Genomic DNA, 72,089 nt, shown 5'->3' with positions numbered 1-72,089 from the left:
CAGATTCCTGGTTGAGGAATGTACGGATTCGTGAAATATTTTTGAGTTGAAGTCAGCAGGAAGTGGAAAGGGCTTGGATATGTGGTTTGAAGGAGAGATCAGCATCAAGGATTACCCCGAGGCAGCGAGCTTGTGGGACTGGGGAGAGTGGGCAGCCATGCACTGTAATGGATAGGTTCGTTGGGGGGGTTGCGTGAGATGGGGGAAAGATGATGAATTCTGTTTTATCCATGTTAAGTTTCAGAAATCTAGCGGAGAAGAAGGATGAAATAGTGGACAGACATTGAGGGATTCTGGTTAGTAGGGAGGTGATATCTGGTCCAGAGATGTAGATCTGTGTGTCATCAGCGTAGAGGTGATACTGGAAGCCATGAGATTCTATGAGCTGTCCCAGGCCAAAGGTGTAAATGGAGAAGAGCAGGGGCCCAAGGACTGAACCTTGTGGGACTCCGACAGATAGGGAGCGAGGTGAGGAGTAGGGTTGAGCGACTTTTATTTTTATAGGATCGGGTCGGGTTTCACGAAACCCGACTTTCTCAAAAGTCGGATCGAATGAAATCGGCCGATCCTATAAAAAAGTCGGGGTCCGGGTCGGCCGAAACACGAAACCCAATGCAGTGCAATGGGATACTATGGTTCCCAGGGTCTGAAGGAGAGGAAACTCTCCTTCAGGCCCTGGGATCCATATTTAAGTGTAAAATAAAGAATTAAAATAAAAAATATTGATATACTCACCCTCTGACGCGCCCTGGTAGTAATTGGCATCTTCTGTTCCTAAGAATGGCGCTTGAAAGACCTTTCGATGATGTCACGGCTTGTGATTGGTCGCGGTGGCCCACGTGACCGCTGAGCGACCAATCACAACAAGCCGTGACGTAATTCTCAGGTCCTAAATTCCTCATTCTAGGAATTTAGGCCATGAGAATTACGTCACGGCTTGTGATTGGTCGCTGAGCGGTCACGTGGGCCGCCGCGACCAATCACAAGCCGTGACGTCATCGAAAGGTCCTTCACGCGCTCATTCTTAAGAAGGAAGGCTGCCGGAAAGAAGCCGAGGGTGAGTATATTCCTATTAGGTATATACTCACCCTCGGACGCACCCTGCTTCTTTCCGGCAGCCTTCCTTCTTAAGAATCAGCGCGTGAAGGACCTTTCGATGACGTCACGGCTTGTGATTGGTCGCGGCGGCCCACGTGACCGCTCAGCGACCAATCACAAGCCGTGACGTAATTCTCATGGCCTAAATTCCTAGAGGGAATAAAGTTAGGGTTAGAGTTGGAGCTAAAGTTAGGGTTAGGGTTGGGGCTAAAGTTTGGGTTAGGGCTAGCGTTGGGGTTAAAGTTATGGTTAGAGTTGAGATTAGGGTTGGGATTAGGGTTTGAATTAGGGTTGGGTTGGCATTAAGGTTAGGTTTGGGATTAGGGTTAGGTTTGGGATTAGGGTTAAGGTTAGGGTTGGGATTAGGGTTAGGGGTGTATTGGGATTAGGGTTGGGATTAGGGTTAGGTTTGAGGTTAGAGTTGAGTTTAGGATTAGGGGTGTGTTGGGCTTAGGGTTTTGATTAGGGTTATGGTTAGGGTTGGGATTAGGGTTAGGGATGTTTTGGGGTTAGGCTTGTGATTAGGGTTATGGTTAGGGTTGTGATTAGGATTATGGATCTGTTTGGGATTAGGGTTAGGGGTGTGTTGTGATTAGGGTTGGAGTTAGAATTGGGGGGTTTCCACTGTTTTGGTACATCAGTGGGTCTCCAAACGTGACAGCCAATTTTGCGCTCAAGAAGTCAAATGGAGCTCCCTCCCTTCTGAGCTCTGCCGTGCACCCAAACAGTGGTTTACCTCCACATATGGGGCATCAGTGTACTCAGGACTAATTGGACAACAACTTTTTGGGGTCCAGTTTTTCCTGTTACCCTTGTGAAAATAAAAAAAATGGGTGCTAAAAAAATCATTTTTGTAAAAAAAAAGGATTTTTTATTTTCATGGCTCTGAATTTTAAGCTTCAGTGAAGCACATAGGGGTTCAAAATGCTCACCACATATCTAGATAAGTTCCTTTCGGGGTCTAGCTTCAAAAATATGGTCACTTGTGGGGGGTTTCTACTTTTTAGGTACATGGGGGGTTCTAAAAATGCAACATTACACCCGCAGTCCATTCCATCAAAGTCTGCATTTGAAAACTGCACTACTTCCCTTCTGAGCCCCTATGTGTGCCCAAACAGTGGTCACCCCACACTTGGGGTATCAGTGTACTCAAGACAAATTGGACAACAACTTCTGGGGTCCAATTTCTCCTGTTACTCTTGGGAAAATAAAAAATTGGGGGCTGAAAAAAATCATTTTTGTGGAAAAAATATATATTTTTTATTTTCACGACTCTGCATTATAAACTTCTGTAAAGCACTTGAGAGTTCAAAGTGCTCACCACACATCTAGATAAGTTCCTTAGGGGGTCTAGTTTCCAAATTGGGGTCACTTGTGGGGAGTTTCTACTGTTTAGGTACATCAGAGGCTCTGCAAACGCAACATAATGCCCGCAGACCATTCTAGCAATGTCTGCATTCCAAAACAGTGCTCCTTACCTTCCGAGCTCTGCCAAGCGCCCAAACAGTGCCCCCCCACATATGGGGTATCAGCACACTCAGGATAAATTGCACAATAAATTTTGGGGTCCAATTTCTTCTGTTACCCTTGTGAAAGTAAAAAATTTGGGGTGAAAAGATCATTCTTGTGGAAAAAATATGATTTTTTATTTTCATGGCTCTACATTATAAACTTCTGTGAAGCAGTTTGGGGTTCATAGTGCTCACCACAAATCTAGATAAGCTCTTTGGGTGGTCTAGTTTTCAAAATGGGTTCACTTGTGGTGGGTTTCTACTGTTTAGGTACATCAGGAGCTCTGCAAATGCAACATAACACCGGCAAACCATTCCATCAAAGTCTGCATTTTAAAACGTCACTACTTCCCTTCCGAGCCCCGTTGTGTGCCCAAACAGTGGTCCCCCCACATATGGATTATCAGCATATTGAGGACAAACTGGACAACAAATTCAAATTTTGGGGTCCAATTTCTACTGTTACCCTTGAGAAAATAAAAAATTGCGGGCTAAAAAATAATTTTTGAGGAAGAAAAATGATTTTTTATTTTCACGGCTCTACATTATAAATTTCTGTAAAGCACTTTGGGGTTCAAAGTGCTCACTACACATCTAGATAAGTTCCTTAAGGGGTTTAGTTTCCAAAATGGTGCCACTTGTGGGGGATTTCCACTGTTTAGGCACATCAGGGGCTCTCCAAACGCAACATGGCATCCGATCTCAATTCCAGCCAATTCTGCATTGAAAAAGTCAAACGGTGCTCCTTCTCTTCCAAGCTCTGCCATGCGCCCAAACTGTGGCTTACCCCCACATATGGGGTATATACATATTCAGGAGAAATAGTGCAACAAATTTTCGTGGTTTAATTTCTCTTTTTAAACTTGTGAAAATAAAAAAAATTGGTTCTGAAGAAAAATGTTTGCAAAAAAGTTAAATGTTCATTTTTTCCTTCCACATTGTTGCAGTTCCTGTGAAGCATGTAAAGGGTTAATAAACTTCTTGAATGTGGTTTTGAGCACCTTGAGGGGTGCAGGTTTTAGAATGGTGTCGAGTTTGGGTATTTTCTGTCATTTTCACCCCTCAAAGTGACTTTAAATGTGAGATGGTCCCTAAAAAAATGGTTTTGTAAATTTTGTTGTAAAAATGAGAAATCGCTGGTCAACTTTTAACCCTTATAACTTCCTAACAAAAAAAATTGTTTCCAAAATTGTGCTGCTGTAAAGTAAACATGTGGGAAATGTTATTTATTAGCTATTTTTTGTGACATATCTCTCTGATTTAAGGGCATAAGAATTAAAAGTTTGAAAATTGCTAAATTTTAAAAAAATTTTACCATATTTCCATTTTTTCACAAATAATCGCAAGTAGTATCGAAGAAATGTTACCACTGTCATGAAGTACAATACGTCATGAAAAAACAGTCTCAGAATCAGTGGGATCCGTTAAAGCGTTCCAGAGTTATAACCTCATAAATTGACAGTGGTCAGAATTGTAAAAATTGGGTCGGTCATTAAGTACCAAATTGACTCTGTCACTAAGGGGTTAAAATAACAAACACAGTTATACTCACCTAATGCCTAATTCCACTGAATCCCTCGTCTTCTGTAATGAAACTAAAATAAAAATAAAAAATATCCCTCACCTCTCCGTTGTTCTGTCCCACGCGTAATCCATGTCTGAGGGATAAACAGTTTTCAACCTGGACGGTGCCAAGATGTGAACTTCCAGACTGAGCACCACTGAGGAATGAGCTGCTAAATCTCTAAACAATAGCATACTACTGAGAATTTATTATTGTAGAATATATGGTCTGTACAAGCCAACTAGCTTATTGCTTAAATTCATTTAATACATCACTGTAAACATTTATTGAAAAGTCTTAATTTAAAAGATATTCTGAGAGTTCTGACAATTCTCTGCAAATTTGACACTCAAATTGAAGTAGGGTGCTAAGACCAACAAACCTTGTCAGTTCATGTCATTCGAGGTGTAACAGTGTGATGTTCCTAAATGACTTGTAATATGTCAAAGTTCTTTTTTATCTACAGTCATCAAGCTGTTTGCTCATATTAGTTAACACTTTAGATTTTTTTTTCCAGAGGTGTCACTGTTTGCCATTTAGTATTAACTAAGAAGTACTAGTGAATGGTTTAAAGCATAGGATTTAGGGAGCAATGAAAGCTGATTAACTATTCATGAAGAATAATCATAGTGAAAAACGGAAAGGCTGTATAAAGCATTCTTTTCCTTCCAGTGTAACAATCTTCTAATTATGTTGTCAAGCTCACTGTCGTATCTGCTCCCCTGTGCCATTAAAAACCTTTTCTGTGTAAAAAGAGACTTGCGCTTCTGATCCTGTTTGCAATTTCTATTGTATTAAAATTAAAAGTGTATTGAAGACAATAAAAAAAATCATATACTGTATCATTTAACAATCTGACATAAGGTTACAGATATATTTGATAGTTTAACATATTTTAATTAATGTATGAAAAATTAACAACAATTTGAATATTCTTCTTTAAATTTGGGCATATATTAGAATCTGTAATCAAAGTTTGATAGTCGACTTGGCATATCTAGTACTAAAAAGCCAATATGCAGAATGCACTGACTGGTACAGTAAGTGTGGTTAAAAAAGTTGTCCCCCCAAAAAAAGAGACAAGCCTTTTTAGGCTGTTCTAGTGTATTAGCTGTTACCAGATTTGTCTGTGTATGGAGCAGAGCACTACAGCACCAAACATTTTTAGTGCTAAGAAAAATAAACTAAATACTGCAGAGTGTGGCTCATGGCTTGATATTATATGACAAAAGAAAGAAAGAACCCACGATACAAAGATTCTCACCTTGTATGGTTGTGACAGTCACAACAACTGTAATAGCATGGAATTTATCCTGTTTGGCAATCCCCCTCATGTGTTGCGGCTGTCGTTATCTGATCACATTCACTCATCACTAAGGCAAACCAGTTAAGTATGCCACTACAAGTGCTTCCAGGGAGTGATAAGATTAAAATTTTGCATGCAAGTAGCATAGATGACTAATCCCCCAGACTGTGTTTGGTGCTGTTCTGTGAACAATATACAGTTGTGCTCAAAAATTTCCATACCCCGGCAGAATTTTTGTTATCTTGGCCTTTTTTCAGAGAATACCGTATATACTCAAGTATAAGCCGACCCGAGTATAAGCCGACCCCCCTAATTTTGCCACAAAAAACTGGGAAAACTTATTGACTCGAGTATAAGCCTAGGGTGGAAAATGCAGCAGCTACCGGTGAATTTCAAAAATAAAAATAGATGCTCCATACCGTTCATTATGGCCCCACAGCTGTGCCATATAGTGCTCTACACCATTCATTATTGCCCCATAGCTGTACCATAGAAAGCTGTGCCATATAGTGCTCTGCACCGTTCATTATTGCCCCATAGCTGTGCCATATAGTGCTCTGCACCATTCATAATTGCCCCATAGCTGTGCCATATAGTGCTCTGCACCGTTCATTGTTTCCCCATAGCTGTGCCATATAGTGCTCTGCGCCGTTCATTATTTCCCCATAGCTGTGCCATATAGTGCTCTGCACCGTTCATAATTGCCCCATAGCTGTGCCATATAGTGCTCTGCGCCGTTCATTATTTCCCCATAGCTGTGCCATATAGTGCTCTGCACCATTTATTATTGCCCGATAGCTGTACCATATAGTGCTCTGCACCGTTCATAATTGCCCCATAGCTGTGCCATATAGTGCTCTGCACCGTTCATTATTGCCCCATAGGATGTGCCATAGAAAGCTGTGCCATATAGTGCTCTGCACCGTTCATTATTGCCCCCATAGCTGTGCCATATACTGCTCTGCACCATTCATTATTGCCCCCATAGCTGTGCCATATAGTGCTTTGCACCGTTCATTATTGCCCCGTAGCTGTGCCATATAGTGCTCTGCACCGTTCATTATTGCCCCATAGCTGTGCCATATAGTGCTCTGCACCGTTCATTATTGCCCCATAGCTGTGCCATATAGTGCTCTGCACCGTTCATTATTGCCCCATAGCTGTGCCATATAGTGCTCTGCACCGTTTATTATTGCCCCATAGCTGTGCCATATAGTGCTCTGCACCGTTCATTATTGCCCCCATAGCTGTGCCATATAGTGCTCTGCACCGTTCATTATTGCCCCCATAGCTGTGCCATATAGTGCTCTGCACCGTTCATTATGGCCCCATAGGATGTGCCATAGAAAGCTGTGCCATATAGTGCTCTGCACCGTTCATAATTGCCCCATAGCTGTGCCATATAGTGCTCTGCATCGTTTATTATTGCCCGATAGCTGTGCCATATAGTGCTCTGCACCATTCATTATTGCCCCATAGATGTACCATAGAAAGCTGTGCCATTGCTGCTGCTGCTGCAATAAAAATAATAAATGACATACTCACCTCTCTTGCTTGCAGCTCCTCAGCGTCCCGTCCCGGCGTCTCTCCGCACTGACTGATCAGGCAGAGGGCGGCGCGCACACTATATGCGTCATCGCGCCCTCTGGCCTGCACAGTCAGTGCAGAGAGAGAGACACTGGGAAGACAGAGAGGCGCCCGGCGTGTGGAACGCGGACAGGTAAATATGACATACTTACCTGCTCCCAGCGTCCTGCTCCTTCCCCCGGACAGCTGGTCTTCGGTGCCGCAGCCTCTTCCTCTGTCAGCGGTCACTGGCACCGCTGATTAGAGAAATGAATAGGCGGCTCCGCCCCTATGGGAGTGGAGTCCATAGTCATTTCTCTAATGAGCGGTCCCACGTGACCGCTGAACAGGGGAAGAGCTGCGGCACCGGGAGACCGTGGGACGGGCAGGGGGAGCGCCAGGAGCACCGGAAGCAGGTAAGTATACCTCAGCGCCCTCTTCCCCTCACCCGCCGACCGTGAATCGAGTATAAGCCGAGAGGGGCACTTTCAGCCCAAAAATTTGGGCTGAAAATCTCGGCTTATACTCGAGTATATACGGTATACATGATAACAACAAAACTTTTTCTCTACACATGGCTGGTGGTTAGGTGAAGCCATTTATTGTCAAACTACTGTTTCCTCTTTTTAAATCAGAATGAAAACCCAACATATCCAAATGATCCTGATCAAAAGATATTCTGTCTCTCAATTTTAAACTTAACCTAAACTTTAAATTAAATTATAGACTGTTCGTGCCTTTGTCAGTGGGCAAACTTACTGTCACGGTTCCACCCCTCTGGGTGTTTGGGATGCAGTTACTGACAGCTCAGCTGAAGCTGTCAGTATATTGATTGACAGCATGACCATTCAGTCTGATTCAGGGGTGTGCTAAACTGTTGGTGTATTGATTGACAGCTCAACTAGCTAATCTGTGACTGGGAGGCATTGGCTGTCTCAGGTGTTCACTATCCCGGGTAATGGCCATGCCTACTTAACTGAGCTGCTTCTCCTAGATCACTGCCAGGCGTACATTCATCTTGTGAGGTTCTATATGCTTGATCTGTTGCCTGACCTTCGACTTTGTTCTGACCATCTGCCTGTTTAACCCCTTCAGCTCTGATTCGTTATTCTCCTGGTACTCTGACCTCAGAACATTACTTGACTATGCTTTTGTCTCTTCCTTCTGTTTATGACGTACCCTCCTGGCTTCTGACCTTGGATGTCCTGACCACTCTGTCTCACAGCTTAGCCATGAGAAGTGACTAGTGTCACATTACGTCTGGCTGCTACATTTTTCTTTTTCGCTATTATGAATCCTGTTCACATGCTTGGTGACCAGGTGGCGAATTTGATGCAGATGGCTCAAGATCTGGAGAAGGATTGCCAGAGTCTGGAGTTATCTCAATATCAGTTGCAGGGTCAGAAAAATAACTTTATGAAGACCTCCCATAGCCCCCCACTGCCAGCAGTGGCTGTGACGTCAGTATCCTTTGATGTACAGCTGGTTTCTCCCGAACCTGTCATATCCCTCCCTAAAAATTTTCATGAGAGAAAGACCACTTTAGGTGTATTCAGGGAGAGCTGTAAGTTATTTTTTACCCTGCTTCCCCGGATGTCAGGGGAAGAGTTTCAACGGGTGGGAATAATCATGTCCCTACTGCGTGGGAATCCTCAGACCTGGGAATTTTCTTTGTCCACAAAAGCCCCATTGATGCCTTTTTTGACAGTTTAGGTCTGATCTATGACGAACCCGATAGAATGCAGGTCACTGAGGCTTAGATCATGAACCTGGCACAGGTGGGGCCGCACAGCTGAGGACTGTTGTACTGAGTTTCAGCAGTGGTCCATCGAAGTTCTATGGAACGATGCTGCTCTCAGGTGCCAGTTCCAATGAGGCCTTTCTGAGAAACTCAAGGATGCGCTGGTTCTCCATGATGCCCCTTGTTCTCTGATGGAGGCCATGACTCAAGCCATACAAATGGACCACAGAATCCATGAGAGACAAGGTGAACAGCAGGCTGCATGTTATGCTTCCCCGGAGCAGGTTCATTTATCCAAGGATAGAGTTGCCAGTCTTCATGTTGCAGAGAGAAGACAGAGAGAAGATCTCGGACTCTGTCTATACTGTTGTCTCTCTGGACATTTTCTTAAGGATTGCCCAACTTGTTCTCAAGCTACCATCCCATCGGGAGAATGTTTGAGTCTGGGTGAACACCAAGGTGTTCACCTAGACTCCCAGGTACCTTTTTCTTCCTCTGATAAAGTACTGATACATATGATGATTCCTTCGAGAACCAAGTGTTATCAACATTGGCGTTCATTGACTGTGGGTCTGCTGCTAACTTTATTGATTCGGGACTGGTTCTGAAATTATGGTTAGGGACAGTCAGTTTAGAAAGACCCATTCAAATCATCGCCCTTGAAAAGACACTGTTAGCTCACAATTTGGTTAATAGAGCAACGGTTAATTTCACTCTCCAAGTGGGAGCACTCCACTCTGAATCCATCTCCTGTTTTGTGTTTGATAATTCACCTGCAGGATTGGTACTGGAGTTTCCATGGTCAGAGACTCACAATACAGTTAATGATTGGTGTCTGCAGGAGATTGTGAAATAGAGCCCCAACTGTTCTAAGAAATGTCTAAAATATGTACAAATATGCTCCGCTAGTCCAGAGGGTCTTCCGGGGTACCTGAAAGACTTTGGAGATGTGTTCTCGGAAAAAGAGGTGCATATACTACCTGCCTATCGTCCCTATGATTGTGCCATTGATCTTATTCCTAGTGCCAAATTGCCAAAAGCTTGCCTTTACAATTTGTTGGAGCCTGAATGGACTGCCATCAAAGAATATGTTAGCAAAAGTATACGGAAGGGTCATATAAATCCTTCCTCCTCCCTTGTAGCTACTGGATTTTTCTTTGTTAAAAAGAAAGATGGGGGTCTCCGTCCTTGCCTTGTTTTCTGAGAACTAAACAAGATCACAGTTAAAAATGCCTACCGACTTCCACTCATCCCCGACCTATATAATCAGCTTCTGGGGACCAGGATGTTTTCTAATCTTGATCTTATAGGGGCTTCCAATTTGATACACATACGGAAGGGTGATTAGTAGTGTTGAGCATTCCGATACGCTGTATCGGAATTCCGATACCGAGTTCTGATATTTTTGTGATACCGGAAATCGGAATCGGAAGTTCCCAGTGTGTGGTTCCCAGGGTCTGGAGGAGAGGAGATTCTCCTTTAGGCCCTGGGATCCATATTCATGTAAAAAATAAAGAATAAAAATAAAAAATATGGATATACTCACCCCTCCGGTGGACCCTGGACCTTAGCGGTGTAACCGGCAGCCTCCGTTCCTAAGAATGCAGTGAGTGTAGGACCTGCGATGACATCACAGCTTGTGATTGGTCGCGTGAGCGGTCACATGAGCGGTCATGCGACCAATCACAAGCCGCGACGTCATCGAAGGTCCTTCACTCTGCATTCTTAGGAACGGAGGCAGACGCTTGCAGCGGTGACAGCCAGGGGTGGGCTCCGAGGGTGAGTATATCCATATTTTTTATTTTTATTCTTTATTTTTTACATGAATATGGATCCCAGGGCCTAAAGGAGAGTTTCCTCTCCTTCAGACTCTGGGAACCATCCAGGATACCATCCGATATTTGTTTCCCATTGACTTGTATTGGTATCGGGTATCGGTATCGGCGATATCCGATATTTTTTGGATATCGGCCGATCCAATCCGATACCGATACTTTTGAATATCGGAAGGTATCGCTCAACACTAGTGATTAGTGGAAAATGGCATTATTAACGTCTGAGGGTCTGTTTGAAAACATTGTCATGCCTTTTGGATTATCTAATGCACCTGCTGTGTTTCAGAATTTTATGAATGATATTTTTTCAGATTGCATTGGAAGATTTTTTGTAATATACCTCGATGACATTCTAATTTTCTCATCAGACTTGGACACTCACCAGAAACAAGTCCGTGTGGTGTTACAAGATCAAAAAAAGAAGGCAGCACTCCACTATTAAAGTGAAAAAATGTGGTTTAATTCAGACTCACATGGCAGGCGACTTTTCGGCTTGTACAGAGCCTTTCTCAAGCAGTGAATCAATTACATTGGTAAGTTTAAATACATATATTGATTGCTCATAATTATTTCAGAAATTGCAAAAAAATAGCTAAAAAAGCTTACAGTGTTAAAACTTTTACATCGCTTCATTGTACAACATAATGGAACAATTCATATAAAGTGCCCTGTGCATAAAGCGCTCGTTAGGATCTCATTATGTCAGCAGGCGCTTCTGGCCAATACCATTCATTGTGTGTCATTTTCTCATCTAGCGCTTACGCACATCGTCACTTAGGACGTATCAATGCCATATTGGATGTGGCAAATAGTGTATTGATTTTATTCGCATTTACTATGTGCTCATTCTTACGGTATATCATTCTCCCTTCCGGCGCATGCGTATATCATCGCTTCAGACGTATAAGCGCCATTTTGGATGAGACTTTTCTTAATACCGTTCACTATTATTGCTTCTCACGGTAATAACCTTCCAAGGTATAATTAAGTCTCCATGGGTATAAGGGTTTCATGTATGAGCATAAGGACTAATTTTTGAAGAAACACCCTGGAATACCTGACAGTGCCTTATTCAGGTCACCTCCTTCAACCAATGGTATCCACGGGAGTCATCTAATCTGCAAGGATCAAAATGTCTCAACCAAAGTCCATAAAGGCATATATAGTATGTCTAGCTCCGTTTACCCTAACCCTCAATAAATATAAACAAGCTAAATGCCATCCCATAGCATCATAAACATAGACACTCAAAAAATAGAAAAAAAGTAAGAAAAATATGGAAATAAAAAAATAACAAGTGAAAAATCACTTATCCTCTATATGGTAGTGTATCTCCTTGGGTGAGTAAGTATCAAAATAACTTCTTGTGGAAAGTGAAAACTTATAATTTTTAGATTGCCCTTAATCATTAAGGGACAGTTTATGCATGTTAAGCATGGATAACATCCCTTTCTTTCACACTCTGTTAACGTGATTTGTTGTAATTTTCTCTTAGGAACGGCATCAGACTTAATTAGTAAATCCTTTACATTTCTGTTCTTTCTGTAAGAAAAGAAAGGTGGGTTCTTAAATTCCTCTACATTGGGCAGACATTTAGTCAACATACCCCAATGTTTGTTAATGATGTCTGCTATATCCCTGCTCTCTTTAGAAAAGGTAGTAACAAACGGAATATGACAAAAATATTGTTTCTTTTGTTTAGTTTGTAGTAGAGTAGGCCTATCCTGTTCTATCACTTCACTTTTTGTTTGTTCTATTAAATTCTTTGGATATCCTCTACTTTTGAACTTCTCAACCATAATGTCCATAGCCTCATAGGTTTCCTCATTATCCTTTACTATTTGTCTTTCCTTCATCATCTGACTTCGTGGAATTGATCTTATCATACTCCGCGGGTGTTTACTGTTATATGGCAATAGGTTGTTTCTGTCTGTTCCTTTGACAAATAAAGTAGTGGTCTGTTGTCCTTCCTTATTTTGTACCAAACCATCAAGGAATTGTAATGTTTCCCTTGATGTCACAAATGTGAATTTGATTGTGTCATCAAGTGTATTGAGAAATTCATGGAATTTAAGTTCTTCCTGGGTGCTTTTCCATAGGAGGAAGACATCATCTAAGTATCACCACCACACCTGTGTGGTGTTACAGAGATTGAGGGAGAACTCTCTGTATGCCAAATTAGAGAAATGTGTTTTTTTCTGTTCAGGAAATCTCTTTCTTGGGGTTTATCTTGTCAGCAGAAGGGTTAAAGATGGACCCCGGGAAAGTAGAGGCCATAATTGATTGGGTTCAACCTCGTGATCTTAAGGCTTTGCAGCCTTTTCTGGGATTCACCAACTATTATAGAAAATTTTTCAAGGGGTTTTCACAAATTGCTAAACCACTTACTGACCTTACATGTAAGTGGGCGAATCTCAAGGTTTGGTCGCCGGGGGCTATCATAGCTTTTGATAAAACATAACACCTTTCTGACCTCGGACGGGATAGTACGTCCGAGGTCAGAAGCCCCGCTTTGATGCGGGCTGCGGCGGTGAGCCCACATCAAAGCCGGGACATGTCAGCTGTTTTGAACAGCTGACATGTGCCTGTAATAGGTGCTAGCAGAATCGCGATCTGCCCGCGCCTATTAACTAGTTAAATGCCGCTGTCAAACGCAGACAGCGGCATTTTACTACCGCTTCCGGCCGGGCGGCCGGAAATGATCGCATCGCCGACCGCGTCACATGATCGGAGGTCGGCGATGCTTCAGAATAGTAACCATAGAGGTCCTTGAGACCTCTAAGGTCACTGACCCCCGGCAGCTGTGAGCGCCACCCTGTGGTCGGCGCTCACAGCACACCTGCAATTCTGCTACATAGCAGCAAACATCAGATCGCTGCTATGTAGCAGAGCCGATTGTGCTGTGCCTGCTTCTAGCCTCCCATGGAGGCTATTGAAGCATGGCAAAAGTAAAAAAAAAAAAAGTAAAAAAAAATGTGAAAAAAATAAAAAAATATAAAAGTTTAAATCACCCCCCTTTCGCCCCAATCAAAATAAATGAATTAAAAAAAAATCAAAACTACACATATTTGGTATTGCCGCGTTCAGAATCTCCCAATTTATCAATTTAAAAAAAGCATTAACCTAATCGCTAAACGGCGTATCGAGAAAAAAATTTGAAACGCCAGAATTACGTTTTTTTGGTCGCTGCGACATTGCATTAAAATGCAATAACGGGCGATCAAAAGAACATATCTGCACTGAAATGATATCGTTAAAAATGCCAGCTCGGCACGCAAAAAATAAGCCCTCAACCGACCCCAGATCATGAAAAATGGAGACGCTACGGGTATCGGAAAATGGCACAATTTTTTTTTTTTTAGTAAAGTTTGGAATTTTTTTCACCACTTAGATACAAAATAACCTAGTCATATTAGGTGTCTATGAACTCGTACTGACCTGGAGAATCATAATGGTAGGTCAGTTTTAGCATTTAGGGAACCTAGCAAAAAAGCCAAACAAAAAACAAGTGTGGGATTGCACTTTTTTTGCAATTTCACTGCACTTGGAATTTTTTCCCGTTTTCTAGTACACGACATGGTAAATCCAATGATGTCGTTCAAAAGTACAACTCGTCCCGCAAAAAATAAGCCCTCACATGGCCAAATTGACAGAAAAATAAAAAAATTATGGCTCTGGGAAGGAGGGGAGTGAAAAACGAACACGGAAAAACGGAAAATCCCAAGGTCATGAAGGGGTTAAAAGAATGTTTTATATCCGCACCCATTCTGATCCATTCTGAGAAATTATGATATTGGGAATCGGGAGTTACTTGCCATCAAATTGGCCTTTGAAGGGGGAAGTTCATCCAGTTACGGTGATCACGGATCACAAGAATTTAGCTTACATAGAATCGCCTAAGGCTAAGTGCACACGTTGCAGAATTGCCGCGGAAATTTCCGCGGCAATTCTGCGCCTCCTGCCGCGGGTATATCGCATGCGGAATTGGCATGCATATTCCCGCAGAAAACTAGTGTTTTGCAAGCATAATTAGCTTGCAGAATGCTAGCGTTTTCCAAGCGATCTGTAGCATCACTTGGAAAACTGATTAACAGGTTGGTCACACTTGTCAAACATAGTGTTTGACAAGTGTGACCAACTTTTTACTATTGATGCAGCCTATGCCGCATCAATATTAAAAGATAGAATGTTAAAAGTAATAAAAAAAAATAAAAAAAATGGTTATACTCACCCTCTGACGTCCCCATCTCCTCAGCGGCTTCCGTTACTATAGATGGTGTGTGTGTAGGACCTTCGATGATGTCGCGGTCATCGCAGGTCCTTCATACACACCATCTATAGGAACAGAAGTGGCCACGTCCACCGTTGAGAGGCGGGAAGACTCCGGGGCCATCAGAGGGTGGGTATATCACGATTTTTTATTTTAATTCTTTTTTTTACCAATTATATGGTGCCCAGTTCGTGGAGGAGAGTCTCCTCTCCTCCACCCGGAGTACCAACCGCACAGGATCTGCTTACTTCCCGCATGGTGGGCATAGCCCCATGCGGGAAGTAAGCAGATCAATGCATTCCTAGGTGTGCGGAATCCCCGCGATTCCACAAATTAATGAACATGCTGCATATTTTACGGCAAATCATTTCCGCTGTGGAATAATACTCAGCATGTGCACAACATTTGTGGATTGCATTCTAATTAATAGGATGCTTAATGTGAGTGTTTTTTTCACGGTTTTATAGCGATTTTATAGCGAAAAACCATGAAAAAAATGCGATGTGTGCACATAGCCTAAAAGGTTAACTCCTAGACAGGCCAGATGGTCCTTGTTTTTCTCTCAATTTAATTTTTCTATTACATTCAGGCCAGGGTCTAAGAATGTGAAAGCTGATGCTTTATCTCGCAGTCTAGATTCCATTTCTCCTCCAGAACCTCCATCCTTCATTATTCCTCAAGGTATTGTGGTGTCTATGGTAACCTCGGAGTTGGAAAAGGAGATTCGAAAACCCCAGCCGTTGGCTCCTTCTACTTCCCCAGTGTCCGAATTATTTGTGCCTGTGTACCTAAGGTTGCAGGTGTTACAGGAATTTCATGATTTCGCATTAAGTGGCCATCCTGGGGTTACTGCCTCAAGGAAAGCCATAGCTACACTTTTTTGGTGGCCATCCATGCATAAGGATATTGAGGATTTTGTATCTGCTTGTGAAGTCTGCGCATGCGCTAAAGTCTGTCATAGCCTGCCGGCTGGGGAATTGGCTCCATTAACTATTCCAGAAAGACCATGGACTCATTTGTCCATGGATTTCATTACTGATTTTCCTCTGTCTGATGGGAAGACTGCTATCTGGGTAATAGTTGATCAATTCAGCAAACAAGCTCATTTTGTTCCTTTGTCAGGATTACCTAATGCAGAGACACTTTCCAAGTTGTTTATTTCTCATATTGTAAGGTTACGTGGGATCCCTCTGAACATTGTATTTGATAGGGGAGTACAATTTGGCTCTAAATTTTGTAGAGATTTTTGCAATAAACTAGGGATTGACTTGCCATTTTCATCTGCTTATCACCTTGAGAGGACAAATCAATCTTTGCAACAAATTTAAGGTGCTTTGTGGCAGCGCAACAGGAGCACTGGTCTTCAGTTTTACCTCTCGCTGAGTTTGCTTTCCACCGTCGAGTAAATTAATCTATCGGAACCTCACCGTTCTTCTGTAATTATGGTTTTCATCCCCATTTTGGCTAATTTTCTAGGATTACTTCTGAATGCCCTGGGGTGGAAGTCGCTATGCAGAGACTTGGTGATGTCTGGTGGGAGGTTCAAAAGAGTATTAGGACTGCCCAGATTCCCCAAAAATGTAAGGTCGATAGAAGACATTCGGTGGGTCCTGTTTTTAAGATTTGGGGTAAGGTTTGGTTGTCGTCTAGGAACATTAAAATTAAAGTGCCATCGGCGAAGTTGGGTCCAAAGTTTATTGGTCCATATAAGATCCTAGAGGTGGTCAATCCTGTGGCATTTAGGTTAAAGCTTTCTCCATCCCTTCGCATACCTAATGTATTCCATAAATCCTTATTAAAGTAGTATGTCCCTTCTGCATTGTCTCCCTCATCCCCGCCTCCACCAATTTCAATTGAGGGTGGCTTGGAGTATCAGGTTCAAAGGGTTGTAGATTCTCAGAGGGTCTGTAATTCCCTCCAGTACCTCATCCACTGGTGGGGATACCGACCAGAGGATAGATCCTGGGTCCCTGCTCAAGATGTGAAGGCCAACCGGTTAGTCAGGACCTTCCATCTAAAATTTCCTTGGAAGCCTGGGGCCCCCTAGAAGGGGGGTACTTTCATGATTCCTCCCCTCAGGGTATTTGGGATGCAGTTACCTGCAGGGCGGTGGCTTACCAAGTTCCTGCTCAGAGCAGGCACTGGTAAGCCAGGAGCAGTGCATGTCAGATCGCTGATTTGACACAGTGCTCTGCAAAGTGTCAGATCAGCGATCTGACCTTATAACATGATGCCCCACTCTGGGGCAATGTTATAAAGAAAAAAAAGTTTAAAAAAATTTAGTTGTGTAAAAAAAATAAAAAATTCCTAAATAAAGAAAAAATATATATTATTCCCATAAATACATTTCTTTATCTAAATAAAAAAAACAAAACAACAAAAGTGCACATATATAGTATCGCCGCATCCGTAATGACCCGACCTATAAAACTGTCCCACTAGTTAACACTGTAAAAAAAACCGCTTTATTATCATACCGCCGAACAAAAAGTGGAATAGCACGCTATCAAAAAGACGGATGTAAATAAGCATGGTACCGCTGAAAATGTAATCTTGTCCCACAAAAAACGAACCACCATACAGCATCATCAGCGAAAAAATAAAAAAGTTATAGTCCTCAGAATAAAGCGATGCAAAAATAATTATTTTTTTCTATAAAATAGTTTTTATCGTATAAAAGCGCCAAAACATAAAAAAAGATATAAATGAGGTATGTTACAAAATGTATGTATTTCCATTTTCCCATTAGGGTTAGGGCTATGTTTAGTAGAGTTGAGCGACTTTTACTTTTTTCGGATCGAGTCGGGTTTCGCGAAACCCAACTTTGTCAAAAGTCGGGTCGGGTGAAATCGGCCGATTATTACGAAAAGTCGGGGGCCGACTGAATCACGAAACCCAATGCAAGTCAATGGGGAATCAAAGGCGGCAGAGAGTGGAGGACAGGAAACCACCTACAGTGCCCATTTTAATGCCAAAAACATCAATTCTTATTACTTAAGCTTGTCAATCTTAATTTACTTTATAATAATAGTTAGGCATTGAAAACTGGGGGTCATTTGGCTAAAGTTGTGGGGGGGTAGGGCTGGCTCAAGATTTTCGTGGGCAAAGGAAACGCGGAATACGTCACAGTGGTGGAGCAGGGAGTGGTAAGTATTTCCACTTTGCAAGTGCTGTGATCCTGAGCAAACAGGGGGGGGGCACTCGTTGGCACTGGTACATGGCCCCTCATAGTACGGCAGTGTGTTTGACGGCGGGTGGCACCTCCCACTGGCAGAGACACTTTTGAGTACTATGAGGGGCCCTGTGCCAGTGACGTCGCCAACGAGTATGCCCCCCCACCTAATGAAGGAACCTGCACTTTCATCTGCACCTTCCTCTTTGTCCCCGTGTAAGGTGGTATAGTATGCGGGAAGAGGAACCTGACTTTCAGCAGGGTCAGATTCTGGCTGTGTAGAGTGCAAGGGGAATGTAGTGGTCTGGGTCAATGTTCCAGCAGACTCATCTAGCAGTGGCTGGGCAATGGGCAGAATGAGGAGGAAACACAGATATAGGCCCAAATAATAAAGTAGGCTAAATGCAGTTCAAAATTGGTAACAGGACTAAACAGGCGGCATTGCTTTGTTCAGTGGAGGAAAACTGTAATGAGTGGCAGACACAGTTAGTAGGCCCAAATAATAAAGTAGGCTAAATGCAGTTCAAATGTGGTAACAGGACTAAACAGGCGACATTGCTTTGTTCAGTGGAGGAAAACTGTAATGAGTGGCAGACACAGTTAGTAGGCCCAAATAATAAAGTGGGCTAAATGTCTGCCAAAAAATTGTTCATAAATAAACAGGTGGCATAGCTAGGTACAGGGGTAGGCTCCACTGCTGAGTAGCAGACAGTGGTAGTTGGAGCAAAGTATTAATTGGTCTAAATGGAGGCCAGGGCCCCTGTATATTTTAACTATCATCTATCATTTCAACAAATTTGTATTGGCAGTGCCATTGAAGGATTTAACAGCACAGGCTACACAGTGGTGGAGCAGGGAGAGGTAAGTATTGCAAGTGGTAGAGCACTGTTCAAGCTGGGGGGAACACTCTCTTGTGGGCAGCGGTACTGGCACAGGGCCCCTCACATTACGACGGTGTGTCTGACGTTGGTTGTGCACCACCACCGTCAGAGACACTTCATTGTACCATGAGGGACCCTGTGCCAGTGCCATCACCCAAGAGTGGGCCCACCCACCTGTCCATGCAAATGGCACTCGCGCGGGTGTTTGCACCAGGTGGTGACCACAGCCCTGTGGGGGGAGTCAGCCCATTTAGGGAGATATAAAAATGGCCTATGATGGACATTCAGCAGCTGCAAAAGGAGGAATTGGAGATGTCAGTAAGAGGAGGCCAAAAGCAAGACATTTTTCAGGCAAGCTATGTGTCAGCAGGGGAAGGGTGGGGCGAAATAATTTGAAATCCATGATTGGTTCATTTTAATGAAGGTTAGATCATCAACATTTTTGGTAGCCAGATGTGTCCTTTTTTTGGTCAGTATTGAACCAGCAGCACTGAAGACTCTTTCTGATAGCACACTAGCAGCAGGGCAAGCGAGCTCCTGTACCGCATATTCTGCCAATTCAGGCCAGGTGTCTATTTTAGATGCCCAGTAATCAAAGGGGAATGACCTGTGAGGGAGAACATCGATAAGGGAGGAAAAGTAGTTCGTAACCATTCTGGACAAATGCTGTCTCCTGTCACTTTGAATCGATGCAGCAGTACCTGTCGTGTAAGCGGTCATTGCGAAATCACTCCACAACCTGGTCATAAAACCCCTCTGTCCAACGCCACTTTGGATTTGTGCAGCTCTAACACCTCTGCCATGTTGCTTCCTACGGCTCCTGTGGGAGCCATCACCGCCGCTGTGTGCTGGGAATGCCTGAAGCAAACGGTCTACAAGAGTTGCTTGTTTGGTAGCCAATATTTGCTCAAGGTTCTCATGTGGCATGATATTTTGTAATTTTCCTTTATATCGTGGATCCAGGAGGCAGGCCAACCAGTAATCGTCATCGGTCATCATTTTGATAATGCGGGGGTCCCTTTTTAGGATACACAAGGCATACTCAGCCAAGTGGGCCAATGTTCCAGGTGTCAATTCACTGCTTGTGCTGGGTTGAGAAGCACTTACTTGCAAATCAACATCACTTGTGTCCCGCAAAAACCCTGTACCTGACCTTGCAATGCCACCAGTTTCTATTGCCCCCTGAGAAGCATCCTCCTCCCATAAATATTCATCCCTATCATCCACCTCCTCCTCCTCTTCGTCCGCCACCTCATCCAGGAGAGTTCCCTGAGCAGACAATGGCTGACTGTCATCAAGGCTTCCCTCATCCTTGGCTGCAGACGCCTGCTCCTTAATGTGCATCAAACTTTGCATCAGCCAACGCATTATTGGGATGCTCATGCTTATGATGGCGTCGTCTGCACTTACCAGCCGTGTGCATTCCTCAAAATACTAAAGGACTTGACAGAGGTCTTGTAGCTTCGACCACTGCACACCAGACAACTCCATGTCTGCCATCCAACTGCCTGCCCTTGTATGTGCATCCTCCCACAAATTAATTACAGCATGCCTCTGTTCGCACAGCCTCTGAACCATGTCCAGTGTGGAGTTCCACCTTTTTGCAACATCGATTATTAGGCAGTGCTGGGGAAGATTCAGCGATCGCTGATGGTTCAGCATACCGCTGGAGTGTACGGGCGACCAGCGGATGTGCGAGCAAAGTCTTCGCACCTTCAGTAGCAGGGCTGGTAACTCCGGATAATTTTTGAGGAAGCACTGCACCACCAGGTTCAAGGTGTGAGCCAGGCAAGGTATGTTTTTCAGTTCTGAAAGGGCTTTGGCAGCCATAAAATTCCTTCCGTTATCACTGACTACCTTGCCTGTTGTGAACTCTGTTTCCGGGCTCCCTCCTGTGGTCATGAGTGGTACTGTGTGAGTTCTCTCTTTGGGCTCCTCCTGGTGGCTCTTTTTGTTATTTTGCAGGTTTCTGGCAGGATCAGCTGTCTCGTCATCTGCTAGTTAGGTTTCCTATTTAATCCACCTGGTCCTTCATTCCTTGCCTATTGCCGTTGTATTCAGTGCTATTCTGATTGCTCCTGTCTACATCCGTTATCAGTCTCTCCAAGAGAAGCTAAGTTCTGTTTGCTTATTTTTGCTCATCTGTGTTCTAGATGTTTCCTAGTATATGATGAGTTTTTGTCCAGCTTGCTAATATGTGATTTCCCTGCTTGCTGGTGCTCTGGGGTGCTGAGTTGCTCCCCCCACATCGTTAGTTGGTGTGGGGGTTCTCGCATTCTCTGCGTGGATATTTTTGCATAGGGCTTTTTACTGACCGCACAGATCCCTTGCTATTTTCTGCTATCTAGCGTTAGTGGGCCTCATTTGCTTAACCTGTTTCATCTCTGCGTTTGTCTTTTCCTCTTAACTCACCGTTATTATTTGTGGGGGGCTTCTATATCTCTGGGGGATTTCTCTGAGGCAAGTGAGGTCTTACTTTCTCTTTAGGGGTAGTCAGTTTCTCAGGCCGTGAAGAGACGTCTAGGATTTCAGGAAACGTTCCACGGCTGCCTATAGTGTGTGCGGTTAGGATCAGGTTTGCGGTTAGTCCAGTTACCACATCCCCAGAGCTCGTCCTATTATTTTCTACTTAGCTGGTTAGATTTGTGATCCTAAGCCACTAGGATCATAACAGTGCAACAGGCCCAAAGTGTTAAATGCATCGCAAAAGTGGGATAAGAGAAATCCTGAGTTCAATTTTTTTTTTCTGCTCTGCAGTCTGTCCTGCTTCTCTCCTCCCCTTAATCTCTGGGTGGCTTTGAGTTCTGCTGCAGACATGGATATTCAGAGTCTGACTTCTAGTGTGGATCATCTTGCTGCAAGGGTGCAAAGCATTCAGGATTTTGTTGTTCACAGTCCTATGTCTGAGCCAAAAGTACCTATTCCTGAGTTTTTTTCTGGACATAGATCTAGGTTTCTGAATTTTAAGAATAATTGTAAATTATTTCTTTCTTTGAGACCTCGTTCCTCTGGTGATTCCGCTCAGCAAGTTAGAATTGTTATCTCTCTGTTACGCGGCGTTCCTCAAGATTGGGCCTTCTCCCTGGCGCCAGGAGATCCTGCATTGCTGAATGTGGATGCGTTTTTTCTGGCGCTTGGATTGCTTTATGAGGAACCTAATCTGGAGAACCAGGCAGAAAAGGCCTTGCTGGCTCTCTCTCAGGGTCAGGATGAAGCTGAGGTGTATTGTCAAAAATTTCAGAAATGGTCGGTGCTTACTCAATGGAATGAGTGTGCCCTGGCTGCGAATTTCAGAGAAGGTCTTTCTGAAGCCATTAAGAATGTTATGGTGGGGTTCCCCACGCCTGCGAGTCTGAATGAGTCAATGGCTTTGGCCATTCAGATTGATCAGCGTTTGCGGGAGCGCAAACCTGCGCACCATCTGGCGGTGTTTTCTGAACAGAAACCTGAGTCTATGCAATGTGATAGGATTCTGACTAGAATTGAACGGCAAAATCATAGACGTCAGAATGGGTTGTGCTTTTACTGTGGTGATTCAGCTCATGTTATCTCAGCATGCTCTAAGCGCACAAAAAACTTTGCTAGATCTGTCACCATTGGTACTGTACAGCCTAAATTCATTTTGTCTGTTACTTTGATTTGCTCTCTGTCATCCTACTCAGTTATGGCTTTTGTAGATTCAGGTGCCACCCTGAATCTGATGGATTTGTCATTTGCCAAGCGCTGTGGTTTTATCCTTGAGCCATTACAGTTCCCTATTCCATTGAAGGGAATTGATGCTACACCATTGGCCAAGAATAAACCTCAATACTGGACTCAAGTGATCATGTGTATGACTCCTGCACATCAGGAGGTGATTCACTTTCTTGTAATATATAATTTGCATGACGTTGTCGTGTTGGGTCTGCCATGGTTGCAGGCTCATAATCCAGTCCTGGATTGGAAAGCTATGTCTGTGTTGAGTTGGGGTTGCCAGGGAATTCATGGCGATGCTCCCTTGGTATCAATTGCTTCCTCTACTCCTTCTGAAGTCCCTGAGTTTTTGTCGGACTACCAGGATGTATTTGATGAGCCCAAATCCAGTGCCCTACCTCCTCATAGGGATTGTAACTGTGCTATAAATTTGATTCCTGGTAGTAAGTTCCCTAAGGGACGACTGTTTAATTTGTCAGTACCAGAGCATGCCGCTATGCAGAGCTATGTAAAGGAGTCTTTGGAGAAGGGACATATTCGCCCCTCCTCGTCCACTCTTGGTGCGGGATTCTTTTTTGTGGCCAAGAAGGATGGTTCGTTGAGACCCTGTATAGATTATCGCCTTCTAAATAAAATCACGGTCAAATTCCAGTATCCCTTGCCATTGTTGTCTGATCTGTTTGCTCGGATTAGGGGGTCTAGTTGGTTCACCAAGATAGATCTTCGCGGTGCGTATAATCTTGTGCGTATAAAACAGGGCGATGAATGGAAGACAGCATTTAATACGCCCGAGGGCCATTTTGAGTACTTGGTGATGCCTTTTGGACTTTCTAATGCCCCTTCTGTGTTTCAGTCCTTCATGCACGATATCTTCCGAGAATATCTGGATAAATTTATGATTGTGTATCTGGATGATATTTTGGTCTTTTCAGATGATTGGGAATCCCATGTGAAGCAGGTCAGGATGGTATTTCAGGTCCTGCGTGCCAATGCCTTGTTTGTGAAGGGTTCCAAATGTCTCTTCGGAGTCCAGAAAGTTTCCTTTTTGGGCTTTATTTTTTCTCCTTCTATTGAGATGGACCCAGTCAAGGTCCAGGCTATTCATGATTGGACTCAACCTACATCGGTTAAGAGTCTTCAGAAGTTCTTGGGTTTTGCTAATTTTTACCGTCGCTTCATTGCTAATTTTTCTGGTGTGGTTAAACCTTTGACGGATTTGACCAAGAAGGGTTCTGATGTGACTAACTGGTCTCCTGCGGCCATTGAGGCCTTTCAGAAGCTGAAGCGCCGGTTTTCTTCGGCTCCAGTTTTATGTCAGCCAGATGTCTCTCTTCCCTTCCAGGTCAAGGTTGATGCTTCTGAAATTGGAGCAGGGGCTGTTTTGTCACAGAGAAGCTCTGATTGCTCTATGATGAAGCCATGTGCCTTCTTTTCAAGAAAATTTTCGCCGGCTGAACGAAATTATGATGTTGGTAATCGGGAGTTGTTGGCAATGAAGTGGGCATTTGAGGAGTGGCGACACTGGCTAGAGGGAGCTAAGCATCATGTGGTGGTCTTGACTGATCATAAAAATTTGATTTATCTTGAGTCGGCCAAGTGGTTGAATCCTAGACAGGCTCGTTGGTCGTTGTTTTTCTCACGTTTCGATTTTGTGGTCTCGTACCTTCCTGGTTCGAAGAACGTGAAGGCTGATGCTCTTTCTAGGAGTTTTGTGCCTGACTCCCCTGGAGTTTCTGAGCCGGTTGGTATCCTCAAAGAGGGGGTAATTTTGTCTGCCATTTCCCCAGATTTGCAACGGGTGTTACAGGAATTTCAGGCGGATAGACCTGACCGTTGTCCATTAGAGAGACTGTTTGTCCCAGATAGATGGACCAGCAGAGTTATTTCCGAGGTCCATTCTTCAGTGTTGGTGGGTCATCCTGGGATTTTTGGTACCAGAGATTTGGTGGCTAGATCCTTCTGGTGGCCTTCCTTGTCGCGGGATGTGCGTTCCTTTGTGCAGTCCTGTGGGATTTGTGCTCGGGCTAAGCCTTGCTGTTCTCGTGCCAGTGGTTTGCTTTTGCCTTTGCCGGTTCCTAAGAGGCCTTGGACGCATATTTCCATGGATTTTATTTCGGATCTTCCGGTCTCTCAGAGAATGTCTGTCATCTGGGTGGTTTGTGATCGTTTTTCTAAAATGGTCCATTTGGTGCCCTTGCCTAAGTTGCCTTCTTCCTCCGATTTGGTTCCGTTATTTTTTCAGAATGTGGTTCGTCTGCACGGCATCCCTGAAAACATTGTGTCTGACAGAGGATCCCAGTTTGTGTCCAGATTTTGGCGGTCCTTTTGTGCTAAGATGGGCATTGATTTGTCTTTTTCGTCGGCCTTCCATCCTCAGACGAATGGCCAAACCGAGCGAACTAACCAGACCTTGGAAACTTATTTGAGATGTTTTCTTTCTGCTGACCAGGATGATTGGGTGACTTTTTTGCCATTGGCCGAGTTTGCCCTTAATAATCGGGCTAGTTCGGCTACTTTGGTTTCGCCTTTTTTTTGTAATTCTGGATTTCATCCTCGTTTTTCCTCGGGTCAGGTTGAGTCTTCTGACTGTCCTGGGGTGGATTCTGTGGTGGATAGGTTGCAGCAGATTTGGAACCATGTGGTGGACAATTTGATGTTGTCACAAGAGAAGGCTCATCGCTTTGCTAACCGTCGTAGCTGTGTGGGTCCCCGACTTCGTGTGGGGGATTTGGTGTGGTTGTCTTCTCGTTATGTTCCTATGAAGGTTTCTTCTCCTAAGTTTAAACCTCGTTTTATCGGTCCTTATAAAATTTTGGAAATCCTCAACCCTGTGTCATTTCGCTTGGACCTCCCGGCATCGTTTAACATCCATAATGTGTTCCATAGGTCTTTGTTGCGGAGGTATGTGTTGCCTGTGGTTCCTTCTGTTGAGCCTCCTGCTCCGGTGCTGGTTGAGGGAGAATTGGAATACGTGGTGGAGAAGATCTTGGATTCTCGTATTTCAAGACGGAGGCTTCAGTATTTGGTTAAGTGGAAGGGCTATGGTCAGGAGGATAATTCCTGGGTTGTCGCCTCTGATGTTCATGCGGCCGATTTGGTTCGTGCCTTCCATGTGGCTCACCCTGATCGCCCTGGGGGTTCTGGTGAGGGTTCGGTGACCCCTCCTCAAGGGGGGGTACTGTTGTGAACTCTGTTTCCGGGCTCCCTCCTGTTGTCATGAGTGGTACTGTGTGAGTTCTCTCTTTGGGCTCCTCCTGGTGGCTCTTTTTGTTATTTTTGCAGGTTTCTGGCAGGATCAGCTGTCTCGTCATCTGCTAGTTAGGTTTCCTATTTAATCCACCTGGTCCTTCATTCCTTGCCGTTGTATTCAGTGCTATTCTGATTGCTCCTGTCTACATCCGTTATCAGTCTCTCCAAGAGAAGCTAAGTTCTGTTTGCTTATTTTTGCTCATCTGTGTTCTAGATGTTTCCTAGTATATGATGAGTTTTTGTCCAGCTTGCTAGTATGTGATTTCCTTGCTTGCTGGTGCTCTGGGGTGCTGAGTTGCTCCCCCCACATCGTTAGTTGGTGTGGGGGTTCTCGCATTCTCTGCGTGGATATTTTTGCATAGGGTTTTTTACTGACCGCACAGATCCCTTGCTATTTTCTGCTATCTAGCGTTAGCGGGCCTCATTTGCTTAACCTGTTTCATCTCTGCGTTTGTCTTTTCCTCTTAACTCACCGTTATTATTTGTGGGGGGCTTCTATATCTCTGGGGGATTTCTCTGAGGCAAGTGAGGTCTTACTTTCTCTTTAGGGGTAGTCAGTTTCTCAGGCCATGAAGAGACGTCTAGGATTTCAGGAAACGTTCCACGGCTGCCTATAGTGTGTGCGGTTAGGATCAGGTTTGCGGTTAGTCCAGTTACCACATCCCCAGAGCTCGTCCTATTATTTTCTACTTAGCTGGTTAGATTTGTGTTCCTAAGCCACTAGGATCATAACACTTGCCTGCCTCAAGATGTACACTGCCCAGCCAGTTTGTTGCTGCAAGTACTCGGCCAGTACTTCCGCGGTGTGTCTGTTGTCGGCCAGATACTTCATTTGTAACACAGCCTGCTGACGCTTACCACTAGCTGTTCCATAATGGGACACCTCGTGTGCAACACTGGCAGCTGCGGATGGAGTGGTCGTTCGACTGCACTCTGTTTACGAGCTTTCACTTCTGGAGGAGGAGGAGGGGTGGCGAACGCCTACAGCCAACTGTTTCCTAGACCATAGGCAGAACTGTCCCACTATGGCTGTCCCCTGTGGACCCTGCATCCACCACATTAACCCAGTGCGCCGTGATGGACACGTAACGTCCCTGGCCATGCCTACTGGTCCGTGCATCTGTTGTGAGATGCTCCTTTCCTCTGACTGATTGCCTCAGTGCATGGACAATGCGGTCTTTGACATGCTGGTGGAGGGCTGGGATGGCTTTTCTCGCAAAGAAGTGCTGGCTGGGTAGGTCATAGCGTGGCACTGCATAGGCCATCAGGTCTTTGAAAGCTTCTCTTTCAACCAACCGGTAGGGCATCATCTCTAACGAGATTAGTATAGCAATGTGGGCGTTCAAACCCTGTGTACGCGGATGAGAGGATAAGTACTTTTTTTTCCTAATGAGAGTCTCTTGTAGGGTGAGCTGGACTGGAGAGCTGCATATGGTGGAACTAGTGGTGTTGGTGGTGGACATGGCGGATTGAGAGAAGGTTGATGATGTTCTTGATGTTGGCCTACATACAGTGTTTCCTACCAATAACCATGTAATTCCCTGACTGCTTTGGCCTTGCGACGATACCTCCACATTTGCTGCTAGTGGTGTCCTAACCGGTGGGCTTACAGTGAGGGAAGCAATGTAGCGTTGCTGACTACCTTCATTCTGAGCAGGTACACCAACGGTACGTGATGTTTGGTAGTTAGTCCAGGCTTGCAAGTGCATGCTGGTTAAATGTCTAAGCATGCACGTTGTATTTAAATTTTGAAGATTCTTCACTCTGCTAAAGGTCTTTGAGCATTTCTTACAGATAACTTTTGACTGATCATTCGGATCTTGATTAAAAAATTGCCACACTACACTCTTCCTACTATGGAATACCTTTTCAGGCATTGCACGCTGTGCTACTTTCACCAGAGGGCCACGCTGTCCTAAAACTGTTTTTGTTTTTGACACACGTTTTTGGCCTGATACGGGCCTGCCAGATGACAGCTGTTGTGATGTAGATGGCTGCTGCGGATCATCCTCCTCCGCTTCTGATCTACTGGCAGCGGCACCCTCTTCCCCCAATGGCTGCCAATCTGGGTCAACAACTGGGTCATTTATCATCTCCTCTTCAATGTCATGTGCACCTTCCTCTGTGTCACCGTGTAAGGTGCTATAGCATTTGGGATGGGGCACCATAGTCTCATCAGGGTCAGATTCTGGGTCAGTACACTGTGAGGGCAATGTAGTGATCTGAGTCAAAGGAACATCATAATAATCTAGCTGTAGCTGTGCATCAATGCACTCCATGTCTGATTCATCTTGTAATGGGCAGTTAACAATTTCCCTTTCTAACCCAGGCATGGTATGTGTAAAGAGCTCCATGGAGTAACCTGTAGTGTCGCCTGACACATCCTTCACTTTTAGTTTGGGTGAAGGACACAAGGAAACGTCTTGTTCCAGACCGGGAGCATCCACTGACGACTCGATGTTTTTATATTTGGAACTTTCTGAAGAGGAGGCGAAAGAGCTAGAGGCTGAGTCAGCAAGGAAAGCCAAAACTTTTTCCTGCTGCTCCGGCTTTAAATGCTGTTTTCCTACTCCCAGATAAGGGAGCCTTCAAGGCCTTGTGTAGCCAGACGATGACGCTGGCTCAATACCTCCAGCCTTAGGTGCTATTGTGCTTTTGCCACTCCCACCAGATGCACCACCACCACCACATCAGTACCAGCTGGCAACCACCGCCCAAGGGCTCTTCCACCAGACTTCCTCATTTTTTGGAAAATCTAACCAAAATAACAACCGTTATATGGTACTGTAAAACAAGCTGTTAGGGCTAGCGGAACGCACTGATTAAATATAGATGTTTTTATTGGTGCGTTCGCAGCCCGGGGTCCACCGTGCAGGAGGAACCTGCTGCTAGCAAATGACGGCACTATATGGCGGTTTAAGCGAACTCTGTTACTTCACAGAGTCGCACGGAAACAAGACGCTGTGCCCTGTTAACCCCACAGGAGTTCACAGCTAACTGCCAAGCTGAAGGCAGTCTGTGGTCACGCAAACATACAATCTCCTCACCAGAGGAGCCAGTATTCTAGGGGCTTATTTCAGCTGGGGCCTTAAATCCACGCACACAATCTCCTCGCCGGAGGTGCCGGCATTCTAGGGGCTTATTTCAGCTGAGTCCCTGAACACACATAAATGTGACCACACTGGCGCATGCACATAACAGATTTGATACTAGCGCATGGCCGTGCAGCCATGCGAGCCTTATATAGCTGCAGCAAGTAAAAGACCTTCCTAGAAGGACCAATGAGAGACTGCCATACCTGAGCATGTGACCCTAGATCTCCACTGAGAGATCTTGCCCTGGGCATGCTCAGTGTGTGCAGAGCAGGACTTAGTCCTAGCACCTACAGGACCTTCCTGAAAGGACCAATGGACTTAGCTGCAGTACCTGACCATGTGACCATCGATCCCCACTGAGAGATCTTACTCAGGGCATGCTCAGAACAAGAAAAGAGAGAATTTGAATCTCACTTTTTTTTTGGAGACTGAACCAAAACTCAGGCCCAGTGTGTTAGGGGTCGAGTTCCCGCCTCTGCACAGTGGGAATCTCGGGCCATCTCTGCTACAGTCTCCCATTCTTCTCCTGCCGCAGTGGAGCCTGCTCAGTGGAGATGTCAGTCCTAGAGTCTCGCTCAGTCTGACTCTGTACAAAGAGTTACTTTCCTGCTTCTGCCATTGAAGTCAGTGCTGGGCAGCGGCGAGCATACGCTTCTGGGACTAAGTCCTGCTTTTCTCGTTCTGAGCATGCCCAGAGTAAGATCTCTCAGTGGAGATCGAGGGTCACATAATCAGATACTGCAGCTAAGGCTATTGGTCCTTCAGGAAGGTCCTGTAGGTGCTCACGCTCTGTGGCAGCCTCTCATTGATCCTTCTAGGAAGGTCCTGTACGTGCTGCAACTATTTAAGGCTCGCATGGCCGCACGGCCATGCGCTAGCATTGTTCTTTGTTATGTGCTTTGCGCCAGTGTGGTCACGTGAGAGTGTGTTCAGGGACCCGGCTGAAATAAGCCCCTAGAATGCTGGCACCTCCGGCGAGGAGTTTGTGTTTGTATGTATTCAGGGACCTGGCTGAAACAAGCCCCTAGAATGCTGGCACCTCCGGCGAGGAGTTTTGGGTGCATGCGTGACCGCTGACTGCTCTCTGTTTGAGTAGTTAGCCTGTGCCTCTGTGAAGTCTAACAGGGCACAGTGCTTTGCTTTCACAGCTACTCAGTGAATTAACTGAGTTAGTCCATACCGCCATATAGTGCCACCGTTTGCTAGCAGCAGGTACTCCTGCATGGTGGACCCCGGGCTGCGAACGCACCAATATCAATAAAAACATCTCTATTTAGTGCGTTCCGCTAGCCCTAACACAGTGTATAACACAACACAATGTACGTGGCAGAAAGTGGCTGGCTGATATATGACAAACTAACAGGACTGAAGTATATCCACTTTGTGAGAATTTGAATCTCACTTTTTTTTGTAGACTGAACCAAAACTCAGGTCCAGTGTATAAAACAACACAATGTAAGTGGCAGAAAGTGGCTGGAAGATATATGAAAAAATACAATGACTGTAGTACAATTTCAATCTCCCTACAATGATCTCAGGACAAGTATGGCAGCAATAAAAAGGACTGCTGCACACAAAAGAGTGGACAAATAAACAAGATAACTGTGCAGAAAGGAGCAACAGGATTTTTGCTTTTTAAAAAGCAGTTGGTTTGCACAGCAGCGGTGCAAACAGCAATGCAGCTATCAGGAAGCCTTATAAGGCTGCCTAATAAGCTACAGAGCTGATGTACAAAAATATAGCCTCTACTGTCCCTGCAAAAAAAAGGTGGTGTTGGACAGTGGAAATTGCTACAGCACAAGCAGTTTGGGGGTTAATCTTCCCTCCCTAACTATATCCCTTCTTCTGATGAAGCTGCAGCAACCTCTCCCTATGCTAAGATCGGCAGAAGTAAGATGGTGGTCGGCGTGGCTGCGGCATTACAGTGCGTGGCAGACAATCCCTGCATGTTGATTGGTGCTCTAAATAGTGCCAAACATGCAGTGTGGGGACCCGAGCTCCAGCCTAATAATCCCGGAAATCCCGGTGAGTACCGAGCATTACCGAGTATGCTCGCTCATACCTAACACTCCATAAGCAATATGCCACTGCATACCTGGATGACATTGTTATCTTTAGCCCTGACTGGGAGAGTTATCGAAATAGGTCCAGGCGGTGTTTGATGCTCTAAGGAAGGTTGGATTTTCAATAAACCTGAAGAAATGTACCTTGGGGAAAGGAGAAGCCAAGTACCTTGGATATATCATGGGACAATGCAAGCTACTACAGGAGGTTCATACTGAACTTCGCCATGATGACCACGCCCCTGACTGACCTCTTTAAGGGAATGAAATCGGTTATCAACAAATGGTCTGAAGAGGCTGAGATGACCTTTTAAGAAACAAAGGGGCTCTGTGTAACAGTCCGGTTCTGGTGGCCCTTGACTTTTAGAAAGAGTTTATACTCCAAACAGGTGCCTCAGATGTTGGGGTAAGAGCAGTCCTTTCCCAGGAGATACAAGGGGAGGAGCACCCTGTTCTATACCTGGGTAGATAGCTGTCCTCATGTGAGAGGAATTATTCAGCCATAGAGAAGAAGTGCTTGGCCATAAAGTGGGCGGTAGACACATTGCGGTACTATCTGGTAGAACGTAAGTTTATGTTGGTATCTGACCATGCCCCTCTCAGATGGATGAGGGAAACAAAGGGGGAAAATGCTAGGGTCACCCATTGGTTCTTAGCACTACAAGATTTCAACTTCCATGTAGAGCATAGAGCAGGGAAGCTACATGATAATGCAAATGCCCTATCAAGAATCCTTTGTCTGGTAGGAGAAAGTGCCAAGCTCCACAGCTTTAGGCAGAGGGGGAGGTATGTACTGTGGCTAATGGTCTCATAGATAGCTTGCCTCTGTGATGTAAACCAGAGTATTTTCTTTAGTGCATGAAAGCTCTTAGAGGTTCGTTTGTTGCACCTGGGACTGGGTTGCGGGTAGATATGAGAGATGGGAGGGTCTAGCTACCCATATACCTCACCTCTGGGTGTGGTTGACAGGCTATATTATGGTGGCTGTGGTTTGGAACATGGTCTGTGTGTTGGGACGGAGAAGGCCTTCTGTGTGTTTGGCTCCAGACTAAGCCTGAGTACTGGACACCAGCCTGTATGCCCACAGCCTAAAGGCTGTTTTGTTTTTTGTTTGGCTTCCATGGTTTATGAAGTAGTAAAACCCAAAACTTCCTAATTTGATATTTCTGTTCTTCTCCTTTCTACAATATATTATCCCTGAAAAATATATTTGTTACATGCATTATATAGCTATGTTTATTCCAGTAATACCGTGATTAAACAGTACAGTTGATTTTAACCAGCTCTAGTCAAATTTTGTGCAAATTATGTTAAAATTATGGTTGTGATTTTTCTTACATACCATTGAGGACATTAATTGAATGGCATAGACTGTCAAAAAATTACTATTGTAGCTGTGAATGATCATATTTCAACTTGAGCTGTAATGGGCCAACGTAGAGTAGCTTTATTGTTAAAAGAGATTCCTTTTTTAAAAACATTTCTAAAATAAAGAATTGACACCAAAAATTGAAATCACGTTTTGTAATTTTTTTTATTAAACATTGGCAATATAGCTTAATATAATAAAATGCAATCATTTACTAAAACCATGTATAAATGCCATATTGTTTGCTTCACTTTTGTTTAACCTCATGTAATCAATTTCTTTGAGTACCATGCTTTCATATCAAGCATGAAATGCGGTAAAACCTTTTGAAATATGTCTTAGACTTTGTGAGTGCTTAGGATGGGGGTCAATACATTTAGATGTCCAATGAGTGCACGGTATGACATGAGTGCTTCTTCATACAGCACCTTGTCAGAGATTTGTACCATAGGAATAATTAACCCTCACCTTTGAAAAGGCATGTTTGCAGTAGGCATCTAATTCAAAATGGTTGTCTATAAGTTGACAAACTATTAAAAGATCAGTAGGCATTCATTTACAAGAAAATTACAGTTTTTCCTGGTAAAGCTACATGTTTATTGCTGTATTGAAATGAACATGGCTTAAACCACTTTTTAGTTGCTTAACAGGCAATCGGTATGGTTTTCAATGTCTATCAAAAGGATCATGATGAAACAATAAGCATTTAAGGTAATTGCTAGATGAGATGATGTACTACTATAAAATGTTATAATTAGATAATGTATAATAACATACAGTTGGTCAGTAACCAATCACAGATCTCTGGAACATCTGTCTGTAACTGTGGTACGTGCAGTAAATGTTTAACTAATGTTTGAATGCTATGTACCCAAAGCTTGCCTAAATGAGAGAAAAATGTAACGTTATCATGCCAGCTAATGTATAATTGCTATGTAAAACCAAAACCTGCATAAATTAGGGTAAAATATGCAACATATGTTATCATGAGATCAGCACACAACTCAATATGATTATACACAGATTTACTTTACTTTCCTCAGGATTAATAACTCACAAACCTGTACCTTCTTGAACAAAAATATTTTTTTGGTCATAAGTAACATAGCTCAGTGAAATATTTATCTATTTGATTAATGTAATTTGTTATTATTTATTAATAAGAAATAAAATTACCAATAAAGAATAAAAAAAATTGTAGGACCTATTGTGTCCACCATCAAAGATAGATCGTATTGTATACTCAAATAATAAATGTAGTTTTAGCAATTTATCTAAACAGCAATTTATTAAAATAATACTAGTAGCACTTTTTGGTCACTATGTGAATAAATCCTTTTTAAACAAAGTAATTTCCTGTGTAAAATTAAAAAAAAATCTACTCACCTTTCTGCACCAGTACTGTCCGGGGGAGGTGGGTGCCGAGTCAGCTGTGGTCCATGTGCTATTATTATGTCACATGAGCCCTGCAGCCAATCAGTAGCAACTATCCGGGGGTAGGTAGGTGCCGAGTGAGCAGTGGTCCATGTGCCATTATTATGTCACATGAGCCCTGCAGCCAGGAATTGTGCAGGCGCACACAGCAGCATATTTCCAACATTAATCTGCCCAAACGGGATCAGATTAAAGGTAAAAACTTATCTACAGTGGCTAATCATTTCTTGCAGGTGCACTCGAGCAGCTTACGTGGTCTGCAGGTTATTGGTTTACAAAAATTACCAAACAATATCCGCAAATCGGACAGACAAGGGGAATTATTAAGACTAGAATCGAGATGGATTGGATCTATAAGCTGGATACGGTGGCCCCCAAAGGCATCAATGAAGACCTGTTGTACACGGGTTTCTTGATGCCATGAAGCATGGGCTCTGTGATAGGGATATACAAGTACCTCATATTTGAGTAATAGGCTCTTGGTTACCTTTATTCAGCCATGGTGTATGCTGGAAAGCATTTGCACTTTTTTTTTTTTCATGAAGATGGTCGTTTTGGGTTTCGGGGTCCTAGGAGTCCTCAATAACGTATTTATCTTTTATTAATGGGGACCCTAATAGCTCCCATTGATAAGATATGATCTATTTACTTATTAAACCTCATCATGTAAATATTTAGCATATGAACTCCTTTGCTACATATGGGATACTATAGTGCAAGGATCTGATTGCCCCCTATATATCCTTTTTTTGTATTTGTTTTTGTTTGTTTTTTTACTTTTGCGCATGCATGCGGATATTTTTCTTGCGAGCACCGGCAGATAGTGAAAATCCTGTTGGACTTTCTAGCCGGTCACTTTGCGCATATGGGGTGATGTCAAGTGTGCATTTCCTTTGCGCTGTGGAACGCACAGTGACACGCATACTACCAAAGATAGTGGGAGTGTCATTGGACACCTTGGTTGTTTACTCTGCGCAGGCGCGGTGATGTTATTTCCACCCTATGGAACGCAGAATGACACGCACACCGACTCATAGTGTGCCTCCATCACAGGGTTTCGCTGATTTGTTCCTAGACTACCAAACACAGGTGTTGGTGATCCAGGTAACAATAGTAAGTGCCCCTACTTCTGCTTAAAGTGGCTGGGCAGTGTATTTCACATCTTCCCCTGACGAAGCTACATATGGTAGCGATATGCGTAGGGATGCCCCACATGGCTACATATTGATCACTTGGCAAGTATGAATTTTGTTTATATGCATGCCTGTTGGTATTATTAGGGTTATTATTTATGGCTATACATTGATTATCTGTTTTGCACATTCTCTTTATGAGTGTATCTGAGTACTGCTTTTTATAAGATAAGAGTGTTTTTCTCTAAGTGGAAGTGTGCTGCACTTGTAATATTGTATACATTTCAGAATTTTAACTAATGGGGTATATCTAAGCCTGGTATTTATTATTATTTATTTTCTGAAATATTATCTTGGGAAAAAGTATTTAAAACTGCTCTTAGTAAGCAGCTACGTGATTTATAGATTACTAAGCACTCACAGTATCACTCATGGATTTTTTTGTCTATATTTAGCCGCCATGACCCTATTGAGCCATGACTTGTGTGTGTTTTAGATGTTTTTAAATGCTTTTTATACATGTATGTGCACTTGTTTTTGTCTCAATAGAGCCTTTGTTCACATGATATATTTGGTGTGTGCACCTCTATTTGAGTCTTCTTTTTATTTTCACTTTTCAAACATGCATTTGTAGGACGCTATGGTAGCACCCCTCTCATTATCTCTGGATACTTATAATATGGCGGTGCCCGCTAACCTTTTCTTATCCAACCCAGCAGCCAATCAGCAGCAAGAATTGGGCTGTTGGGCTCTTACTATTTCTACTTATCCTACATTGTCCGAGAGCAGTAAGAGCACATGAAGCCCAATTGCAGCCACTGATTGTCTGCAGGACCAGGTGCAAAGATAATTATATATTTTTATTTGTTACTTAATTAAAAAAACTTGTCACTTTCCTGTGACATATTACATCTGATTTGTGTTCACCTAGCAATTTTGATCGTATACTGCTAACGCCAGTAATTGGCTTCAGACATCACATGTAGTATTCAAGCAGTAGCAACCGGAAACAGTATAATGGTGAGGAACAGCAGGGACAGAGCACTGGAACAGAAGGTGAGTAGATATTATTTATTGTTATAGCAGAACTGCTGCCTCATTGAACCATTTTATGTCACTTTAATTCAGTAAAAATATTTATTTTAGCTACAGTGCCAATTGTGATAAGATGATTGAATCTAAAAAATATGTTTTGAAAACCTAATGCAAATCCACTCACTTTAGAGCTTTGTCAAAGTTGTTTGATAACCAAAAAAAAGCCAATCCCATGCCCAGCATTCATAATTCAGTAAACTGCAAACATAAATTTCCATAAGGAAAATACGGTAATTTTTAGGACTAGAAGCATTAGATGTGGAATTTGAAGCAACCAATAAATAAAATATTTACTAGTTTATGTAATAAAAAAACTCTGATTTGAAGTCCTGGATTCAAAATCAAAATTGCATTTTTATTTGGCTAGGAAAAGCAGCTGCAAGACAAGCAATCTTGATTGGCATAGATCCATTTACTTCTTCCAAATTTTGTCTTTATGAATATTTATTTCCAAAACAGTAGAAGTGTTCGATGCCATTATTTAATAATTAATAAGACAATCGACAATGCATTTATCATTGTCTATCTCCAGAAAATATTGGCATGCTTCATATATTTTCCAGCTTAAATATATTATTAATGCTTGTATAAGGAATTTTGATCTTTTGAAGAATAATCATATTTATGTACATTTATTAAGATTTCAATCTCTACCATAAGAATACAGATACAGTTTTATTTTGTTTGGAAATCCAAGATTAATATCATATTAAAAATCCAAAAACAGTGGTTATATAAACTTTACAAACTTTCTTGATATACCTAACAGCCTTTTTCTACTATAAACACTTTATCACGAATGACAGACATAACGCTGTAAGTTCCTGTATCATGGTATGTCCGTCATGACTTTAAACTGTCACTGCATGTTAACATGCAGTGACAGTTCCATGCCAACTGCTATCAGTGACAGCTGAGCTGCACAGGAAGAGGTGTGAAGACTAGTGATGATGAGCGTGTACTGTAATTTTCGTAATCGCTATACTCGGAACAAGTACTTTGTAAAAATCGCGTATTTGATCCGAATAGCGAGAACAATGCAAGTCAATGGGAAATGCGAGTAATTTTCTGCTAGACCCAACAAAGGGGTCTAAGGGCCTGAGGAAAAGGCTGAAATGGATTAGAAGGTGATGAAACAGAATGGGACGAGCCTGGAGAATATGCCTGCATGCATTTCTGATTCACATATGGTTTCTGGGAATACGTTTGTTGCAGTATTACGCCATTTGTCACAAGGGCCTCCAATGACAAATCATAGGTAGGACCACTCTACATTCAATATTTGTCCACTGCACAATGTGCATAGGATTTGTAAAAATTAGCTCTTTGGGCTGAGTCATGGTTGACACAGGAAGCCACGATACCAAGAGCCTCCAATCACAAATATTAGTTAGGTTGGAGTAGGAATATTGTCCTGGTTTGTCCACTGCACAATGTGCATAAGATTTGTAAAAATTAGCTCTATGGGCTGAGTCATGGTTGATGCAGGAAGCCACCATCCCAAGGGCCTCCAATTAAAATAGTAGTCAGGCTGGAGTAGGAATATTGTCCTGGTTTGTCCACTGCACAATGTGCATAGGGTTTGTAAAAATTAGCTCTATGGGCTGAGTCATGGTTGATGCAGGAAGCCACCATCCCAAGGGCCTCCAATCACAAATAGTAGTTAGGCTGGAGTACGAATACTGTCCTGGTTTGTCCACTGCACAATGTGGATGAGGTTTGTAAAAATTAGCTCTATGGACTGAGTCATGGTTGATGAAGGAATGAAACGGGTTTCTAAGGGAAGGGGCTGATGTTAACAGCAGTAGCATGAATCAGCATTTTTGGTGAATTTAGGTTGGCTTGCTGTCATCTGGATGGATTGCAAACTGTGGAGATATCCAGTCCTTGTTGAATTTAATCAGAGTAAGTCTGTCGTGGAGAGGCGGGTGCACCAATCAGTGATCATTGACCCAGCGGAACTGAAAACATGCTCTGACATCACACTAGCAGCAGAGCAGGTCAACACCTCCGAGGTCCGGCCAAGTGTTCTGTTTGCACACCCAATAATTAAAGGGAACTGAAGCATCAGAAAGGACGCACATATGGTCACTTAAGTACCCCTTGACCATGTTCTGCAATTTCTCTCTCCTTGGCATTGTTGCAGGCACAGATAGCCCTTGTTGTTGTGCTGGTTTATTGAACATTGCCCAATTTGTGCATATTTCCCCCCCACCTCTGTTGGACCTGGTGTTCGAGTCTCTCCCCATTATCCCTTGTTGTTGAAAACAGCTGTTACCTCTGCCACCAACATTGTCTGAGGGTGATGTTTTCATCACGTGATCTACAATGACCCTCTTGAACAATTCTATTGTAAAACTCTTTGGTGACTCCATAAGGAGAGAAGCAAATTTATCCTTGTACCATGGATCAAGAAAGGTGGACAACCAGTATTGGTTGTTGGATAAATTGTGTATCATACGAGGATCTTGCCACAGACACTTTCACATGAAATGTGCCATGTGAGCCAAGCTGCAAAAAGGCACATATTCTGTGTCCCCAACAGTAGGAACAGTACCCATCCTCTCCTCCCGCTTACTTGCCTCCTCCTCTTCAGCTCATCCAGGCGGCACAGACATGAAACTTGGGTTGGGTGTCCCCTCTGTAGCATTGGAGGAAAAATTGGTGTGCACTAGGGTTAAGGTAGGGCGAGGTGCTGGTGTAGAGGACTGGAGTGTCCCAAACACTAAGACTAAACTTAATACACCGCACACTCTAGAGGTATCATATGCAAAAGGTGAATTTATTGAAGTGCTTTTAGATATACTATTCAACAGTGCAAAGTTGCGACCAGAAGTCAAACTGACAACGTTTCGACTCTTCCCGAGTCTTTGTCAAGAGGTCGCTGAAAAGAACAAAATATGTATGAACAATTGTACAACACGAGTATAAATACAAAGATCATTATGTTCACAATCGTCACACACAAAACCCGAAGGAGAGAAAAAACAAGAACATATACATAAATATATATACATATATACACGACACAGCATTATACAGGTATTGTCTCCTGTCACGGGTGAGAGAAATCCCCCCGTTGTAGGTGAGAGTGACGATCCGCGTGATTGGAGGTGATCTCATGATAGTTCAAAGGACGGCAGGCACGAGAGGACACCGGTGTGAGGTTTACCTTAGCAAGGTGAATAGTGGTGTAGTACGAAAGATATCCTTGTAGCATATAGAAAATCTATAAGGAATAAAGAATGTTAGTAGGGGCTCTTGATGTAGGACAACCTAAAGTCAAATATTAAGAAAATTACCTTGCATAATATTTAATTTATAATAGACGGATAGCCCTGCTTAGTGGTACTGTAGATACAATCTGCCAGGAATATATAGGAAGAAATAAATGTATGATAAGACAGAACACATAATGAGTCATGTGTAATGCTGGTGCCGGTAGTTGTACCTGTCAAAGCCGGTAAGGGTACTTTATGGTATAGTAGTGGCCCAGAATAAATTGCGATAGTCCTATTGTGCTACAGGATGAAATCTGTAAAGAGAGCACCTGATTTGTGGGATTGCCAGCATGGAGATGTAGTAGGCAGTACTATATGGTATTATCAGGGGTGAAAGTAGGAAGTAGTTATAAAGGGTATTACCTTGCGTTGCTGTTAATGTGGGGCTATTGTAAGATTTCTCTGACAATGCAAGTAAATAGGTAGCATTAGCTACGATGAGGCTACAGATGGAAGACCTCTGTGGAGAGATATAGTGCAACTCAGATATCTAGGTGCCATCAAATTCTAAGGCATATAAAAGTAGTGTGTAGAAGCAGGTATCTTGGAATGTTACCTTATAGTGCACCTAGTAAGAGACTCCACCTGAGAGTACTCTGGCCGTGGCAAGGACAGGATTGTCCAGTAAACAGGGGGGCTGGAGGTAAGGGGCCTCTGCAGAGAAATGCATATTATAAGCCGGCACCCTGGACAATGCCAGGGTCATATAACATAGAGATCAGTGGGCAGCAAATACATTGGTGGGTCAGGGTATTACCTGGTGGCGCTCGTGGCATCAGCGGCGCTCCTGCGCCTTGCTGTGTGGGCAGGTACTGAATGGCGTCCTGTGCTCAGTATTTGAGCGCGGAGGGACCCGCGGCACCGGAAGTGCGTCATCCGGTACCGGAAGTCCCGCCGCCTGGTCACTGGAATCATCTGCGCAGGAGCAGGCGTCGTCAAGGGAACGGAGCGCTGTATACTGATTAAAGCAACAGCGCCTGCGCTAAGGGGCGATCACTGAAATGTACTGTGCAAGTACGAACGTGGTCAGGGAAACACAGCGCTTTGTGTCACCTGTAATGATAACGCCTGTGCTCTGGGATGACCGCTGGGCTAGAGTGTGACACAATGGCAAAAAAGTCCTGACAGATTATATATACAGTATTGGTTGGCTGTTCTGTATAGGAGGGGCAAACCCTTGGTACATACAGGAACCTAAAAACGTGGAGCAGTGGAGAAAACTAATAAAACCAAAATAGAAGCAAAATGTAAAAATGATAATAAAATGAAATTAAAAACAAAAATAAAATTAAAATATAATAGAATGAAATTTGAGAAAAAAATATAGTAAATGAAAAACCAATGGGAAAACAGAAAATAAACAAATAAGGATGAATGGAGACATAACGTAGTTTGTCAGAAAAATCATCCAGACGATGGATGCACCTTGATTAACCTAATTAGAATGGAAATAAAAATGAAAAAATAGAAAAAATTGAAAATGATGATAATAGAGTTTGAAAAAATAAAAGTAAAAATCAAAATCAAAATTATAAATAAAATGTATAAAAATAATGAAAAAAATGAAAAAAATAATGAAAAAAATAATGAAAAAAAATTAGAGAATACGAAATAAGATGATGAAAATGAAAATAAAATAAGAAAATAAGAAAAAATAAAAAATAGATGATAACCCCCCTTTTTTTTTTTTTTTAAAGAGGAGGAGGGTAGTCATACCGAATGGAGATTAGACTCACCACCACGTCAGCGGGTCTATAGGGGAAAAAAAGGGAGAACATGTCAATATAGAAATTCAGGGTAGCCAGTCAATTTCCCTATTTAAGCCTTTAGGTGCAAGCGTATCAAGGGTATAGATCCAGTACGCCTCCCTGGATCGAAGTAATTTGATGTGGTCTCCACCCCGCCTTGGTCTAGGTACCTGCTCGATAACCTGGAACTTTAGTTGTGCTACCGTGTGTCTAGCAGCAGCAAAGTGGGCTGGCAGGGGGAGCCATGTTTTACCACATCTAATCGTGGATTTGTGGCTTGCCACGCGATCCCTTACATGTTGTATTGTCTCGCCAACATACAGAAGGCCACATGGGCACTTGATTAGGTACACCACGAAGTTGGATTCGCAGGTGAAAAAACCCCGTATTGGAAAGGACTTCCCAGTTCTTGGGTGCGTGATACTGTCTGTTCTGATTATATTAGAACAGGCAGCGCAATGGAGGCATGGAAACGTACCATGTCGGCGTGTACTAAGGAGCTGTTGGGTAAGTTCCGTGCGTGCACTCCCTATGTCAGCCCTTACGATCTGATCCTTGATGTTTGGGGGTCGTCTAGTGCTCATCAGAGCTGGTGTTTGAAAGGAGGGAATGCTTGGATAGGCTTTGCCCAAGAGAGGCCAATGTCTCCTGATGGCTGAGTGGACCTTTGGCATGAACGGGTGGTGGGTATGTACAAAGGGAAGCCGCTCCTGTTTTATTTTAGGTGGTTGGTCTCCCACAGGGGCAGAGGACAGTAACCGTTCTTGATGTAAAAGTGTGGAGGGGTACTCTCTATCTCTAAATTTCTCAGACATAAGGTCAAGTCTAGTGTGAAGGGTTTCAGGATCCGACACTATTCGTGACACTCTTTTAAACTGCGAGCGGGGGAGACTGTCTTTTGTGGACCTAGGATGACAGCTAGAATATAGCAATAGACTGTTACAGTCCGTAGGTTTGGTGTGAAGGTCCGTGCTCAATCTACCCTGGGGGTCCTTCAGGACCATGGTGTCCAGAAAGGCTATATGTGTAGCACTGAAGTTCAATGTAAACTGCAGTTCTTGAAAAATGGAGTTGAGATATCCATGGAAGTCACTCAATGTGTCTGGGGTACCTGTCCAAATCATGAAAATGTCATCTATGTAGCGATGATATTCAATTGCATACTGGAGGAAAGACTCATTGTTATAGATAAACTGTTCTTCGAAGGACTGCATATAGGCATTAGCGTACGCCGGGGCCACGTTTGAGCCCATGGCGGTCCCACGTGCCTGGACATAGTACGAATCCTCGTATAGGAAGTAGTTCTCATAAAGTACTACCCTGAGTAGGTCTAGACAGAGATCAATAGAATTAGGTGACAAGTCAGATCTATCTAATAGGTCCTTGGTAGCTAAGATACCCCTTTCATGTGAGATGGATGTGTACAAACTTTGTACATCCAAGGTGACTAATAAGCTGGACTCAGGTATTTGTTGGATACTCCTTATGACACCCAAAAACTGGCTGGTATCCAAAAGAAAAGATCTTGTCCCCTTGACGAGGGGTGTCAGGATCTTTTCTAAGAACTTTGAGAGAGGTGAGAAAACAGAATCCGTAGAGGCCACTATGGGCCTCCCCGGGGGGTTATTGAGGGATTTGTGAATTTTGGGTAAAACGTAGAAAACCGGAATCATTGGGTGGGGTTTTTTTAGAAAGGTTGCTGTTTTGGTGTCTATTGTTTTGTTGTCAAGATAAAAGGTAAGGAGGTCCTTTATACGTTGGGAGATCTTAGGGGTGGGATCCCTAGGGATAGCCTTATAGGTATCTGTATCTGATAACTGTCGGAGTACTTCCGCATGATATAGGGAGCGGTCCATCACGACAGTGGCACCCCCTTTGTCACCCCCTTTTGGTGCCACTGTCGTGATGGACCGCTCCCTATATCATGCGGAAGTACTCCGACAGTTATCAGATACAGATACCTATAAGGCTATCCCTAGGGATCCCACCCCTAAGATCTCCCAACGTATAAAGGACCTCCTTACCTTTTATCTTGACAACAAAACAATAGACACCAAAACAGCAACCTTTCTAAAAAAACCCCACCCAATGATTCCGGTTTTCTACGTTTTACCCAAAATTCACAAATCCCTCAATAACCCCCCGGGGAGGCCCATAGTGGCCTCTACGGATTCTGTTTTCTCACCTCTCTCAAAGTTCTTAGAAAAGATCCTGACACCCCTCGTCAAGGGGACAAGATCTTTTCTTTTGGATACCAGCCAGTTTTTGGGTGTCATAAGGAGTATCCAACAAATACCTGAGTCCAGCTTATTAGTCACCTTGGATGTACAAAGTTTGTACACATCCATCTCACATGAAAGGGGTATCTTAGCTACCAAGGACCTATTAGATAGATCTGACTTGTCACCTAATTCTATTGATCTCTGTCTAGACCTACTCAGGGTAGTACTTTATGAGAACTACTTCCTATACGAGGATTCGTACTATGTCCAGGCACGTGGGACCGCCATGGGCTCAAACGTGGCCCCGGCGTACGCTAATGCCTATATGCACTCCTTCGAAGAACAGTTTATCTATAACAATGAGTCTTTCCTCCAGTATGCAATTGAATATCATCGCTACATAGATGACATTTTCATGATTTGGACAGGTACCCCAGACACATTGAGTGACTTCCATGGATATCTCAACTCCATTTTTCAAGAACTGCAGTTTACATTGAACTTCAGTGCTACACATATAGCCTTTCTGGACACCATGGTCCTGAAGGACCCCCAGGGTAGATTGAGCACGGACCTTCACACCAAACCTACGGACTGTAACAGTCTATTGCTATATTCTAGCTGTCATCCTAGGTCCACAAAAGACAGTCTCCCCCGCTCGCAGTTTAAAAGAGTGTCACGAATAGTGTCGGATCCTGAAACCCTTCACACTAGACTTGACCTTATGTCTGAGAAATTTAGAGATAGAGAGTACCCCTCCACACTTTTACATCAAGAACGGTTACTGTCCTCTGCCCCTGTGGGAGACCAACCACCTAAAATAAAACAGGAGCGGCTTCCCTTTGTACATACCCACCACCCGTTCATGCCAAAGGTCCACTCAGCCATCAGGAGACATTGGCCTCTCTTGGGCAAAGCCTATCCAAGCATTCCCTCCTTTCAAACACCAGCTCTGATGAGCACTAGACGACCCCCAAACATCAAGGATCAGATCGTAAGGGCTGACATAGGGAGTGCACGCACGGAACTTACCCAACAGCTCCTTAGTACACGCCGACATGGTACGTTTCCATGCCTCCATTGCGCTGCCTGTTCTAATATAATCAGAACAGACAGTATCACGCACCCAAGAACTGGGAAGTCCTTTCCAATACGGGGTTTTTTCACCTGCGAATCCAACTTCGTGGTGTACCTAATCAAGTGCCCATGTGGCCTTCTGTATGTTGGCGAGACAATACAACATGTAAGGGATCGCGTGGCAAGCCACAAATCCACGATTAGATGTGGTAAAACATGGCTCCCCCTGCCAGCCCACTTTGCTGCTGCTAGACACACGGTAGCACAACTAAAGTTCCAGGTTATCGAGCAGGTACCTAGACCAAGGCGGGGTGGAGACCACATCAAATTACTTCGATCCAGGGAGGCGTACTGGATCTATACCCTTGATACGCTTGCACCTAAAGGCTTAAATAGGGAAATTGACTGGCTACCCTGAATTTCTATATTGACATGTTCTCCCTTTTTTTCCCCTATAGACCCGCTGACGTGGTGGTGAGTCTAATCTCCATTCGGTATGACTACCCTCCTCCTCTTTAAAAAAAAAAAAAAAGGGGGGTTATCATCTATTTTTTATTTTTTCTTATTTTCTTATTTTATTTTCATTTTCATCATCTTATTTCGTATTCTCTAATTTTTTTTCATTATTTTTTTCATTATTTTTTTCATTTTTTTCATTATTTTTATACATTTTATTTATAATTTTGATTTTGATTTTTGCTTTTATTTTTTCAAACTCTATTATCATCATTTTCAATTTTTTCTATTTTTTCATTTTTATTTCCATTCTAATTAGGTTAATCAAGGTGCATCCATCGTCTGGATGATTTTTCTGACAAACTACGTTATGTCCCCATTCATCCTTATTTGTTTATTTTCTGTTTTCCCATTGGTTTTTCATTTACTATATTTTTTTCTCAAATTTCATTCTATTATATTTTAATTTTATTTTTGTTTTTAATTTCATTTTATTATTATCATTTTTACATTTTGCTTCTATTTTGGTTTTATTAGTTTTCTCCACTGCTCCACGTTTTTAGGTTCCTGTATGTACCAAGGATTTGCCCCTCCTATACAGAACAGCCAACCAATACTGTATATATAATCTGTCAGGACTTTTTTGCCATTGTGTCACACTCTAGCCCAGCGGTCATCCCAGAGCACAGGCGTTATCATTACAGGTGACACAAAGCGCTGTGTTTCCCTGACCACGTTCGTACTTGCACAGTACATTTCAGTGATCGCCCCTTAGCGCAGGCGCTGTTGCTTTAATCAGTATACAGCTCTCCGTTCCCTTGACGACGCCTGCTCCTGCGCAGATGATTCCAGTGACCAGGCGGCGGGACTTCCGGTACCGGATGACGCACTTCCGGTGCCGCGGGTCCCTCCGCGCTCAAATACTGAGCACAGGACGCCATTCAGTACCTGCCCACACAGCAAGGCGCAGGAGCGCCGCTGATGCCACGAGCGCCACCAGGTAATACCCTGACCCACCAATGTATTTGCTGCCCACTGATCTCTATGTTATATGACCCTGGCATTGTCCAGGGTGCCGGCTTATAATATGCATTTCTCTGCAGAGGCCCCTTACCTCCAGCCCCCCTGTTTACTGGACAATCCTGTCCTTGCCACGGCCAGAGTACTCTCAGGTGGAGTCTCTTACTAGGTGCACTATAAGGTAACATTCCAAGATACCTGCTTCTACACACTACTTTTATATGCCTTAGAATTTGATGGCACCTAGATATCTGAGTTGCACTATATCTCTCCACAGAGGTCTTCCATCTGTAGCCTCATCGTAGCTAATGCTACCTATTTACTTGCATTGTCAGAGAAATCTTACAATAGCCCCACATTAACAGCAACGCAAGGTAATACCCTTTATAACTACTTCCTACTTTCACCCCTGATAATACCATATAGTACTGCCTACTACATCTCCATGCTGGCAATCCCACAAATCAGGTGCTCTCTTTACAGATTTCATCCTGTAGCACAATAGGACTATCGCAATTTATTCTGGGCCACTACTATACCATAAAGTACCCTTACCGGCTTTGACAGGTACAACTACCGGCACCAGCATTACACATGACTCATTATGTGTTCTGTCTTATCATACATTTATTTCTTCCTATATATTCCTGGCAGATTGTATCTACAGTACCACTAAGCAGGGCTATCCGTCTATTATAAATTAAATATTATGCAAGGTAATTTTCTTAATATTTGACTTTAGGTTGTCCTACATCAAGAGCCCCTACTAACATTCTTTATTCCTTATAGATTTTCTATATGCTACAAGGATATCTTTCGTACTACACCACTATTCACCTTGCTAAGGTAAACCTCACACCGGTGTCCTCTCGTGCCTGCCGTCCTTTGAACTATCATGAGATCACCTCCAATCACGCGGATCGTCACTCTCACCTACAACGGGGGGATTTCTCTCACCCGTGACAGGAGACAATACCTGTATAATGCTGTGTCGTGTATATATGTATATATATTTATGTATATGTTCTTGTTTTTTCTCTCCTTCGGGTTTTGTGTGCGACGATTGTGAACATAATGATCTTTGTATTTATACTCGTGTTGTACAATTGTTCATACATATTTTGTTCTTTTCAGCGACCTCTTGACAAAGACTCGGGAAGAGTCGAAACGTTGTCAGTTTGACTTCTGGTCGCAACTTTGCACTGTTGAATAGTATATCTAAAAGCACTTCAATAAATTCACCTTTTGCATATGATACCTCTAGAGTGTGCGGTGTATTAAGTTTAGCCCTCTGTAGCATTAACAGTCCCCTTGGTAGCACAGAAAAAGTTCTCTCCCTCCTCATCTTCCTCATCTTCCCCTCATCACCCAATGTTGCCTCAGAATATTGGCTGGGCTGGGTGATATCACCCATTGTGAATTCTCGCTCCACACCAACATGCTGGGCACTCAAAGCTTCTTCTTTGAGATTATGCACTGATTGTTTCAAGAGACACAGTAGCGGGATGGTTATACTGATAATAGCCTAATCACTGCTCACAAGCTTGGTGCAGAACTCAAAGTTCTCAAGAACCTCACAAATATTGGCGATCCCTACCCACCTGACAGTTGTTATGTGTGGTGGCTGACTCTCAGTCTGACGGGCATGTTGAAGCTGGTATTCAGCTACTGCCCTTTGCTGCTCACTAATCCTTGCCAACATATGATAGGTTCAATTCCAACACGTGGGCAGGTCACAAATGAGTCTGTGACTCAGCAAATTCAAGCGCTTTTGCAGCACTGTAAGACCACCAAAAGTGGTAGAGGAATAGTGGAAATGGGCACTAATATGGCACACCTTTTCAAGTAGGTACGGCAAGGTAGGGTAACTTTTCAGAAATTTCTGAACAACTAGGTTCAGCATGTAAGCTATGCATGGCATGTATACCAGCATGCCAACCTTTAAAGCCACCATCAGGTTACACCCATTATCGCAAATGACCAGATTGAGTTGGCGGTGAAGCAGGGAAAGCCACTGATCGGTCTGTTGTTTTAAAGCTTGCCACAGCTGTGCTGCAGTGTGTGGTTTATGACCTAAACAGATCAGCTTCAGCAGAGCGTGTTGCCGCTTTGCCAATGCACTGCTTCACAGGTCCCAGCTTGGCAGTGATGGGGAGGGTACTTCAGCAGAGGACAAGGAGCAGGAGGAGGGGAGAGAGGAAGTGGAGTATAAAAAGGTGGAAACACTGACAGAAGTTGGGTCCGCTATTCTTGGCATGGGTAGGATGTGTGATGTTCCAGTATGCGCGTTTGTCCTACCCTCTACCAGTTTCATTATGTGTGCCATGACAGAAATATATAGTCCTTGTCCACAACAACTTGTCCAGGTGTCTCTTGTTAGGTGGACCTTCCTGGTTATGGCGTTGATGAGAGCATGGTTCAGAGTGTTTAACACGTGCTTGTGTAACACAGGGACGGCACACTGGGCAAAATAGTGGCGGTTGGTAACACTGTTGTTGCAGCCATAGTCAAGATCTCACAGAAAGACTGTGTTCCCAGAAGTCTAAAAGCAACATCTCCACAGCTATTTGACAATGTGTGAGTTTAGTATTTGTGCCTGTGGGTGCGTGGCTGGGTATTTACGCTTTCTTTCCAAAATCTCAGGCATGGACAATTGGATGCTTCGCTGGGACAAGGAAGTGGATGTGGCTGATGTTTCTTGTGTATGAGCAACCGCAGTTTGTGGGCAGGAGGTATGATCGCCTCCTTCCTGAACAGCACTTTCTGAAGGACATAGCCCAGGTGACATGGCAGTGGTTTGACCCGCATTTGGTACCCTGGTGTTTCATCCACCTACTGGGGTGCTTGACTGCCATGTGGTTTCGCATACCGGTAGTGCTCAAGTTGCCTTTGACCTGGCCTCTGCTCAATTTGGTATGGAAGATGCTACAGGCTACAATGTTTTTCTCTGAAGAACTTTCAGAAAAAAAATTCCACACAGCGGCTGAACACCCCCTTTCCCTGACTTGGTGCACAGCAGGGGTGCTCTTGAAAAAAGTTGACCCAGTTCTCACTCTGGGCAAACCACAACCCCGTGGTACCTGTGTTTGTGTTACATATCCATCTTCCTCTGTGTTGCTGCGATGGCTGTGTGTGCCAAAGGTCCAGGTCGGATCAGTGGACTCATCAATAACCACCTCATCTTCCATCTCATCCTCCTTCCCAGTTGACATTGTAGGCTGACCTGATGGTAACTGTGTCTCATCATCATCAGCCTCCACCTCAGGAGACAGTAAATAACATTCCTCCAAGTAGCTTTCTTCTGGCCGTAGGTCCACAAATACTTTAGCATCAATGCATGCCACCTCCTCACGTCCCTCTTCAATGCTGCACAGTGATAGGCCAGAGCCAACCAAAGGATACGTAGCAAACAGATTCTTGGAGTGGCCAAGCTTGGGGTCATATGTCTACTGTGACTGAGAATGGCAGGAGGAAGGAGAACCAGCTTCAGGACTGGATGGGCCAGCCTTCTGTGTATCGACAGTAGACTGTGTGGTCGTGGAAGATTTGTTGCTGCTTGACAAATGCTTAGAGGCCTTGTCTGCTATTCAAGAACAAATCTGCTCTTGCTCTTCTGGCTTTCACACATGTTTGCGTTCCAGACCAGGAAATATTTCCAGGAACATAGTGGATGCATGAAAATTCTTCTGACCTGACACAGACTCAGTGCCTTTTCACGCAGTACTGACAACACCACGTCTACGTCCCTGTCCCTTAACAACAGGCTTTTTTTTGGCATTTGGGGTTTTAAACACAGATTATCAGATGTTGATGGCACAAGCAAAGCTAGTTGTCACAGCCAAAATAGTGGGGAAAATGGCCTGGTGTGTGCTTGGTAGCAGGTAGTAGGAAACTATGCGAACACCTGTTCAAAAGGATTTCTTGAGCTTCTAAGAGACATGAACTCTACAACTTTAACCTCCCTTGAAAAAGAGATTGAGGACATTCAGACCACACTCCATCGAGAGTTGAGCAATGATGCTCTAAAGAAATTTAATGAGGAAATTGATAATCTTTCCCAGAAATGGGTTCATGAGGTACAGTCTACTAAAACAAAAAAATTTCAAAGAGATGTGGAGGATAAAAAACTCCAACCTGTATATAGATGGCGGAATGTGTTCAGCCGGTCTAGACCTCGGTCTAGAAATTCTTCTTATTCAAGATCTCGATCAACTTCTATGAGATCCAATATGTCCGGTGAGGATGAATCAGTATCGAGGGGTTCCTCGCAATGTGGTCCTCCAACAAACACATCCACATCTAAACGTATAACAAGACAAACAACTAAATCTAAACAAAATGGAGGACATTACAACTCACAGGGGGGATTACAGGTGGTTAAACTATCCCCGCATGTTCTAACCGAAACCCAATTGAGGGTACTTGGTAAGGGATTTTCATTTGCCCCGACTAATTCTTTCAATTTCTTCACAGCTATGAAGGATCTCAACTTATTTTCTCGAAAATTACTTCTCAGAAAACTGCATCACAAGAGAGACTCGTGTGAATTGATGTCTGAGATCGAGAGAGAAACCCTTCATAACTTAGAGGACCTCCTTGAGGAGCAGGAGGACCCTATGACAAGTAGGTTTCCACCCTCCGCGGTGGCCAGATCGACCAGGTTTCCCCCCTTGTCACTCAGCCCTGCCATTGACATCTTTACGAAATTAGTGACAGAGGAGTTCAAGGGGCTATCTACTAGACGGCGCTTTGACAACCTCACAAGAGATGAAAGGATAGCAATCTTAGATCTTCAAAAATTACCTAATGTCATTTTTAAGGCGGCTGACAAGGGGGGAAACATTGTCATCTGGCCCCAAGAAAAATATGAACGCGAAGCGTTCCGTCAATTGAGGGATCGCAATACCTATCGTAGACTGTCCTTCAATCCCGTAACTTCCTTCTCTCTTGAACTTCAAAAGATCCTAATTAGAGCCCTTGATGACGGTCTATTTACGAAACAGGTCCTAGAGGGCCTGACAGTTAAATCCCCTAAGGTTTCAACCTTTTACCTACTACCTAAGATCCACAAGAATGCCCTCGACCCTCCTGGGCGTCCTATAGTGTCAGGGATTGGCAGTTTATGCGATCCAATATGTCAGTTTATAGATTTCTATTTAAAACCCTTAGTGGAAACCCTTCCATCATATGTGCATGACACTACGGACGCTCTGGCTAGGGTCGATGGCATTCTTGTGGATCATGATATGTTACTTGTGACGGCCGATGTAGAGAGCCTATATACATGCATTAACCATCAGCATGGCATTGAGGCTGGCCGCCTCTTCCTGGCAGCTTCCGACCGGGCCGGCCCTTTTTGTGAGTTTATCCTCGAGCTGCTGCACTATGTTCTTACCCATAATTTTTTTGTTTTTAAAGATCTATTTTACTTACAGATGCGCGGCACAGCCATGGGCGGCCTGTGCGCCCTCGTATGCAAATCTCTTCCTGGGGTCTTGGGAGAGATTCCTTTTCGGCGACGAGGGCCCACGGGCCGCCTCCCATGTGCTGTGCTGGCATCGTTATATAGATGATGTTTTTTTCTTATGGGATGGGACGGTGCAGCAGCTCGAGGAATTTATGGGGACGCTGAATCAGAATGCTCTAAATATTCGTTTAACATGCACATTCGACATCAAAAAGGTTAATTTCTTGGATGTTACCTTTGAGGTTGATCAAAGCGGTCGCATCTGATGCACTGATTCATGCATCCTCTGCCCATAATCCATCCACGATCAGGGCTGTCCCGGTCAGTTCCTGAGGATGAGGCGGAGAATAAAGCTGCCTTACCAATTTTACCACATGTGGAACGGTTTAAAAAAAAAAAAAATAAATCTTGAATTGCTGGCTTTTGTTCATTCTGTCTCCCAAAAATCGGAATAGAAAGTGATCAAACAATGTCATGTGCCTAAAATGGTATCAATAAAAATTTCAGCTCATCCCACAAAAAGCAAGGCATAGCATGACTGTCGACTGAAATATGGAAAAATTATAGCTCTCAAAATATGGTGATGCAAAAACTAGTTTTCACAAAACTTGATATAAATGTGGTATCGCTTTAATTGAACGAATCTGAAGAATAAAGTCACCTAATCACTTACTGCATGAGGAACGGCGTAAACAAATAAAACCAATTCTTCATATACAGTGGGTACGGAAAATTTTTTCACTCTTTGTTTCATTGCAGCCATTTGGCAAATTCAAAAAAGTTCATTTTTTTCACATTAATGTACACTCTGTACTGCATCTTGACTGAAAAAAAAATGTAGAAATGTTTGCAAATTTAATGAAAAAGAAAAACTGAAATATCGCATGGTCATACAGTTAGTATTCAGACTCTTTGCTCAGACACTCATATTTAAGTCACATGCTATTTCCTTATAATCCTCCTTGAGATAGTTCTACTCATTCATTGGAGACCTGCCATGTTTAATCTTAACCCCTTTCTGCCAGCTGACGGAATAGTACGTCAGCTGGCAGAACCCCCGCTTTGAGGTGGGCTCCGGCGGTGAGCCCACCTCAAAGCCACGACATGTCAGCTGTTTTGTACAGCTGACATGTGCGCACAATGAGCGCGAGCAGAATCGCGATCCGCCCGCGCCCATTAACTAGTTAAATGCCGCTGTCAAACACTGACAGCGGCATTTAACTAGCGCTCCTGGCCACGCAGCCGGAAGTGCTCTCACCGCTGACCCCCGTCACATGATCGGGGGTCATCGGTGCATTGCCATAACAACCAGAGGTCTCCTTGAGACCTCTATGGTTGTTGATGACCGATTGCTTTGAGCGCCACCCTGTGGTCGGCGTTCAAAGCAACCCTGCATTTCTGCTACATAGAGGTGATCTGTGCTTCACCTCTATGTAGCAGAGGCGATCGTGTAGTGAATGCTTCTAACCTGCTATGGAGGCTATTGAAGCATGCCAAAATTTAAAAAAAAATGTTTAAAAATATAAAAAAATAAACAAATATATAAAAGTTCAAATCACCCCCCTTTCTCTCCAATCAAAATAAAACGATAAAAAAAATCAAACCTACACATATTTGGTATCGCCACGTTCAGAATCGCCTGATCTATCAATAAAAACAAAGGATTAACCTGATCGCTATATGGCGTAGCGAGAAAAAAAATCAAAATGCCAAAATTATGTTTTTTTTGGTCGCCGCAACATTGCATTAAAATGCAATAACGGGCGATCAAAAGGACGTATCTGCACCAAAATGGTATCATTAAAAATGCCAGCTTGGCACACAAAAAATAAGCCCTCAACCGACCCCAGATCATGAAAATTGGAGATGCTACGGGTATCGGAAAATGGCGCAATTCTTTTTTTTAAGCAAATTTTGGAATTTTTTTCACCACTTAGATAAAAGAGAACCTAGACATGTTTGATGTCTATGAACTCGCAATGACCTGGAGAATCATGATTGCAGGTTAGTTTTAGCATTTAGTGAACCTAGCAAAAAAGCCAAACAAAAAACAAGTGTGAGATTGCACTTTTTTTGCAAATTCATTGCACTTGGAATTTTTTTCCCGTTTTCTGTTACATGGCATGGTAAAAGCAATGGTATAGTTCAAAAGTACATCTCATCCTGCAAAAAATAAGCTTTTACATGGCCATATTGACAGAAAAAATAAAAAAGTTATGGCTCTGGGAAGGAGGGGAGCAAAACACGAAAATGAAAAAACTAAAAAAGCTCCGGGGGTGAAGGGGTTAAATGTTAATTTGGAGGACACCTCTGCTGTGTCTAGTGAGCCTCCACTGATAGCCACTAGACACAGTCATTTCCCTGCTGCTTAAGACACTTATTAGCATATTGACCCACCTGCCTACAAACATAGCAGCTCAGGTATGGACAAATGGAATGGGACCTAGGTTCCGCTCAAGATACCTCCATGGACTCCACAGGCTCGTTAATCTGAGCCGGAGATTCCAAAGGGTTGGAAAAATTTTGGGCTAACTGAACCCTTGGTCTACACTGAGCTCGCTCTAATCTTTGTTTGGCATGCCGAAGATCGATGCGAGTGGACACCATTATTAAGTCCTCCAGTGTAGTGTAGTTTTGTTTTATTTCAAATAAAATACTTTATTCTGAGTGTGTGTTTATTTACCATACAACTATAGGATTAGTAATGGATAGCTGTCTTATAGCCTCTCCATTACTAAGCCGTGGGCTTGATGTCACCGGACAATACAAAGGTGACATGAACCCCATAAATACTAACCCCACTTGCCACCGCTATAGGGCAAGTGGGAAGAGCTGGGCAAAGAGCCAGAACTGGCACATCTAATGGATGTGCCTTTTCTGTGCAGCTGCAGGCTGCTATTTTAAGACTGGGAGGCAATATCCATGGCCCCTTACCAGCCTGAGGATACCAGCCCCCACCTGTCTGCTTTAGCAAGGCTAGTTGTCAAAAATGGGGAGGACCCCATGCACGTTTTTTAAATTATTTATTTAAATAACTTAAAATACGGCGTTGGGACCCCTCTGCTCTTAATAACCAGCCTTGTTGAAGCTGACAGCTGAGGGTTGCAGTCCCCAGCTGTGAATTTTGTCTGGCTGGTTCTCAAAAATACAAGGGAACCCATGCAGTTTTTTTGTTTAATTATTTATTTACCACGCAGGAGCCGGCTAATGAATACACCCATCATCTGATCCTGCTCTCGCTGTTTTTAACGACAGCAGGCATCGAATTATGGGAGCTATAGTCCCATTAGCTGACACCAGTGACCGGAGGTAAATTTTTTTCCTCCAATCACAGCTGCATGCTCAAAAGACAACGTGGGAATGCGGCTATCTGACTGACAGGGATGATTTCATCACCAATCAGAAGCAGAGTTTGCCGCACTGTCATGCACATGACAGCGTGGCAACCACTGTATGTTCAGGCCCCCCTATTCAAGTGAATGGGGTCCGGGTTTGGGTTTGGGTTCAGGTACTGTTCAGGTACCTGAACCCAAACATTTTGTAACTGTTCAGTCTAACCCGCCGGACCCGAACATCCAGGTGTCCGCCCATCTCTAACGCAGGCAATACAACATTGATAGCATCAAGTGTAGATGGTATGAAGGACTTATTACGGCATGTCAAGATGCAAAGTTCGAGCATCTGACTCCTACTCAATACAAAGAAAACAAAGATATTGATAACTCCGAGGTACAACCGGAACACATTTGAGTTGGATGGCAACGAACTGGAAGTTGTAAAGAACTTCAATCTACTCAGATCAATGATCTCTCAAGATGCAGCGATGACAACAGACATCAATAGGAGAATAGCCATGGGCAAATCAACAAAGAAGTCACTTCTCAAAGGTCCTAAAATCGAGGAACATTTCACTGGCAACAAAACCATGGCTCGTACGTAGTCTGTTTTCTTTTTGCAGTAGAATATGGATGTGACAGCTGAACTATAAAGAAACAAGACAAAAGAAGAATCAACACCATGGCATACATGAGGTATCAGGGTCTGGGACAGCATTTACAGCTTTGAATTGAAGTTTCATTGAGGACTTGGTGGTTAAGGAAGTGGTGTAAATCTTCTTTGCTGGGAGTTTGCCTAATTCAACAGCTCAAATTTTTTTAGTTTTCCAGCCACACTCAGGTGGCACAAACATCAGTTTAACAGACTACTATTGGTAGAAAAAAATGTAAGGATAGTAATACTGATAGTTGACTAAAAATAAGTGCAGGCCTGATGGTCTGGGAGCCATACTGCAACAGGCACCACACATGAAAGAGACAAAACTTGAAATACAAATATTTTCCAAAAGGGGAAGACAAAAGGAAATGTGGCATCAATTTACATACAGTAGAAATTTGATAATGGCACAGCAGAAGTCATCCATATGCTATGATTGAGGTATCAGAGTCTGGACCAGCATTTAGAGCTTTGAATTGAAGTTTCAATTAAAGGGAATCTGTCACCTACTTTTTCGTATATAAGCTTCGGCCACCACCATCAGGGGCTTAACTACAGCATTCTGTAATACTGTAGATAAGCCCCTGATGTAACCTGAAAGATAATGAAAACAAGTTATATTATATTCACCTGGGGGGGCGGTCTGGTGCGATTCAGTCCGATGGGCCCTGCTGAGGGCAGTGCAAAGTACTGCAGTGCACAGGCGCTGAGCTTCTCTGAACTTTCCCGGTATTTCCTCTGTACCCACTCCACAAGCGTGATTTGTACCACATCCAGACAGGTTTGGCCCAGGCTATGCAAAAGGAAATGCTGCACCAGGGCTCGTATATGCTGCCACAGCTGTGGCAACATGTGCAAAGTAAAATACCATGATGTCGGAACATCGCAAATCACATGGTTAACCGGAAGGTCAAACGACCTCTGTAGCAATGCAAGTTGATGAACTGCGGGCTGCAATCATCGGAACTGAGCACCCAGTGACCGTACTTTATGTAGCAGTGCATCTAGGTCTGGATAGTGGCAGAGAAATTGTTGTATCACCAGGTTGAGCAAGTGAGCTGTGCGAAGCACGTGTGTGAGATTGCCCCTGCATAGGTCTGCCACCAGGTTTGCACCATTATTGAACATGACCTTCCCTGGCCCAAGGTTCAATGGAGACAGGCATTGCTCTAACACGGCTTGCTTAGCTGTCCAGAACTCTTGAGCTGTGTGACTGCGATCTCCATGCATATTAATTCGAACACTGCCAGATTGCAGTGTGCTATGGCTGCACAGATCAGAAGTGGGGGGATTCTATTTGCACTTTTGGAACTTGTGTCGAATTAAGGAAAAGGTTGAGGGAACAGGTGGAGGCCCTAGAGGAGGTTGAGGAGCCAGAAGCAGTGGAGGAAGTGTTACATACAGAGGTTTGTCTTGGGGATTCAAAGACATTTGGAGTCACCCAGAGCCATTCCTGCCCATGTTTGCTCTTCCCGGTGTCAGTGGTGATATGCACCCTGGCGGACATAGATTTTTTCAGGGAATGGCTGATGTTGTTGGCGACATGCTGGTGTAGCGCAGGCACAGCTTTCTTAGAGAAGTAATGGCAACTGAGCAACTAGTACTGGAGGACTGCAATGACCATCAACTTTATGAAACTGTCTGTAATCAGAAGGTGAAAAGGCAGCATTTCCGTCGCCAACAGATTGGAGATGGTGAAATTGAAGCTCTTAGCTTTGGCATGTGTAGGAGGAAACATTCTTTTGCATGAGCACAACTACAGGACCGAGTGCTGGCTGCTGTGTTGAGAGAGGGTGGAGAATGGAGAATAGAACAAACTGCTGGACTGCGAGTGAGGTGCAGGCAGAGATGTTATGGTATATTAAGAAATATGTGTTGCGCTAGGTGACAGAAAATCAGCAGTCATGTCAACTTCCGCAACAGCTGATGGGCTCTCACTTAACCAGACTATAGGTGATAAACAGGTGTAGTTTCTGTGGCCAGTGACCTATGTGAAAAGACTTGTCATAGTGAAGGAGGAGGAAGCAGCAGATGAAGCTGATAGGACGGCCTGTGGTTGGCGAAGCCTGAAAGTCTGTATTTTTAGGCAGTGAGATTCCCACAATAAGGCATATTTATACGTGTACTGGTTCATGCATGTATTTGTCAAATTATTGTAATTTCTGCCTCTACTGTGTTTTTTCTTTGCAAATTTGACAGATAATGTGTGCTGGGTAATCCTTTGTTGTCTATGCAGCCCTTGCCACCCCTGCGAACTGCATACACACAACCAGATAGAGTTGGGACTGATGACTCAGTTCTTGTTATGCTTCCATCACTTCGTGTCTGTGTGGGAACCTGCAACATAACCTTCTCATCATCCTCCTTCTCCACCTCCTCTGCTGAGCTACTCAGCTGCTTACCACTGAGTTCACACCAAGTGGGATCTACAACCTCATCATCATCCTCTCTTTTCTCACACTCCTCACCCTGAGAGTCACCCTGAGTCACCCTTCTCCTATTCCTGCTCTGACACCACAGTACAGTCTGCATATCTGGTATCTGAGTCTTATCAGGATCACCTCCCCCTTGGTGGTTAATGACTAATGATGAGGGTCTGGACTCTGCTGCTAACATTGTCCAGCTCTGGATCCAATATGAAAAAATTTTGGGCATCGGCACAGATGCATTCCTTCTTTGGATTCTGTGATTCTTCAGAGCAGAACTTTGATGCCCATGGAATAGTGTGTGTGAACAGCTCTGCAGAATGGCCCATTTGAGGGTCCCCACAGTCAGTTGGGAATTTTTGTGCCACCTCTGAAGATTGTACTGTGTGTGACATTAAGGTGGAGGAAGAAGAGAAGAGGCCACTTGATGCAGCGCTTGCCATCCACTCGAGCACATGCTCTTTCTGAGCCTCGTCTGCAATGCGTACCACCATGTGGCTGCCAAAGAAAGGGAGACGAGTAGCCTGGCCAGTAACAGATGTTGTATGTGGTCTTTGGATAGGATAAGACAATGTTAGTTCAGTTGACCTTTCATACACATTAACACATAACCCACGTACACGTCGAACATCAAGCCTATTCCCCCTTCTTCCATGACCTCGTTTTCCACTCATGTTGTAAGTAGCCTTCCCCTCTTGTAACATGCTGTTTCACAACCTTAAGCCAACAGCTGTCAGTCATCTGTCACTAAATGAACAATCAGTGGCGTATCCAGGGGGGGTAGCCGGGGCATGTGCCCCGGGCGCAGCCGACAGGGGGGCGCCAGTTGGCCGCCTGATGATGCGGCAGTCCAAGAAGGCTCCTTGTCGAGTCATACCCAGGCGTCGGCAGGGGAGGGGGAGCAGGGGCTGTCTAATTATACTCACCTGCTCCCAGCGCGGTCCCTGCAGGTCCCTGGCTCCCCGGCGCCCCAGCTTCTTCCTGTACTGAGCGGTCACATGGTACCGCTCATTACAGTAATGAATATGCGGCTCCAACTCCCATAGGGGTGGAGCCGCATATTCATTACTGTAATGAGCGGTAACAGTGACCGCTCAGTACAGGAAGAAGCTGCCGGCGCCGGGGATGCAGGGACTGCACCGCGCCAGGAGCAGGTGAATATAACGGAAAGGGGGAGCGCAGCACGATATTCACCTGCTCCTCATTCCGGCGCTGCTCCATCTTCAGTGTCTTCTGCAGTGATGCTGAGGTCAGAGTGCGCTGTGACGAGGTTAGTGCGTGCCCTCTGCCTGAGCATCAGTGCAGAAGATGCTGAAGATGGAGCGGCGGCTGGAACGAGGAGCGGTGAATATTGAAAGTGCCGGGGGCCTGAGCGACGAGAGGTGAGTATGTGATTTTTTTTATCGCAGCAACAGCAAATGGGGCAAGTGTCTGTATGGATCATCTTATGGGGCCATAACGTTTGTGCAGCATTATATGGGGCAAATGTCTGAATGGAGCATCTTATGGGGCCATAATGTTTGTGTAGTATTATATGGGGCAAATGTCTCTATGGAGCATCTTATGGGGCCATAACGTTTGTGCAGCACTATATGGGGCAAGTGTCTGTATAGAGCATCTTATGGGGCCATAACGTTTGTGCAGCACTATATGAGGCAAGTGTCTGTATGGGGCATCTTATGGAGCCATAACTTTTGTGCAGCACTATATGGGGCAAGTGTCTGTATGGGGCATCTTATGGGGCCTGTAGCATAGCGCCTACTACGTGTCTTGGGGACACTCGCTTGGCACGGGATTAACACACTCGGGCATGGTTTTCTATCAAAAACACAGTCTCTTAGGTTTATTTCACACCACATAAACCACATCCACAGGAACTTAGTAACAGCTTGAACAGTATCTGGACATATTCAACTTTACCACAGTTCGTCTCTGACCCCGGTCAGCATTACACACTGTTTTCAGACCGTTACCCATTGGCAACCTTCACGGGTTCCTGGACACCTCTTGGCCTCAGAGGTGCCCCAGACACAATGTCTCTCTCTTCTTTCACTCTGACCCCGGTCAGTACAACACGGTTCCTTCCCGTTACCTGTGGGTGCTGCTCAGGTTCTCGGATACCTCTTTTCCTTAGAGGCATCCTGCAGACATTCACACTCTGTCTTTCCTTTTCTCTGACCCCGGTCAGTACAACACGAATCTCCATTCGTTACCTGCCATTGAGGCATATTTGTCATTATAATCGTGGTGAAACAGTGACTGGCAGTGTTGTGAATGGCCGATATGTGTCGCAGAGGGAGTCTGCGTAGTAAGTCTCCCTTACAACTACACCATAGATATACACACTCTTGAGGGACTACAGGTCCCAGAACACAACATAACTTTAGACTGACAGCGCAGAGTGTCCTCCTCTGCGACACACATACCGGCCATTTATAATCCTGCCGGACTTTCTCTCACCACCACAGTTATAAATCCAAGTGTATCCTGCAGCTCACACACAGCGCCCCCTGGCTGTAACATTGGTCACTGCACCACAGGCCATAACGTTTGTGCAGCACTATATGGGGCAAGTGTCTATATGGAGCATCTTATGGGACCATAATTAACGTTTGTGCAGCACTATATGTAGCAAGTGTCTATATGGAGCATCTTATGGGGCCATAATTAATGTTTCTGCAGCACTATATGGCAAAAATATCTTTATGGAGCATCTTATGGGGCCATAATCAATGTTTCTGCAGCCCTATATTGGGCAAATGTGTCTATGGAGCATCTTATGGGGCCATTATTAACCTTTATGCAGGATTATATGGGGCTCCAGATTCAATATGGATATTCAGAAACACTTAACCTACTGATGTCTCAATTAATTTTACTTTTATTGGTATCTATTTTAACATTATGGGGATTCAGGAATGTACCTTGGCTTGGTCATACAGTTTCAATAGATTTAAGGTTCAAATGGGGGAGATTTGGGGGGGGGGGGGGCACCAAACTGATCCTTCGCCCCGGGTGCAGGAAAGGCTAGATACACCTCTGTGCTGTGAACAATCATTATTTAGTTTCTCAGATAGTGTGCCTGAACAGCACTGTGATACCCAACGATTTTTAACCCCTTCATGACCGAGCCTATTTTGACCTTAATGAACTGGCAATTTTTTGCAATTCTGACCAGTGTCCCTTTATGAGGTAATAACTCAGGAACGCTTCAACGGATCCTAATGATTCTGAGAATATTTTTTCGTGACATATTGGGCTTCATGTTAGTGGTAAATTTAGGTCGCTAATTTATGCATTTATTTGTGAAAAAAATCAGAAATTTGGCGAAAATTTAGAAAATTTCGCAATTTTCAAATTTTGAATTTTTATTCTGTTAAACCAGAGAGTTATGTGACACAAAATAGCTAATAAATAAAATTTCCCGCATGTGTTCTTTACATCACCACAATTTTGGAAACAACATTTTTTTTGCTAGGAAGTTGTAAGGGTTAAAATTTGACCAGCAATTTCTCATTTTAACAACAAAATTTACAAAACCATTTTCTTTAGTGACCACCTCACATTTGAAGTCAGTTTGAGGGATCTGTATGGCTGAAAATACCAAAAAGTGACACTATTCTAAAAACTGCACCTCTCAAGGTGCTCAAAACCACATTCAAGAAGTGTATTAACCCTTCAGGTGCCTCACAGCAGCAGAAGCAACATGGAAGGAAAAAATGAACATTTAACTTTTTAGTCACAAAAATGATCTTTTAGCAACAATTTTTTTTATTTTCCCAAGGGTAAAAGGAGAAACTGGACCCCGAAAGTTGTTGTCCAATTTGTCCTAAGTACGCCAATACCCTATATGTGGGGGTAACCACTGTTTGGGCGCACGACAGGGCTCGGAAGGGAAGGAGCGCCATTTGACTTTTTGAATGAAAAATTAGCTCCAATCGTTAGCGGACACCATGCCACGTTTGGAGAGCCCCTGTGTGCCTAAACATTGGAGCTCCCCCACAAGTGACCCCATTTTGGAAACTAGACCCCCCCAAGGAACTTATCTAGATGCATAGTGAATACTTTGAACCCCCAGGTGCTTCACAAATTGATCCGTAAAATGAAAAAGTACTTTTCTTCCACAAAAAAATTATTTTGGCCTCAATTTTTTTAATTTTTACATGGGCAACAGGATAAAATGGATCCTAAAATTTGTTGGACAATTTCTCCTGAGTACACCAATACCTCACATGTGGGGGTAAACCACTGTTTGGGCACACGGCAAGGCTCGGAAGGGAAGGAGCGCCATTTGACTTTTTGAATGGAAAATTAGCTCCAATCGTTAGCGGACACGTCGCATATTGAAAGTATGTAGTGTACGTCAGGTTGGTGTGTGGTGTCGTATAGTGTACGTCAGGTTGGTGTGTGTGTGGTTTGGTGACAGGATGGAGCTGTCAGGCGCAGGGTGGGTAGGAGAGGAGCAAATGGAGGCGGCAGCAGCAGGTGATAAAGGAGTGCAGGGGGTGATCAGGGGGGCATGGGGTGATTAGGGGGTGTGATCACCAAGGGAGGATGGAGCTGTCAGGCATGGGGGGGCAGGAGGGGAGCAGAGGATGAGCTGTAGATGGAGCTGGCAGAAGGTAATCAGGTGGTGATCAGGGGGGCAGGGGGTGATCAGGGGGCAGGGAGTGACCAGGGGGGCCGAGGGTGATTAGGGGTGATCACTGGAGAGGGTGATCACCAGGGGAGGAGGGGCTGACAGGCACAGGGGGTAGGAGATGAGAAAATGGAGCCGCCTGCAGCAGGTGATAAAGGAGGACAGTGAGTGATCAGGGGGTGATCAGGAGGGCAGGGGGTGATTAGGGGTGATCACTGAAGAGGGTGATCACCAGGGGAGGAGGGGCTGTCAGGTGCGGGGGGCAGAAGAGGAGCAGAGTATCAGCTACAGATGGAGCCAGCAGAAGCAGGTGATAAGGGGGTGATCAGAGAGCAGGGGGTGATCAGGGAGGCAGGGGGTGATCAGGGGGTGATCAGGGGGGCTGTGGGTGATTGGGGTGATCACTGGGGGGATGATCACCAGGAAAGGATGGAGGTGTCAGATGCAGTGGGGGCAGGAAAGAAGCAAATGGAGCCAGCAGCAGGTGATAAAGGAGTGCAGGGGGTGATCAGGGGGGGCAGGGGGTGATCAGGGGGGCAGGGGGGTGATCCACAGGGGAGGATGGAGCTGTCATGCACGGGGGGGAGGAGGGGAGCAGAGGACGAGCTGTAGATGGAGCCGGCAGCAGGTAATCAGGGGATGATCAGGGGTGATCAGGGGGGCAGGGGGTGACCAGGGGGCCGGGGGTGATTGGGGTGATCACTGGGGGGGGTTATCACCAGGGGAGGATGGAGCTGTCAGGCGCAGGGGGTAGGAGAGGAGCAAATGCAGATGGCAGCAGCAGGTGATAAAGGAGGACAGGGAATGATCAGGGGGTGATCAGGGGGGCAGGGGGTTTTAGGGGTGATCACTGAAGAGGGTGATCACCAGGAGAGGAGGGGCTGTCAGGCACGGGGGGGCAGAAGAGGAGCAGAGTATCAGCTACAGATGGAGCCAACAGAAGCGGGTGATAATGGGGTGATCAGAGAGCAGGGGGTAATCAGGGGGGCAGGGGGTGATCGGGGGTGATCAGGGGGCCGGGGGTGTTTGAGGTGATCACTGGGGGGATGATCACCAGGGGAGGATGGAGCTGTCAGGCGCAGTGGGGGCAGGAAAGGAGCAAATGGAGCCAGCAGCAGGTGATAAAGGAGTGCAGGGGGTGATCAGGGGGGGCAGGGGTGATCAGGGGGGCAGGGGGGGTGATCCCCAGGGGAGGATGTAGCTGTCAAGCACAGGGGGAGGAGAGGAGCAGAAGATGAGCTGTAGATGAAGCCGGCAGCAGGTAATCAGGGGATGATCAGGGGTGATCAGGGGGGCAGGGGGCGACCAGGGGGCCGGGGGTGATTGGGGTGATCACTGGGGGGTGATCACCAGGTGAGGATGGAGCTGTCAGGCGCAGGGGGTAGGAGAGGAGCAAATGCAGATGGCAGCAGCAGGTGATAAAGGAGTGCAAGGGGTGATCAGAGGGCAGGGGGTGATCAGGGGGGCAGGGGGTGATCAGAGGGGCAGGGGGTGATTAGGGGGGCCGGGGGGGTGATCAGCAGGGGAGGATGGAGCTGTCAAGCACGGGGGGAGGAGGGGAGCAGAGGACGAGCTGTAGATAGAGCCGGCAGCAGGTAATCAAGGGGTGATCAGGAGTGATCAGGGGGGCAGGGGGTGATTAGGGGGGCAGGGGGGTGATCCCCAGGGGAGGATGGAGCTGTCAAGCATGGGGGGAAGAGGGGAGCAGAGGACGAGCTGTAGATGAAGCCGGCAGCAGGTAATCAGGGGATGATCAGGGGTGATCAGGGGGGCAGGGGGTGACCAGGGGGCCGGGGGTGATTGGGGTGATCACTGGGGGGGGATCACAAGGGGAGGATGGAGCTGTCAGGCGCAGGGGGGATAGGAGAGGAGCAAATGCAGGCGGCAGCAGCAGGTGATAAAGGAGTGCAGGGGGTGATCAGGGGGTTCAGGAGGTGATCAGGGGGGTCAGGGGGTGATCAGGGGCCAGGGGATGACCAGGGGGGCTGGGGGTGATTAGGGGTGATCACTGAAGATGGTGATCACAAGGGGAGGAGGGGCTGACAGGCGCGGGGGGGTAGGAGAGGAGAAAATGGAGCCGGCAGCAGCAGGTGATAAAGGGGATCGAGGGGCAGGGGGGAGTGAGCGCAGGTTTGGGGGAGTGGAGGACAGGAGAGGGGAGGTATCTGTCCTCAGCAGCAGCGGTGGTGCTGGCAGTGGCAGTGGGGAAGGCGGCGGTGCTGTGAAGAGGTGTGCAGTGGCGGCGATCGCAGTGTCTGGGGGGCAGGTGAACAGTCAGGCACCTCGCTCCTCAGCTTTCATGGATGGGATGAAGCTGAGGAGCGAGGCAGACATTGTTTCTCTCCACCCCTCCACATCTGATTGGAGGGCTAGCGTCACATGGACTCTAGCTCCAATCAGATCTGGGGGGGTGACAAAAAGGTCACCAGGAGTGATCGTAGCCTGGGGGGCCAAAGCCACCCCCCCTGGGGTCAGGTATAGGTCCCCCTGCACCTGCGGTGACCTTTCATTAACCCCGGTCACCTGACCCGCAGTAACGCAAACCTTCTGTGACACAGCATGTGCATCACAGGTCGGATTGGCACTGACTTTCATGACGCATACGCTGTGTCACAGGTCGGGAAGGGGTTAAGTGAAAATCTGGTCTTCTAAATTGCCACTGAAACACAGATTTATTACAAACGATTTGGGTTAGCTTATCGGCCCTCCAGGCTACACTTCAATATTAGGCCTAATGATTTTGAAGGGGAAATCTGGCCTTATGATTTGTCCCTGAAACACAGTTTTATCAGAAACAATTTGGAGTAGCTAATTGGGCCTCGTGGCTGCACCCCGATATTAGACCTAATAATTATTAAGTGGAAATCTAGCCTTTGATTTGTCACTGAAACATAGTTTTTTCACAAACAATTTGGAATATCTATTTGGGCCTCGTGGCTGCAACCCAACATAAGGCATAATGATTTATAAGTTCAAAACTGCCCTTCTGATTTGCCACTGTAACACAGTTCTATCACAAATGATTTGAAATAGCTAACTGGACCTCGTGGCTGCACCCCAATATTAGGCCTAACAATTTTTAAGTGGAAATCTGACATTTTGATTTGCCACTGAAACAGTTTTAGGGCAAATGATTTGGAGTAGCAAATGGTGCCTACGGAGACTGCCACACAGCTTCTGCACAATCTACTTTGATGCTAGAAGATTGATTTCACACAGGACACAATTCTATCTATTTAACTGACAAGATCACTTGCAGCAGCAGCACTAGCTCAGGGGCAACCTCTCTGCACTTTGAAACTGAGACAATGGCGCCAGCAAAACAAGATGTCCGCTTTTTATATGGCCAGGGACATGTGATTTCAGCAACCAGTCACATAAGACCTTGTGTCATGATGTTGTGGAAGGTGTCTGTGCGCTGATTAGAATCAACACACGTAACGTCAAGGGAAAACAAAAAGAGCACTCCGCTTCTCTAACCTGTCCTCACGCTCTTCTAACCTCTGCACACCCCCTCCCCTGCCGTCTTCCTGCCGTCCCCCTCTCATAATTCAGCACCACTATCCTAGCCAAAGTAATAACAAAACCGTTAGCGGAAAAGCGATGATTTACCAAACTTGACCAAATTTTGACGACTTTGAGTAAAAATGCTTGTGAAAGCGAGCACGAGTCCGAATGTGCTATGTTCGTGCCAAATTTGAGACTGGCGAACATTTTCCAAACAAGCTCATCAACACCTTCACAATGTGGTGCTGGAGAAGAATGCTATCAATACCATGAATGGCAAGAATAAACAAATCAATTTTGGAAAAAATCAAGCCAGATGTGTCAGTCAAAGGAAGGATCTCCAAGCAATGACTTGTCTAGTTTGGACATTTCATATGAATAAATCAATCACTGGAGAAGGACATCATGGTCGAAAGAATAGAAAGAACAAGGTGAAGACAATGACAAGTAACATGATGGCTTGATACAATCAAAATAATGGTGGAGAAGACTGTAGTAGACCTATCTAGGCTTGCACAAGATTGATCTTCCTACAGAGTGTTCATGCATGATGTCACCATGGTTGGAGTTTGAGCTGAAGACCATTAATAATAATATAATAATTCAGATTATGATATGTATGAAAAAATAAATTATTGATGAAAAATATGTCTTTCATGGAAGACTTTACTTGACCTATCTAGGCTTGCACAAGATCGATCTTCCTACAGTGTTCATCCATTATGTCACCATGGCTAGAGTTGGAGCTGAAGATCGTTAATAATAATGTAACAATTCAAATTGTGATATGGATAAAGAAAGAAAATTTTGACAAAAAAGATATCTTACATGAAATACTCTAGTAGACCTAACTAGGCTTGCACAAAAAAAGATATCTTACATAGAAAAGGAATATTTTTAAATATTAGTTATTACCCCAATTATAAAAGTTAAACTAAACTTCAAGATTCCTTCTCTATTCTTTCATTGGTCATACCCCTAAAACCTGGCATTGATGCCTAGGAGTCTGTGATTTCTCCTTAATTTTTCCTTTACACCAATACACAGTCAGTCTGTATGAACTACCCAGTAAAAGTGTTTGCTGCCTTTCTGTCTTCACTGTGATACGGTGCAACTTGTGTAATCTGTCCTAAGTGAAGATTTGGATGTTTTTCTCTATAACTGGATGATCTGCTATGAAAAAATCTGGATTTCTAAAGCTGGATTCACACATCTACACACTGCAGTCTGAGTACATATTGCAATGAAAAGTTGGTCATGAGTCTCTTGACCAGAAACCTTATATATCCCTATGAGTTTGGGTCAGAAGACCCATCGCCGATCTGTACATCGTGGTCCATACTTCAACCATAAAACACATGAGTGAAAGTTTGTAGTTGATACTCTTGTCTAGTCAATAAGTTTACTTGAATATGATTAATTCATGGGAAAAAATGTGCTGTTTGCTTATTTTTAAGATATAAAACAAGCACTTTGTAATAATACTGTTTAGTTTATTTTCTTATTGCAAGTGCACAAAAATATTACTTATCCTGAAATAAGAGCAAAATGAGAATTCACTACGAGTAATAATATACTGAAAAGCTGGCTCTTATTCCAATGCACTATAAGGTTAATTGATATTCAAGGGCTTTACACTGCAGAGTGTTTACAGAAGCCATTAAGCGTATATCAAAAATTAATTTATAGAAAATGCTGTTTTAATACCTTGACATACGTTTGTAAGCATCCTCATTTAATGCACGTCACAAAGAAAGGTTACAAAGTTGTTGTTTTTTAGATAATAATTGCAGGATGTTCTAACTAAGGCCATCAGACACAATTTTAGCAAACAGAACACGCATTTCAGAAAAAATAAAAACAAACATTTTAAGAACTTTGTTTCAAAAGCTTTAAATTCTGATATTAAAATATAGTTTTTTGTTTACTTAGGGCTCATATCTATGGTAAAGCCTGTGAGTCGAAATTTGATTAACCCCTTTGGGTACCCTGCTGGATATGTATGTAATGGTGAATTGTAATTTACTTTGTTATTCCATACATGTGCTGGTGCCATATGCAATGGAAGCTGACTTGCACTAACCGCACATGTATAAACTTCAACAGAGAGAGATTGCTCACTCTGTCTGACCATTGGCATCTCATAGCATGTTTGAGTGCATATGCATTGCTTTGGCAGCCATAGACCTAATAATGTACTCTGTGCCTACTATATACAGCAGTATATCTGATCCCACCAGATTGGATTTAGGTGAAGGCAGTAACTTAACAATCTCCAATTGAAATAATTATTTTTCATTTTTCTCCACTTGGTAGACTGCTACAAATTCTTCCAGCCATGACTAGTGTTGAGCATTCCGATACCGCAAGTATGAATTCAGTTAGTGACAGGACGCTGTTTGCTGACTGAGGGACAGTTTAGAGATAGCGATTTGCTTCTTTGTGCTTTCCAAAGGCTAATTTAGCAACCGCTGTGTTCACCTACTATTCACCTTGCTTTTGCCTTGTAGCGCTGTTTTCACAGCGATCTGCAAGGTCTGTGTGTGTGTGTGTGTGTGTGAGTGCAGCCCACTCTCTAGTCTGAGTGCAGCCACATAGGCCATCCATAGCTGGTTGTATTCAGTTCAGGGAGGGTGGTTCATTGCCTCATACTGTTCTTTTTTTTTTTTTTTTTTCAAGTAGTGTAGTCTGCTGCTAATTAATTTACAAAAATCCTATTAGTGTCTTTCCACCCGTCTCCAGCTAATTTGTGGAAAAACACTACATAGGATAAAGTAGAGGAGGGTTTTTGGGCCTTGCAGCGCCGTTTACGGCTGTCTGCACGGTCTCCGTGTGACTGCAGCTCGCCCTGTAGTCTGTGAGCAGCCGTAGCCTGGTTGTCTCCAGCTCAGGGTTGTTCACTGCGTCATACCGCCAAATCAATTTTAATTTTTTTTCAAGTAGTGTAGTCTGCTGCTAATTAATTTAAAAAAATCCTATTAGTGTCTTTCCACCCGTCTCCAGCTAATTTGTGGAAAAACACTACATAGGATAAAGTAGAGGAGGGTTTTTGGGCCTTGCAGCGCCGTTTACGGCTGTCTGCACGGTCTCCGTGTGACTGCAGCTCGCCCTGTAGTCTGTGAGCAGCCATAGCCTGGTTGTCTCCAGCTCAGGGTTGTTCACTGCGTCATACCGCCAAATCAATTTTAATTTTTTTTCAAGTAGTGTAGTCTGCTGCTAATTAATTTAAAAAAATCCTATTAGTGTCTTTCCACCCGTCTCCAGCTAATTTGTGGAAAAACACTACATAGAATAAAGTAGAGGAGGGTTTTTGGGCCTTGCAGCGTCGTTTACGGCTGTCTGCACGGTCTCCGTGTGACTGCAGCTCGCCCTGTAGTCTGTGAGCAGCCGTAGCCTGGTTGTCTCCAGCTCAGGGTTGTTCACTGCGTCATACCGCCAAATCAATTTTAATTTTTTTTTCAAGTAGTGTAGTCTGCTGCTAATTAATTTAAAAAAATCCTATTAGTGTCTTTCCACCCGTCTCCAGCTAATTTGTGGAAAAACACTACATAGGATAAAGTAGAGGAGGGTTTTTGGGCCTTGCAGCGCCGTTTACGGCTGTCTGCACGGTCTCCGTGTGACTGCAGCTCGCCCTGTAGTCTGTGAGCAGCCGTAGCCTGGTTGTCTCCAGCTCAGGGTTGTTCACTGCGTCATACCGCCAAATCAATTTTAATTTTTTTTTCAAGTAGTGTAGTCTGCTGCTAATTAATTTTAAAAAATCCTATTAGTGTCTTTCCACCCGTCTCCAGCTAATTTGTGGAAAAACACTACATAGGATAAAGTAGAGGAGGGTTTTTGGGCCTTGCAGCGCCGTTTACGGCTGTCTGCACGGTCTCTGTGTGACTGCAGCTCTATCTGTTGTCAGTTCAGCCCCCAAAAAAGAAATAAATAATAAAGTTCACCAAACACACCAGTGACACCACTTTACATTTCTGTAGGCCACATTAGCTCATATTAAAGTCTAGTCCACACTTTAGAAAATTAGTGTTTCTTATACCTGTTAGGAGGAGTTGCTCAGGAATAAGCACACAAATCCGTTAGTACTTTTCTGCTTATCTTTATCAGTCAACCAAGATGAAGAAGGCAGTGAGTAAGGCACGTGGGCGTGGGCGTGGGCGCGGAGCAGGGAGGGGACGTGGGGATTCTGTGCCTGCTGCGGGCACCGGTGACTCATCAGCACCCACTTTCACCAGGCAACAGTCGTTCATGCGCAGCTTTGTGTCAGAGCGTCGTACACCGCTGCTGCGTCAAGACCAAATTGAAGCTGTTGTCGGATGGATGGCAGCTAATGCATCAACTTCCATTAGTGCCACATCCTCTCAGACACAGAGCACTGGAGAGCAGCCATCTGTCTCTTCACCACCTGCCAAATTGCCCAGGCAGACAGAGAGCCCAGGACAGGAGCCGTCTCTACTTCTGTTCTCTGAATCTCTTGGCTTGGAAACAGGGGGCCAGCCAAGCAGCATTGGAGAAATGGAAGAAGAGGCAGGGTGCAGTGATGCCCAACAGCTTTTTCTGTCTTCCTCTGAAGAGGCGGGTGGGCCAGTGGCTCCGGTCACCACATCGCAGGCCGCATCAGCTGATGATGACACTCAGGTGCCACTTACTGGTGCGTGCTCTGCTGCTGAGACTACCCAGGAGGAGCAGTTGGGGGCAGAGGGTAGTGTAGATGATGAGGTCCTCGACCCATCTTGGCGTGAGGGACAGGAAGGTGGTGGGAGCAGCTCTGAGGAAGAGATTCCCCGTACGGCCCAAAGAGGGAGAGGGAGGGGGAAGACCGCGGATCCTGCAGCCTCCGCTTTGGCACCCGTTAGGAGCATGTCTCTTCCAAAGGCCAAAAAGGGCGCTCCCAAGACTTGCAGTGCCTGGTCCTTTTTTGACACAGTTGCAGATGACATTTGCTATGTCAGATGCAACGTGTGTCATCAAAAAGTCAAAAGAGGTCGAAATGTCAGCAGCCTCAATACCTCCAACATGTGGAAACATGTGCGCAACAGGCACCCGGCGGAGTTAGAAAAACACACTGAAGAGGTAGGCCAACCAACAGCGGCAGCTACCACCTCTTCAGCTCGTGTTGCCTCTTCCTCTAGCTCACACGCAGCTGGTTTGGCTTCCTCCCAGGATCGCCGTGGAAGAACCTCTGGCCCTGTTGTCCAGAGACCCGCTGTAATTCCACCCGCAGCACCACTTTCCCAGTCATCCACACACTCCCAGCCCAGTCTACAGCCATCGGTAGTACAGGCATGGGAGAAAAGGCGGCCTTTCTCGTCAAACCACCCACGAGCACAGGCTCTGACTGCAGGCATTGCCAAACTGCTGTCACTGGAAATGCTGTCATTCAGGCTGGTGGAGACTGACAGCTTCCGTGACTTGATGTCATTGGCAGTCCCACAGTACAATGTGCCCAGCCGCTTTTACTTCAGCAGGCAAGCCGTCCCTGCCCTGCACAAGCATGTGGAGGGACACATAAAACACGCGCTTCTGAACGCCGTCAGTAGCAAGGTCCACCTCACCACCGATGCGTGGACCAGTCAACATGGACAGGGGCGATACCTTTCCCTCACTGCCCATTGGGTTAATGTCGTTGAGCCAGGTACAGACCGTGCGAGTGGCGCAGGACGTGTCCTGCCCACTCCAAGGATTGCAGGAATCCATTCTGTACGCATTGACTCCTCCTCTTACACCAGTTCCTCAGAATCATCGCTGCAGGAGCCGTCACAGTCCACCTCCACATGGACCCGTGATGAACGTGTACCTGTTACGACCGACATGAGCACAGCCGTGGCCAAACGTCAACAGGCCGTGTTGAAATTAATTTTTTTGGGGAATCGTAGCCACGCAGCGCAGGAGCTCTGGAATGCCATCAAGCAGGAGAGCGATGTGTGGTTTGTGCCAGCGAATCTCCAGCCAGGCATGGTAGTGTGTGATAATGGCCGAAATCTGGTGGCAGCTCTGGGCCTCGGCAACCTCACTCACATCCCATGTCTGGCACATGTGCTCAATTTGGTCGTGCAGAGCTTTTTGAGGGACTATCCGGATCTTGATGCACTGCTGCACAAGGTCCGCCTAGAGTGTGCTCACTTGCGGCGTTCCAGCACGGCAAAAGCGCGCATTGCGGCTCTGCAGCGCCGACACCGCC

At 44.5% G+C, this 72,089-nt stretch overlaps 2 protein-coding genes across 2 annotated transcripts; one reads left to right on the top strand and one right to left on the bottom strand.

The window, feature by feature from the left end:
* Positions 1-39,115: 39,115 nt before the first annotated feature.
* On the bottom strand, positions 39,116-42,357 carry LOC143817727 (uncharacterized). Its single transcript, XM_077299214.1, has 2 exons — positions 41,073-42,357; positions 39,116-39,304 (listed from the first exon to the last, which is right to left on the bottom strand). The coding sequence occupies exon 1, from the start codon at positions 42,355-42,357 to the stop codon at positions 41,149-41,151; it is 1,209 nt and encodes a 402-aa protein (XP_077155329.1). The 3' UTR covers positions 39,116-39,304; positions 41,073-41,148.
* An 881-nt stretch (positions 42,358-43,238) lies between these two features.
* LOC143818356 (uncharacterized) lies at positions 43,239-47,056 on the top strand. The gene is made up of 2 exons (XM_077299697.1): positions 43,239-44,897; positions 46,669-47,056. The coding sequence occupies exon 1, from the start codon at positions 43,613-43,615 to the stop codon at positions 44,819-44,821; it is 1,209 nt and encodes a 402-aa protein (XP_077155812.1). The 5' UTR covers positions 43,239-43,612; the 3' UTR covers positions 44,822-44,897; positions 46,669-47,056.
* The last annotated feature ends 25,033 nt before the right edge of the window (positions 47,057-72,089 follow it).

This window comes from Ranitomeya variabilis, chromosome 3, assembly GCF_051348905.1.
Source record: "Ranitomeya variabilis isolate aRanVar5 chromosome 3, aRanVar5.hap1, whole genome shotgun sequence".
Lineage (NCBI taxonomy): Eukaryota > Metazoa > Chordata > Amphibia > Anura > Dendrobatidae > Ranitomeya > Ranitomeya variabilis.
This window is presented reverse-complemented; position numbering and strand designations above follow the sequence as displayed.

Excerpts from the sequence above, each read along its gene's own strand:
- LOC143817727 (XM_077299214.1), bottom strand. The coding sequence starts at position 42,357 with ATGGGCTCAAACGTGGCCCCGGCGTACGCTAATGCCTATATGCAGTCC.
- LOC143818356 (XM_077299697.1), top strand. The coding sequence starts at position 43,613 with ATGGGCTCAAACGTGGCCCCGGCGTACGCTAATGCCTATATGCACTCC.